Source organism: Arachis hypogaea, chromosome 13, assembly GCF_003086295.3.
Source record: "Arachis hypogaea cultivar Tifrunner chromosome 13, arahy.Tifrunner.gnm2.J5K5, whole genome shotgun sequence".
Taxonomy (NCBI): Eukaryota; Viridiplantae; Streptophyta; class Magnoliopsida; order Fabales; family Fabaceae; genus Arachis; species Arachis hypogaea.
Genome location: NC_092048.1, coordinates 10,768,704 through 10,829,651, shown reverse-complemented (window position 1 = coordinate 10,829,651; position 60,948 = coordinate 10,768,704). Strand labels below are relative to the sequence as shown.

General features: G+C 32.2%; 6 protein-coding genes across 6 annotated transcripts; 3 read left to right on the top strand and 3 right to left on the bottom strand.

Annotated features, from left to right (window-relative positions):
• Positions 1-9,070: 9,070 nt before the first annotated feature.
• Positions 9,071-13,291, bottom strand: LOC140177435 (uncharacterized). Its single transcript, XM_072210539.1, has 5 exons — positions 12,201-13,291; positions 11,726-12,059; positions 10,077-11,647; positions 9,367-9,716; positions 9,071-9,303 (listed from the first exon to the last, which is right to left on the bottom strand). The coding sequence occupies exons 1-5, from the start codon at positions 13,289-13,291 to the stop codon at positions 9,071-9,073; spliced, it is 3,579 nt and encodes a 1,192-aa protein (XP_072066640.1).
• Positions 13,292-17,711: 4,420 nt separating this feature from the next.
• On the top strand, positions 17,712-21,998 carry LOC112737147 (L-ascorbate oxidase homolog). Its single transcript, XM_025786918.3, has 8 exons — positions 17,712-18,085; positions 18,196-18,305; positions 19,877-20,147; positions 20,228-20,327; positions 20,502-20,844; positions 20,949-21,314; positions 21,399-21,477; positions 21,571-21,998. The coding sequence occupies exons 1-8, from the start codon at positions 17,921-17,923 to the stop codon at positions 21,769-21,771; spliced, it is 1,635 nt and encodes a 544-aa protein (XP_025642703.1). The 5' UTR covers positions 17,712-17,920; the 3' UTR covers positions 21,772-21,998.
• A 633-nt stretch (positions 21,999-22,631) lies between these two features.
• LOC112737146 (uncharacterized) lies at positions 22,632-25,452 on the top strand. The gene is made up of 2 exons (XM_025786917.3): positions 22,632-24,270; positions 24,856-25,452. The coding sequence occupies exons 1-2, from the start codon at positions 23,414-23,416 to the stop codon at positions 25,307-25,309; spliced, it is 1,311 nt and encodes a 436-aa protein (XP_025642702.1). The 5' UTR covers positions 22,632-23,413; the 3' UTR covers positions 25,310-25,452.
• Positions 25,453-29,337: 3,885 nt separating this feature from the next.
• On the bottom strand, positions 29,338-32,247 carry LOC112737145 (uncharacterized). The gene is made up of 5 exons (XM_025786916.3): positions 31,841-32,247; positions 30,855-30,913; positions 30,690-30,766; positions 30,113-30,182; positions 29,338-29,826 (listed from the first exon to the last, which is right to left on the bottom strand). The coding sequence occupies exons 3-5, from the start codon at positions 30,741-30,743 to the stop codon at positions 29,567-29,569; spliced, it is 384 nt and encodes a 127-aa protein (XP_025642701.1). The 5' UTR covers positions 30,744-30,766; positions 30,855-30,913; positions 31,841-32,247; the 3' UTR covers positions 29,338-29,566.
• An 11,849-nt stretch (positions 32,248-44,096) lies between these two features.
• On the bottom strand, positions 44,097-45,247 carry LOC112732622 (uncharacterized). The gene is made up of 3 exons (XM_025781382.1): positions 44,948-45,247; positions 44,638-44,863; positions 44,097-44,554 (listed from the first exon to the last, which is right to left on the bottom strand). The coding sequence occupies exons 1-3, from the start codon at positions 45,245-45,247 to the stop codon at positions 44,097-44,099; spliced, it is 984 nt and encodes a 327-aa protein (XP_025637167.1).
• A 4,984-nt stretch (positions 45,248-50,231) lies between these two features.
• Positions 50,232-52,854, top strand: LOC112737144 (uncharacterized). Its single transcript, XM_025786915.3, has 2 exons — positions 50,232-51,600; positions 52,258-52,854. The coding sequence occupies exons 1-2, from the start codon at positions 50,744-50,746 to the stop codon at positions 52,709-52,711; spliced, it is 1,311 nt and encodes a 436-aa protein (XP_025642700.1). The 5' UTR covers positions 50,232-50,743; the 3' UTR covers positions 52,712-52,854.
• The last annotated feature ends 8,094 nt before the right edge of the window (positions 52,855-60,948 follow it).

The window sequence follows — 60,948 nt, the reverse complement described above, 5'->3', positions numbered from 1 at the left end:
TGATCATGTATAATGATGGTTGATTTGGAAATTAATATTATTGGAAATTGGGATGAGAAGGATGTATGACATGAGATTGTGTTTGTCCTTTAGTCATTGATTAAGAAGTGTTAAAATGGTTAGAGGTAGTTTTGGAAATTTTGGTAAAATGTCAATGTGTGAGTTGAGGATGGCTTGTTGTTGATTTTGGTACATTTCGAATGATTTCAAAGAGAAGGGTTGAAATTAGCATGTTTTGATTGATTTTGAAAAGAGTTGAAAGTGGCTTGTTTTGAAAATGGCACTTTGTGGTTTTGAATGAAAACATGGTTTTTGGGCATACTTTGACGGGACATAACTTGGACTACGGATCTCTGATTTGTGCCAAATCTGTTTAGAAATGAAATTGAATCCGGGATGTCCATGCCGTTTGAAGAACGGGTGAAAAATGATTTAAAATGAGAGAGTTATGACCGTCGGAAGATTGGGGGTTGAATCTGTGAATTCTGCAGTTTTTAACTTAGAAAATTTTTAGCAGAATGACCCCCCGCGCGTAGGCACACTTGGCGCGTACGCGCCGTTCTTCCAGGAAGCGCCATCCACGCGTGCGCGTGATGTGCGCGGGCGCGCCGAATGTGCTGCACCCAATGCCCAGCCATTTTCCAGAGAGTTGTGCCAGAGTTGTGCCCGTTTTGTGCCTGGGGCACAAGAGTACCCACGCGTACGCGTGGCTGACGCGTGCGCGTTGTTTGGCTAATTTTCAACCCGCGCGTTCGCGCGTATGACGCTTGCGCGTAGATGAGTTATAAGGCCATCCGCGCATGCGCGTGAAGTGCGCGTACGCGTGGCCCTGTTTTCATCCCAAAGTTGATTTTTGAGTTTTAAAAGCCAAATTTCATACTTCTAAGCCTCCGATCTCACCACTTATGTCTTAAATCATTATGATATGCCTAGCATGAGAAAAAGGGCTAGTGACTGTGGTAACTTGCGAGTGAAGCAAGGGGAAAAATGAATGGTCATTGAGGATCAAAGATGATTATGTGAGATGCGGAGAATGGCGGTGGAAGTGCTTGTTATGCCATGGGCCGAAGGGCCATAATTGTTAATGAATTGGCTGGTTATGGATTTAACCGTGAGCCGGATGGCTAGATTATTGCCGTGTTACGGCGGAGCCATGTTTATGGCCAAGTATAAATGCATATATGCTGTTGATTGAATTGTGTATGTTTGCACTTCCACCATTGGAGATGAGGGTTTCCCTGGGTAGTAGCAATGGCTAGCCACCATGTGCTCCAGGTTGAGACTCGAAGCTCTGTTAACCCAATGTCGTAAGTGTGGCCGGGCACTGTGAAAGGCCCGGATGAGCTCGCCCCCGTAAATATTCACCAGTGAGGGTGATGGATATGGATCATGATTATGATCAAGTTTATGATGAGTATAACTCGAGTTGGGGATGCACGACAGAGGGACAGTCCAATGGTTAGCTACCAGGACTTGTCGGGTTGGCTCTATAACCGACAGATGATATCATCAGCCACTAGGGACAGGCATGCATCATAAGCATACTACATGAATTGTTTGAGATTGCCTATTGACTGCATATTACTTGCTAATTGCCTAAATGCCTTATCTGTTCCTATTTGTAAATCTCTTGTCTGATATAACTGTGTTTGCTATATTATACTCCTGCTGGTGGTTGGGAGGTCTGAAGGAATTGGAAAGGGAAGTATTAGTTAGAATGAAGGATCTTTAGTCAGTTGCCACTTACGGTTTAGCTTGTTTATAAGCTTTGATATTACCTGGAGGAAGTTCTAGGATTGCCTTCGGCTTTCCTCTATTATTATGTATTATATATGTGGAAGCTGTTACCGTACTGGGGACCTCTGGTTCTCACCCATGCGGATTTTGTGGTTTTCAGATGCAGGACGCGAGGCTTCTCGTTGAGGCATGCTGGAGACTCCTGGATTAGCGAAGATCCTTTGTTCTTGGGACTCTGTTTGGTTTATATATCTTGTTTAGATACTTTTATCTCCATTAAATAATACAAACTATGATGACTCCTTCTAGAGGGGATTTTGGAGAATAGGTTGTATGTATTTGTGTCCCTTTGGGTTTCCTTTGGGGTTTCCTTATTTTATTATATGTATATATTATTATGCTCGGACCAGTTATCTTCGCAGCCGGATTTTGAGTCTTGATATTCCCGTTTTTGACACTCCTTATATATATGATCTTGCGTTAGCTTATCCTTTGCTCGTTACGTTATCAATCGGAGTGTTGCGCGTTCGAGTTACGGTTTTTGTTTACCCCTTTTTCTACAAAGGCTCCTAGCTATAATCAATTATTCATACTACTATACGTACTAAATTTTTGTTTTAGAGGTCGTAATACCTTGCCATCTCTGAATTATGACTTAAGCATAAGACTCTGTATGGTAGGGTGTTACAATACTCAAGTGAGAACAGTGAAAACAATGTTCATTGATGGATTAGCCTTCAGCCTGATAAATTCGTGGGTTTCTGGATGATTACTCCTTCCAATGAGTTCCGCAATGGTGGCCCCATCAAGCCAGACCTCACTTCTCAGTTGGTCCCTTCACTCTTTCCATGTTTGTCAGCAGTCAATATGTCGGCAAAGAAGTAACCATGTCTTTCCAACAAGGCGACACTTATAAAAAGATTTTCGGACCTGTTTTTGTCTACCTTAACTCTGCTTCAATCTCCGATCTTCCCTTATCTCTCTGGTCAGATGCTATTAACAGTTTCTCTCTTACTTTAATTTCTCACAATGAAATTAATTACAATAATTAATAATTTGTTTTTCTATTCTTTGGTAATTATTATTAGCTCTCCAAAAAAGTCAAAGTCTGGCCTTACGGTTTTTCACTTTTACCAAATTACTTGCCACCTGATCAACGAGTAACAGTTTTTATTTTTCATATGTTTATTTTCCTATTTAATTTCACACCAAGACTTATATAAAATGTAGCAGGTGCGTTAAGGGTGGGAGATATCTTCTTTTCTGACAAAAATAAAACTTAGCAAATTAATTAATTTAGTTCATTATTAATTCACCAGCAGCTGGCTTTTTTCATTAAGCTTGTCTGAAAAATCGGAAGATGATGCTGCCTGCATGTTATTGCTCCCACTTAAATTTTTTCTGAAATGAAACGAGTACAGTACATTAGAAAAAAAAGTTACAACAACAACAACAACAACAACAATAAAAGTAAAAGCATTAATATTATATAGCATTTGTTGGATCACCATCGACTCTGATACAATTTGTTTGCATAAAATTGATTTTACAAACTTGATTTTGATAAAAAAGTAAGTTTGTATTAAAGTTATTTATGTTTGGCAATTTTTGTATCAAAATAGACTATAATAAAATAAATGTTGTTTGGATTACACTATTTAAAATCGTTTTTAAAATAAAAAAATATTAAAATAGACATCAACTTACATCATTTTTTATATTATCCTATTATTTTAATTTAGATATTTGAATAGATATTTTTAGATAATTTTATAATAAAATTAATATTTATTTTCTAAAATAAAAATAACATATAAAATAGACACAATATATTTTTAAATAAAACTAAAAAAATAAATATTTTTTATTTAATTTACTTTACCTAATAGGATCAATAGATCATATTATAAAAATAATAATAAAAAAATAATACACAAAAATCACAATTATAAAAGTGATTAATATCAAACAAACAGTTAACAAAAAATAAAAATAATAATTAGTAGAAAAAGAGAGCTCGTATAAATACACATAGCCCTTCGATATTGACAAAGTCACTGAAATGATGCCATTGTCGACCACTAACTGAAAACAAGTAAAATTTAAACCCAGTTATGTTAAAGTCAAAACATAAATTAATTAAGTACTTTTTAACTTCTTTTCTAATAAAAATAAAACTTAGCAAATTAATTAATTTAGTTCATTATTAATTCACATGCTGCTGGCTTTCTTCATTAAGCTTGACTGCAAAATCGAAAGATGATGCTGCCTGCATGTTGTTGCTATCCTTTAAACCTTTTCTAAAATAAAATGAGTATAGTGCATTAAAAAAAATGTTACAACAACAACAACAACAACAACAACAACAACAACAACAATAATAATAATAATAATAAAAGCAGTAATATTATATAGCATTTGTTGGGCCACCATCGGCTCTGATACCACTTGTTTGTAAAGATTGATTTTGTATACTTGATTTTGATAAAAAGTAAGTTTATATTAAAGTGTGTTTGGCAATTTTTGTATCAAAATGGATTATAATAAAATAAATGTTATTTGGATTACACTATTCAAAATTATTTTTAGATAAAAAATTATTAAAATAGACATCAACTTAAATAATTTTTTTTATATTATCCTATCATTTTAATTTAAATATTAGAATAGATCTTATTAGTTAATTTTATAATAAAATTAATATTTACTTACTAAAATAAAAATAATATATAAAAATAGACAAAATATGTGTTTAAATAAAACTAAAAAAATATACATTTTTTATTTAATTTACTTTACCTAATAGGACCAATAAATCATATTATAAAAAGATAATAACAAAAATAATACATAAAAATCACAACTAAAAAAATGTATGATGTCAAATAAACAGTTAACAAAAAATAAAAATAATAAAAAATAGAAAAAGAGAGCTCATATAAACACACATAGCCCTCGAGTGTTGACAAAGTCACTGAAATCATGTCGTTGTCAATCACCAACTAAAAACAAGTAAAATTCAAACCTAGTTATGTTAAAGTCAAAACATCAATTAGTTAAGTACTTTTTAGCTTTCTTTTTGACAAAAATAAAACTTAACAAATTAATTAATTTAGTTCATTATTAATTTATCTATTGCTGGGTTTTTTCATTATGTTTGAATGTAAAATCGAAAGATGATGCTATCTGCATGATATTGCTCCCCCTTAAGCCTTTTCTAAAATGAAATGAGTACAATACATTAGAAAAAAAATGCTACAACAACAACAACAACAACAACAATAACAACAATAATAATAATAATAATAAAAGTGAAAGCACTAATATTATATAGCATCTGTTGAGTCATCATCGGCTCTGATACCACTTGTTGGGCTCTGAGGTTATTCAAATTAAATTTGTTTATAAGCTTCTAAAAGATAGGTTCAGCTATATGGCTCTATTTAGTACAAGATAAAGAACCATACCAACAATGAGAGACAGAAAAATAGGACAAATCCTGGCTTACTCTGAAGCCCTTCTCTTAACGAAATCAAGCAACCCTCAATTTGGAGGAGAGGTACTTAAAAAGGACCCATGAATGTATAAATGATTTGTTTTGTTGTGTAATTATTTTTGTTGGTTTCAGGTGGATGACAAATACCAATACTCATGTGAGAACAGTGAAAACAACGTTCATGGATGGATTAGCCTTCAGCATGATGAACTTGTGGGTTTCTGGATGATTACTCCTTCTAATGAGTTCGACAATGGTGGCCCCATCAAGCAAGACCTCATTTCTCATGTTAACCCCCTCACTCTTTTCATGTTTGTCAGCACTCACTATGCCGGCAAAGAAGTAATCATGTCTTTTCAACAAGGCGACACTTATAAAAAGGTATTCGAACCTGTTTTTGTCTACCTTAACTCTACTTCAATCTCCAATCATCCCTTGTCTCTCTAGTCAGATGCTATTAACCAGGTTTCTCTCTCACTTTAATTTCTCACAATAAAAATAATTACAACAATTAATAATTTATTTTTTTATTCAATGATAATTATTATTAGCTCTCCAAAAAAGTCAAAGTCTGGTCTTACGATTTTTCACTATCACCATATTACTTTCCACCTCCTCAACGAGGAAGAGTGTTAGAAAGATTGTTAGTCCAAAATTAGTACAAAAATTTGATACAATATTTTTCATATGTTTATTTTTCTATTTAATTTCACACCATGACTTATATAAAATATAGCAGGTGCGTTAAGAATGGGAGGTTAGCTTCCTTTTTAATAAAAATAAAATTTAGCAAATTAATTAATTTTGTTCATTATTAATTCACCTGTTGCTAGCTTTATTCATTAAGCTTGACTGTAAAATCGAAAGATTATGCTGTCCTGCTGTTGCTTCTTTTTAAGCCTTTTTTTAAATGAAATAAGTATAGTGCATTAGAAAAAAATGTTACAACAACAATAATAATAATAATAATGAAAAGCACTAATATTATATAACATTTGTTGGGCCACCATCGGCTCTGATACCACTTGTTTGCAAAAATTAATTTTGCAAACTTGTTTTTGATAAAACGTAAGTTTGTATTAAAGTGATTTATGTTTGACAATTTTGTATCAAAATAGATTATAATAAAATAAATATTGTTTGGATTACACTATTCAAAATCACTTTTAGATAAAAAATTATTAAAATAGATATCAACTTAAATAATTTTTTTATATTATTCTATCATTTTAATTTAAATATTTGAATAGATCTTATTAGTTAATTTTATAATAAAATTAATATTTACTTACTAAAATAAAAATAACGAAACCAAGCAACCCTCAATTTGGAAGAAAAGAGGATCCGTGAATGTGTAAATGATTTGTTTTGTTGTGTAGTTATTTGTGTTGGTTTCAGGTGGATGATAAATACCAATACTCATGTGAGAACAGTGAAAACAACGTTTATGTGTGGATTAGCCTTCAGTCTGATAAACCAGTGGGTTTTTAGATGATTACTAGGGGTGACAAGCGGAGAAGCCCGTCCCGTCCTATCAAAAGCCCACATTTTGACGGACTGGTCTGCCCCCGCCCCACCTAGTGAGGCGGTCCTAAAATTTCACCCTGCCCTACCAAAAGCACCCTCAATTTGAATTATTAAATTACTGTTACAAATACTTTTTAAATTTATCAATGATAAAAATATTCTAAAATGTGAAAAAATATGAAAAAATATGATTTTTTAATTAATGATAAATGAATTTTGTATTTAGCAAAATATTTATTTTTTATTTGAAATTTTTTAAAAATATTTAAATAACTATTTAAAAATTTATGCAATAAAATACCAAAATTCAAAGTTTAAATTTTTTGTTTTTTACAAATGATTATGGTCATTGATAAAAAATACAAAAACATCCATTTAATATAAAATCACAAATTTTTTTAAAAAATATATTTTTTATTTTTTTATTTAAAAATATATATTTAATTTAAATATTTTTATTACGGTTTAAAATATTTTGTTAGTAAATTAGAAGATATTTTTGTCTACCATAATGGCTATCATTTGATAATACTTAATAAATATGGCGAAAATTAATATCACATTATTTTCTATTTAATAACACTTCATTTTAAAATAAAAAGATATAAAAATATAACCAAATTAAAAAATATTGTAAAACAAAATTCATGTCACCTGCATATTTCAGTTTTCAAGGGATCACATATTTAATCCATGTCTGGCTTCCATGTGATCCAAAAGCGGAGGCTAGTACTAGTGTACTAGGCCCTCGATTTTGGTACCCAAGGAGGCAAGGACTAGTATAAGCCTTTGCTTCATAAAGAATTCTGAAAACCATTCACTGTGGGCTAATTTTGTTGACTTGTGAGCCCAATAATCAAACGTTGAGAATCGAAGGAGGGTCCACAACCTCACCCAAAGCCCTATCCTAATGGAAAATATGGGCCCACTTTCCATGTTAGTGTCCTTACAAAGAACGTTATAAACATCGAACTTGAGTTGGTGGAATAGACAGTTCACTCGTTCGCTTAAACAAGTGTTGGGGGTTCGAATCTCTCTTGTTAATTAATAAAATTTTAAATAAAATTTAAAATTGTGATAAAATAGTCTTTAATAGTTCAATATGTTAAACTAAAAGATACTATGAAAAAAAAATCTTACACTCATTACTACCTGCGCGACCAGCTTGCAAAATGCAGACAACAAACTGTATTATCTTAAGAACATAATTAGTATACCAAATTTGTACAATTATTTTCTGCCAAATTTGTTTGTTTGTAATGCATTAATTAATAGGGCTGATTGATTAGTAGATATTGCAAAGATCTACAGCTACGAAAAGCATTCCAACTGTATGATATGATGATTGCAAAAGGAATTGCCCCAAATGTGTATACCTTACACTGCGCTTATTTCTGGGTTTTGCAGTGCAAATAATATGGCTGAAGCATCCAAACTTTTTGTTGAAATGGTGGAAAAGAAGATCACCCCAAATGAGGTAACATATAATGTTATGATTGAAGGGTATTGTAGGAATGGTAAAATTGACAAGGCCTTTGAATTACTTGATGATATGCTTCTAAAAGGCCTTGTTCCGGACACATACCTACAGACCTCTTATCAGTGGCCTTTGTTCTGCTAAAAATTTTATTGATGTTCTACACAAACAGGATCGTAAATTAGAGAGCGGTTTTTGTGTAAACTAGAGAGTTCAACATGGCAATGGAGTTGCACAATTGAGAGTTGCTATGCCATATCAAAATAGATAGCATTGCTCTCTTGGGGTTGAATTATTCGAAAAAGTTTCTGCATTGTGATATGGCGTCATATTCAAATCAGAAGGACCTGGTAAAATTCTTGTTAGCTTTGATTTCAATTTGCCTAATATTATGTATCACTTACATTTAGCTCTTTCACCTCTTACATTTACCATTTACAATTTTTGGTAACTAAATGCGCCAAACAAGAATTGATACGGAACGTAACACAGGATAAGATGGAAGATCAAAGAAAGGGACTTCTCTACCTCAATTTGATTTCCTGATGCAACAATTAAGGGAATCACTCTATCTCACCTGTTCACACCCAAGTTTCTCAAAGAAACTCAAAGAAAATTTCATTCATAAAAAATTAAAAAAAAAATGGCTACTAGGGTTTAGAGGGTTTTTATACCTCTTAAATTTAAATCCCTAACTCATAAGTTCACTAGAATAAAATATGGGCCAAATCATAATTGGGCCTAAAACAAACAAATAACAAAAATAAAATAAACATAGAATAAATTCTAAGAAAGTGATGTCTCTTTTAATTCATCTTGACTAATGAGAGTCTTCAATGCATCTTGTAAAATAGTAAGACGTGTGGCTTTTGATAATCGTTAATCATTGTCTTGCCCAATTCTTGATGCATCTCCTGAACACATGATTTAGCCATGTTTGCAAAACCTTCTTTTATTCTCTTAGTTGTTGCTCTTGTAATTGGACCAATTGGCATATGACAGTTCTCAATTTGTTCCATAGGGCTCGTATCATTCCCTCCCTCCTGAAAAAGATTCGTCCTCGAATCTGCATCACAAGCAAAAGGAGATAGGTCAGAGACATTAAAAGTAGCTGATACATTATACGCACCTGGAAGGTCAATCTTGTAAGCATTGTCATTGACCCTTTCGAGCACTTGAAATGGACCATCACCCCTAGGGTCTAACTTGGATTTTCTTTGAGTAGGAAATCTCTCTTTTCTCAAATGAACCCATACCCAGTCACCAGGTTCAAAGATAAGTTGTCTTCGACCTTTATTCACCCGTTGGGCTATCAACTTATTTTTCTGTTCAAGCGATTCACGTGCTTTCAAGTGCATTGCTTTAACCTTTTCAACTTTACCTTCTGCATCCAAGCTAACAATATCACTCAAAGGCAAAGGTAATAAGTCCAAAACAGTTAAAGGATTAAAACCATAAACAAGTTCAAAAGGAGAAAACCCAGTAGAAGAATGAGTAGTTCTATTATAAGCAAACTCAATAAAAGGTAAACAATCTTCCCAAGTTTTCAAATTCTTACCAACAACAGCACGTAATAAGGTCCCTAATGTTCTATTTACTACTTCAGTTTGACCATCAGTTTGAGGATGACAAGTAGTAGAGTATAATAATTTTGTGCCTAATTTACCCCATAAAACTTTCCAAAAATGACTCAAAAATTTGACGTCACGATCAGAAACAATAGTTTGGGGAACACCATGCAAACGCACAACCTCTCGAAAGAATAGATCAGTAATATTTGTCGCATCATCAGTTTTATGGCATGCAATAAAATGAGCCATTTTACTAAATCTGTCTACCACAACAAAAATGCTATCTCGACCTTTTCTTGTTCGAGGCAAACCAAGAACAAAATCCATAGAGATATCAACCCACGGATGCATAGGAACAGGTAAAGGGGCATACAAACCATGTGGTAAAGACTTAGATTTAGCCTGTTTACATGCAACACATTTAGCACAAAATTTTTCAACATCTCTACGCATGCGGGGCCAGTAAAAATGTTCAGATAATACATCCAATGTCTTATGCACACCAAAATGACCCATCAAACCCCCATTATGTGATTCAAGAACAAGTAAGTCCCTCATAGAACAAGCAGGCACACAAATTCTATTACCACGAAACAGAAAACCTTCATGTCTATAAAATTTGTTAAATGCACTATGTTCACAAGAGGCATAAATAGCAGAAAAGTCAGAATCAGTGACATACAACTCCTTTAAAAACTCAAAGCCCAATAACTTAGAGGTAAGTGTAGTAATCAAAGCATACCTCCGAGATAAAGCATCAGCAACGACATTATCTTTACCTTGTTTAAAGGCAATAACATAGGGAAATGTTTCAATAAATTCCACCCATTTAGCATGTCTTTTATCAAGCTTACCTTGTCCTTTTAAGTGCTTCAAAGATTCATGATCCGTGTGAATCACAAACTCCTTAGGTAAGAGGTAGTGTTGCCAAACCTCTAAAGCCCGAACCAAAGCATATAATTCTTTGTCATATGTTGAATATTTACGCTGAGCTAAATTCAACTTTTCACTGAAGAAGGCAATGGCTTGTTTTTCCTGCATTAAAACAGCACCTATACCAATCCCAGAAGCATCACATTCAATTTCAAAGGTTTTATCAAAGTTAGGTAAAACAAGAATGGGAGCAGAACACAAACAGTCTTTTAGGGTATGAAATGCAATGTCTTGTTCCCTTTCCCATTTAAATCCAACATCCTTTTTTATGACCTCTGTGAGAGGCGCAGCAATGGTAGAAAAATTTTTCACAAATCTTCTATAAAACCCAGCTAACCCATGAAAACTTCGTACCTCAGAAGCATTCTTAGGCGTTGGCCATTCACTAATAGCCTTTACCTTTTCCTCATCAACTTCAATTCCACTCGCACTCACAACAAAACCAAGAAATATAACTCGATCAATACAAAAAGTGCACTTTTTAAGATTAGCATATAATTTCTCTTGTCGAAGCACTTCCAAAACAGCTGAAACATGTGACAAGTGGTCATCCAAACAAGTGCTATAAATGAGAATATCATCAAAATAAACAACAACAAATTTACCCAAAAAGTCTCGCAAAACATGGTTCATCAGATGCATAAAAGTACTAGGGGCATTAGTTAACCCAAAAGGCATTACTAACCACTCATATAACCCATGTTTTGTTTTAAATGCAGTTTTCCATTCATCCCCTGGGTTCATTCTAATTTGATGATACCCACTTTTTAAATCAATTTTAGTGAATATGCATGCACCATATAACTCATCAAGCATGTGATCTAACCTAGGGATAGGATAACGATACTTTACCGTAATTTTATTGACTGCGCGACAATCCACACACATTCGCCAAGTACCATCCTTCTTTGGAACCAACAAAACTGGTACAGCACATGGACTCATACTCTCCCGGATATGACCTTTGGCTAATAACTCCTCTACTTGCCTTTGAAGTTCCTTTGTCTCTTCAGGATTACTCCTATAGGCTGGTCTATTAGGAATACTAGCACCAGGAATAAAATAAATTTGGTGCTCAATCCCACGTAATTGAGGCAAACCACGTGGTACGTCAGTAGGGAAGACATCGGCAAATGCCTGCAACAAAGAGACAAAGCTATTTGGCAAATTTGGGTTAAGGTCAGTGTCAGAGAATAAAGTATCCCTAAACCGAACCATAAACAAAGCTTTCTTGCCTATTAAAGCACTCTTTAAATCTCTCTCTTTTGCAAAGAAACACAATTTGCTCTCAACTTTCTTAATTTTTTTTGTATTTGTACTACTCTCATGACATGGACTCTTTTCTTTCTTTTCACTCACCTTTGGGCCTTTTGCTATATTCTTTTCACTCATAGCCTCTTTTCTCTCAGATTTTTCTGTTATCTCACATCCCATGTTCCCCTTGGTATCCTGTTGAAGCTTCAACTGGTCAAGGTAAACCTCCTTAGGTGATAAAGGAGCAAGAGTGATCTTGCGACCATTAAAATCAAAGGAGAATCGATTTGTATAACCATTATGAAATGCTCGACGGTCGAACTGCCAAGGTCGCCCCAATAATAAATGACAAGCTTGCATTGGCACCACATCACACAATGCCTCATCAACATACTTGCCAACAGAGAATGCAATTGTCACCTGTTTGTCAACCTTGATCTCTCCACTGTCATTCAACCACTGCAACGTATATGGTTTAGGATGTCGAACACATGTCAAACCCAATTTCTCCACCATAAGTGTACTAGCCACATTAGTCCAACTCCCGCCATCAATAATTAAACTACACACTTTTCCACCCACCAAGCATCTAGTGTGAAAAAGATTGTGGCATTGCTCTAGACTTTCTTCTTTCACCTGTAAATTCAAAGCACGTCTAACAACAAGAGATTCACCATGGACTGCATACTCAACATCACCATCAGAACAATCCTCCAAAGATGGCATGCTATTATGATCAGAGTCATCACCACGATCAGAATCAGACACAATATCATCTCCTCTAATAACCATCAATCTCCTATTTGGGCAATCACTAGCATAATGACCCATACCATGACACTTGAAGCATTTAATATCTCGATGTCTAGAAGTAGCAGAAGAAGAGTTAGAATTACCTTTCTTCTTCGTAGCATCAAGCAATGCATTGGATTCAACACCCTTAGTCTTTGTTGTGTCAGCACTACGAGACTCCCACTTTGGATTAACATGCGATAATCCTCTTGGTGCTCTTCTTTGTTGTTGCCTCTCCACCTTCATTGCCATACTGACCAAATCATCTATCTCCACATAATGATGTAACTCCACCACATCAGCAATTGCTCTATTCAAACCACCCACAAATCGTGCCATAGTAACCTCAGTGTCCTCTTCTATGTTGGCAGTAATCATAAGCATTTCCATTTCCTTATGGTAGTCTTCAACGGACTTGGAGCCTTGAGTCAGTCGATGTAACTTCTGATGCACTTCCCTGTAGTAGTACGAAGGCATAAATCGTTTCTTCATGAGGCGCTTCATAAGATCCCAAGACTCTATAGGGTGATCATCATTCCGCCGTCGTGTCTTCACTAGTTCATCCCACCAAAGCAAGGCATAGTCAGAGAATGCAACTGCTGCCAAACGAACCTTCTTTTCCTCAGAGTAATTATGGCAAGCAAAAATTCTTTCCACCTTACGTTCCAACTCCAAATAAACTTCAGGATCATTTCTCCCTTTGAATGGTGGTATTTGCATCTTGATGGCGTTGATATTGCTATCTTGACTTTTATGTCGAGGTGTTATAACCCCATCAGAGTCATCATCAGAAGGTACATGATTCTGACGCCGATTCCGGAAAGGTCCTTGTTTAGCAATCTTGGATAGTGTCTGTGTCACCTCTTGCTTCCATGCTTCCAATTCAGTCAAGCGATTAGTTAAGTGTTGAATGGCCCTTTGCATCAACTCCATGTCAACTACAGTATCTTCAGAATGATCTGCCATAACAATGAACCTGTAACAAAAATATTATAAAAGAACCTCACAAGCACTCGCTCACGTGTTTCACTCAAAGATGGACACTCGTGTTTATTCTCAAAATTGGTTTTTACCCTCTATTGAACTTACCACTCTTGCTTTTTACCACTCTTGAATCTCTTTGACTGTTACACTTTAGAAAGCAAATAAAAATAAAAGATAGAGAAAATCCGACGCAACGATAAGAGGAAAAGATGGATAGAATAATAAAAGGGACAAAGACACAAAAGACAAAAGATCAGAATAATAATAATTAAAAAAAAATAAAAATAATAAGAATAAGAATAATAATAATAACGTACGTAATGATTTTTTTTTTTTGAGATTGTTGCTTTGTTTTGTTTTTTTTTTGTTTTGTTTTGTTTTTTGTTTTTTGTTTTTTGTTTTTTGCTTGAGTGCTACTGTGTAAACTTTAAAGTATGTACTCTCAAGTATATACTCTTTGTTTTTTTGGTACTCAAGGGAATGACAAAAAGAATAACGATGAACACAGACGGAAGGATAAAGTGACTATGCGTGGCTGGAAATTTTTTTTTTTGGGTACTCAAGGGAAGGACAAAAAGAATAACGATGAACACAGACGGAAGGATAAAGTGACTATGCGTGGCTGGAATTTTTTTTTTTTTTTTTTTAAGTTTATGTAGAACACAGAAAGGATGAACGTAGACTAATGAAAATTAATCTAATACCTGAAATCTGATACCAAATGATACGGAACGTAACCCAGGATAAGATGGAAGATCAAAGAAAGGGACTCCTCTACCTCAATTTGATTTCCTGATGCAACAATTAAGGGAATCACTCTAAGGGAATCACTCTACCTCACCTGTTCACACCCAAGTTTCTCAAAGAAACTCAAAGAAAATTTCATTCATCAAAAATTAAAAAAAAAATGGCTACCAGGATTTAGAGGGTTTTTATACCTCTTAAATTTAAATCCCTAACTCATAAGTTTACTAGAATAAAATATGGGTCAAATCATAACTGGGCCTAAAACAAACAAATAACAAAAATAAAATAAACATACAATAAATTCTAAGAAAGTGATGTCTCTTTTAATTCATCTTGACTAATGAGAGTCTTCAATACATCTTGTAAAATAGTAAGACGTGTGGCTTTTGATAATCGTTAATCATTGTCTTGCCCAATTCTTGATGCATCTCCTGAACACATGATTTAGCCATGTTTGCAAAACCTTCTTTTATTCTCTTAGTTGTTGCTCTTGTAATTGGACCAATTGGCATATGACAGTTCTCAGTTTGTTCCATAGGGCTCGTATCAAGAATACCGGGAAGCTATCTATCAATACAAAAAGGGAGACAAAAGATTGTGTCTTCCATAGGTTCCACACTCATGCACTAACTGCTTGTTTATACTCCCCGTCAATAAGTGCTTTTTATGACTGGTTCGTGATGGATTCTTTTGAATTGCTTATACAAATACTTTTTCCTTATGAAAGTTGATGGCAGGAATTGTGTATATTGTAATTCTTTTTCAATGTATTCCAGAGATCTTTGCTTTAAATTTTAGGACCAATGTTTCTGACTTAGTTAGTTTATTTGTTTTTCATCTCTTATCATTATTACTTATATCTATCAAAAAAGAAAGAGAATGTATGGCATGTTTTCAAGTTATGCTGACTATTGTAATATATTAACTGCATTTGTTTGATATTAATTAATCTTACATTATGACTAAGATTAATGATTTAATTTTTTTGTGCTATTTTTGTAAAGATGATTTGTACGACTCAATTTATGAATTTTTATAATAATCTGGAAATACATTTAATTGGATGTTTAGAAAACATTTAATATTATCAATATATTAATTATTAAATAAACATGTTTTATAATTTTATATTATAAATTTATAACAATAAACATGTTTTATAATTTTGTATCAGTCATGGTGAAATTGAACAAAATCAAAACCATGCATACACTTTCCAATGTCTTATAATTTTCAATAACTTTTTTTTTCTTTTTGTATAGAATTAAAACTGTTACAAAATCTTATTTTCGATAGTATAAATAATCATCTAAAAGAATAAATGTGATTGTATCACTGTGTATACTGTTTTGTACATTAAAATTAAACTCTTAAACAATTAGTGTGATTACAAAAGTAATTTTATCTTTGTAATTCAATGTGTATTTGCATGTGTACTCTATGTATTTCTATACGCCAATCTTATCTTTGATTTTTCTTTTCTTTCCCTGTTTGTCTTTGTTCCACCTCATACGAATCAATTAAGGGGGAAATTCATTACACTTCATAAACATTGGTATGTCTTACTTCTTGACAATTTGATCATTATTAAATGGTGAAAACTCAGGTGAAGTCGACTTCACGTGAAGTTGATATTTGAGAGCCGTTAGATGAAAATTTAGTCAAATCAGTCAATTCATTTAACGACTTTCAAGTATTAACTCCACGTGAAGTCGACTGCACTTGAGTTTCCCCCTTATTAAATAGTAGTAGCATATGTCAACAAAATTGCCATTTGTCAATGTTGAAGCGCATGAAACGGCTCATACACCCATGTGATGAACAGTTTAGCTCATTTGCGAAATCAACAAATAGTGTTTACTTAAATCAACCACCAAAACAAAGCACACTAAATTCCAATATTTTTTTCCCTTTAATATAACAATAGTCAAATACACTACCCTAGCCGCAAGGTATAAACAGTCAAGAATGATCGAACTTTCTATATATAAAATAATCATATTCATATAATAGATTGGGATTTGCAAGGTCCCATGCATATGAGAAGCTTCCCAGATATTATATTCGCCCCCCAAATTAAAGTTCCTACTCCAATCACAAGAGGTTACACCACCAACGCCCGAACATCATACAAACAAAGTTCATTAAGCGACAGCCTCATCATTGTTTCCGCGTACAATTATTTTCTGTTTGAACTTGCTTACAATATTAGGCCACAAATAAACCTTAAAAAATTGACTAAACAAATAGCTTACAATAATGAAAATAAAAAATAAAACTAACCGAATTTATTATTTTTTGTTAATATTTTTAATTATTAGTCTAATTTTTTTAATTTAATAATTAAATAATATATTTTTAGTTTATATTTTTAAATATTACTGATTAACTATACAGACCAAAAAATAAATATTTCTGCCTCTCTAATATTTTTCTACGATAATTGTTTTATCTTATTACATCAAATCAATAAATATTTTTTGCTAATGAATAGAGGATGAGATCATTTTCATATGAATTCAATGATTTTACATTATAACTAAAAACGATTTATCTATCTTGTATTCTAAATTAAAAATATATGTTAAAATTATAAAATAAAGGCTAATTATATTTTTTCTTTTGTGACCTTTTGATGATGATTTTTGGAACAATTACCTAGTAATGGTAATGTCAAAAGGAAAATTTTAATTGACCAAAAATTATTTATTAACTCTACTCTTCTTTTAGATAGAGATTGAAACTTAAATATCGTAGAAAAAAAAATCCACACACTGTAAGAATACTAGAATAAATACAATTGACAGAATATTAAAAATCAAATCCAATAGGGGTAAATTTTTTTTTGAAAAGGAATGAAATGAAATATTAGAAAGATATAAATATTAAATAGCGTGTGTAATGTGAGAAATCAACGGCGAAGAACACCATGATCCAGCTTGCAAAACTGTATTATCATAAGAACATAATTAGTATACCATATACACGCAGTCACCGCTGCTGTTCTTCCCATTCTCATTTCCTACCGCGTTAATTAAACATACTCACCTCATCAATACCAACTATTAATAATTGTTTTAATAATTTAATTTCCTTTCACACATGTATCTTATTGTTCACAGCTACGTACTCACTCCTTTCCCAAATCCGTGTCATGCTTATTACATTTCATGATTATAATAATAATCTTGGGCTTCCCTACAAAGCTTGCAACCTCTCTAGTATCTACTCTTATATATTTAAGACCGTGTTTGCCATTACTCTTCTATAGCCACCACCACCAACTAACGCTTTCTTCACTTCTCACCCTTTTGCACCTCCCATTCATTCATTCATTCTATATATATTATTTTTCTTACATTTTTTGTTAAAGAACACAAGCTAAGTTCCAAAGCCTTTAACATGATCAGGGGTGAACCATTATCACTCTCTTCCCTTCTCAGCTTTTGTTCAATATTGTTGTTGCTATTGAACAGCATTATTAACGTTGCTGGGGAAGACCCTTATAGGTTCTTTGATTGGACCATTACCTATGGTGACATTTATCCCCTTGGAGTTAAACAAAAGGTTTGTATATATATCTTTCTATATATTTATACCTTATTAATGTTATAACAATTATATATATGACATGATGCATGAAAAGATTAAACATTATTATGTGCTTGAATTTACAGGGCATTTTGATCAATGGACAATTTCCAGGGCCTGAAATCTACTCGGTTACCAATGACAATTTGATCATCAATGTTCACAACAACTTGCCGGAGCCGTTTCTTCTAACATGGTCCGTATCTATATTTTGCACGTAACATCTTTCATTGCATTTTTAATTTCAAGAGTGAAGAATCAATAGGTTATAGTAAATTGCACTAGTAATTAGTCCTTCCACTACAAGTCCAATTCAATTTGCATATTCTTTTTCTTTTTTCCCATATAATCTTCCTTTGATTTTTTGTCTTGGTAGTGTTTAATTTACACTTTTGCTCATCATTGCGTGATATTGAAATCTAGCTATATATGATATATCACAATCACACAGACATTAATACGTGTACTATAAACTGCATATCGTTTTAAAAGCTATGTTTAAATAATGAAATCTTAAAATAGGAACTAATTTAATGATTGATTATGATGGAATTGATTCTTTGTTCCGAGACATCAATTGAAAAGGAAATTAAAATTGTCATTATTGTTCAATAATTGAATAATATGATGTATGGGAATTGGATTTTAATTAACAAAGATATCATAATCTTATAATAATAATAATCATTTGTTTTCCAAATAAAATTGCTACTAAGAAAGGAATTTTTTTTTATTTAAAATGGCTAGATATTATTTTGAGATTTTAAAAAAACTTTTCCTTTATTATATTAGTTGGCGAACAAATGTACATAAGAAGTTAGTTTGGGGAACACAAGAAGGTTGGTTATTCATTCACGGCATCAAGTAATTGAAAAGAAAAAACATACTTCTTGGTTATGGAAATGTAATTTAATCCATAATCCAACTGCACAAGCAATAATGCACCTTCAACTAAACTAAACCTTGTTTGCTTCACCTAATCATTTCCAATACAAAACAATTCAATAATGGAAAACGCTATATTCTCTTCTATATTACTCTTTTTATCTTTTTTCTATATCATTGGATTTTTGTATTAATTAAGATATAGAAAAATTCCTTCAATAATACAAAATGATTGGGATTAAAGATAATGGAAAGATACTAAACTCTAACTTTTAGTTCCTTCTTTTTTTTTTTTTTTGGACATTGTAACTTTTAGTTCATTCTACTTGATGTATATTGTAGATTAAGGGACATGTGTTTTGGTAAATTTTTTATGTTTTAGAAGACTCTCCAGAGTACATATTCGCACAACACAAGATGAGTTTAGATAAGAAGAGGCCATAACAAAAAGAAAAAGAAACCCCTTTTTTTTTTCACTTTTCTTGGGTTCACCGAGTGAACATTGAGTAGAAGCAACCACCACCTTTTTTAAATAAAAAAGAAAAGATATAAAAAAAACAAAAACATGAGTTTCATAATTGTTTCTCTCACTCATCACCTAGACACACTTAACTCATGTCACGGACCAAAATCACTAACCGTTAGGCCCACTAATAAAGTCACAAACTCACAATGGCTTAAAAACTTCACGGGGCAGGCCCATATTTGATTTGGACTGGTCAAGAACATATCGCATTTATTTTTTTTCTTCTATTCATTCTTAAATACAAGTATAAAATGTTGCAAACCTTGTTAATTAAACAACTTTTAACTATTAATGAAATTTGTCATTTGGATATTAATTATGCAATTGATTATTTGTTAACTTAATAATAATAATAGGAGTGGTGTTCAAGAAAGGAGAAATTCTTACCAAGACGGAGTATATGGAACAACATGCCCAATTCCACCGGGGAAAAATTACACATACACCCTTCAAGTGAAAGACCAAATTGGAAGCTTCTTCTATTTCCCATCACTTGCTTTCCACAAAGCTGCTGGTGGCTTTGGGTCCCTCAAGATCCTCAGCAGGCCTTTGATTCCTGTCCCATTCCCTCCCCCTGCTGATGATTTCTCTCTTCTCATTGGAGATTGGTACCTCATTGACAACAATGTAACACCCATTCATTATTTCCCCTACATTACATTCTAATCTTCTCTTCCCTTTTCTAACATCATTTGCATGAATTCCAGAGGCTCAAGGCTGTTCTTGATTATGGACACAAACTTCCATTCCCTCATGCTGTTTTAATCAATGGCCGTCCAATTGGAGCAACTTTCACCGTTGAACAAGGTATGCCTTTATAGATAAATATATCAACTGCTGAAGCAAGTGTTGAGTGTTTAAATTCCGCCTTAAATACGTAGCAATTCATTGGCAGATTCTTAAATAGAATTTAGATTGTAAATCGTATTAGCATGTTTATTTATATATAACAGTATTTGACTAAGAAATGAACAACAACAGGAAAAACATATAGGCTTAGGATATCAAATGTTGGACTCCAGAACACACTGAACTTTAGGATTGAAGGACACAGCATGAAACTGGTGGAAGTTGAGGGAACTCACACATTGCAGAGCACATATAGCTCAATAGATGTCCACGTGGGACAATCTTATTCGGTGCTGGTGACAGCAGATCAAGCAGCAAAGGACTACTACATTGCTGTCTCAACTCGTTTCACTTCTAAGGTCCTCACAGCAACCGCCGCCCTTCACTATTCTAACTCCAACCAACCTCTTTCTGGTCCTCTTCCTCCTGCACCTACTCAACTTGATTGGTCTATTCAACAAGCTCGTTCAATTAGGTAAACTTATTTAATTAGAATTAAACTGGATATAACAAAATTAATTTTTATCTTTTTGTCAAATTCGATCAAATTAATTACTCAATTATTATTGCAATTGACAGGACAAACTTGACAGCAAGTGGACCAAGGCCAAATCCACAAGGATCATATCATTATGGTTTGATAAACATTAGCAGGACAATAATTTTGGAGAGCTCAGCAGCACAAGTTAATGGCAAGCAGAGATATGCAGTGAACAGTGTGTCTTTTGTTCCAGGCGATACTCCATTGAAGCTAGCAGATTACTTCAACATTGGTGGTGTCTTCCAAGTTGGAAGCATCCCAGATACTCCCTCACATAAGCCAATGTATCTCGCCACCTCCGTCATGGCCGCCGATTTTCGAGCATTCGTTGAGATCATCTTTCAAAACCACGAAAATATTGTCCAAAGTTGGCACATTGATGGATACTCATTTTGGGTTGTAGGGTATGTATTCCAATCATTTTCTTCAAATTATCAAATTCTGTCGTGACACTCGTCCCAAAAGTTTAAGCTGAATCTGTCCTGCAGAATGGATAGTGGTATCTGGACGCCTGATAGTCGTAAGGAGTACAACCTCGCCGATGCTGTTTCGAGGTGCACAACACAGGTTGGTTGTTATTCTAGTTAGCAAAAACATATATTTTTTTTCTTAATATCCAAATGAGACATTATAGCTTATTGGTGAATATTTTTGTCTCAGGTATACCCTAGATCATGGACTGCGATTTACATGGCACTAGACAACGTTGGTATGTGGAACATAAGAAGTGAATTTTGGGCACGACAATACCTTGGACAACAATTCTATATGAGAGTATATTCACCGGTGGAATCTCCAAGAGATGAATATCCACTTCCAAAGAATGCTCTTCTTTGTGGCAGAGCTGTAGGCAGAACATAATTATTTACTACCATGGACTCGCTTGTTCTCATTCTTTTGCAAATTCATCCAAGATTCCTTTGTATCATTACCATCATATTCATATAATATGTTTCCCGTATTGGTTTAAAATTGTTAACATTTTTTTCAAATGTATGTTTTTTTTACTGGAATATAATGTATTAGCATATTGTGTCACAAACTTTTGCAGACACCATAATACACAATAAAATTCCCAATTTTTTTAATTATTGGATCAACTATGTTTGGTGACTTAGTGTACACTAAAATTAGCTACAAAAATTAGCTATTAAAATTGAATACATATTAAAAATAAATTAAATTATATTTGGTTGTCATCCTAAATATTTCAGAGAAAATAAATACTTTTGAAACTTAAGAACTATAAATAAGATCATTATTTTAATATTTTTCAATTTAATATTTTAATATTTTGAAACTTAAGAACTATAATATTATACACAATCGAATGGAGATTATTCACAATTTTTGTAAAATAAACTTTTAATCACATACAATTTATTAAGTTGAGCCTGGACTATTTATTAAGAAAATAAAACACTTATCTTAATTATTCAGAGGACAGTACAGTTTCCTGATGCTCATGATGGACGGGCAGGGGCGAAGCTACATACATAAAAAGAGGGGCAATGGCCCCCTAATTTTAATTTTTTACATGTAAATTATATGTAAATTTCAGTTTAGTTCTTTTTTAAAATTTTATTTTATTCTTATTTTATTGTATAAATATTTTTGGCCCCCTTCTAATATTTTATCTAGCTCCGCTCTTGTGAACGGGCATTCACACTTTCAAGACACTTTGATCTTTTATATATGCATAACAATATGATGGAGCAAAATGGTATCGTTGTATTAAACTAAAATCAAAATTGATAAGCACTATAGGAGAAAAAATCAAAATAAAAAAAAGGAATTAAATTTATTAAATAATGGATTAACAAACTAGTGAATGGTGCAACACCATTGTCGTTGCTCCAACCGTGTTTTTCTCCCACAAATTGCAAATTTAGGCTCTCTTAATAATTTTAGTCACGAATTCCTCTCGTACTTTTTTATCTACCCTCCCATAATAAGCCTAGTGGATCTATATAACCTCTCCCTCTTCATTCCACCAAATCACACACCCTTCACAAAATAACAGATCAAATAATTACAGAGAGTTAGACAAAGAGAGAGAAGACAGATCACAAAAACTGCTCTGATCTGCTCTCTCACCATTCATGCATCTGTGATTAGATGATAAAGAGACAACACCAATAAGATTATGTTGTCACAAAAATCATCGTAATCACAGATTCATGATATGATGTTAATAAATTGGCGCTAGTTACAAATTATCGATCTTGATAAAAAAAATAATGGAGATACAGCGATTGAGAGAGTTGATTAGAATGTGGTCTACTTTGTCGATTAACCATTTCTCACTTGTTGGTGGAAACCATACCGCTGCTAGATTCTGCAGTCGCTAGAACTCTGTTTTTCTTGTGACTAGCTCCTCTACTCTCTTTCTCAAAATATTCTTTTTAATTATACTTATTCTTGTTCTTATACCTTTCTCGTCTTAATCATATTCTATTCATTTATTCTATCTATTAATTGTCTCCATCGTCATATCATAAATATGGCGATGGAACTCATCGGTGTCATTGCATTGAAATCAAAACACTATGTCAACTTCAAGAAAAGCATTATTAAGCACCTGCCTAAAAGCCCACGTTACTTTATCAATAGGCTCATCCCAAGTTCCAAGTTCATGAAGATTGTTTCTTGTTTGTTCCTCATGATATTCGCATTTGCCACCTTGAATAGCATCATGAGATCGTCTTCCTTCGAATTCGAGAAAATCTCTTATAAAGAAACCCAACAGAAGGATCTGCTTACCGAATCTATTGATAAACAGCAAGTTAGCTACGATTCGGTCAACATAGAGCAGCTATTGGGTGTTCTTTTCCATGACCTTACAAACGAAGGGCTCAAGAAACCTACTCAGAGCAATGCAATTTTCCTGACCAATGATAACAATGCGGATCCAGGAATAGGGCCTAGCATTGTTTCTGAGTACAACATGGAACTTGTTTTGTTGAGTGATTTGGAGAAGCAGAAGAACGTAATCGACAACAGTGTGGACTTTGTTTTCACCACAGATTTCCCGGCGGCTTCAAAGTTCATCGACAGGACACTGAAAGTTGATGGGGTTGTCGCCTTTATCACCGGCGAAAACCCCTCGGCGAAACATTACAAGCCTTCCAACTACAAGACGGTTTATGTGAGGCGCTTGGATCTCATTGCTGTGGCCATGATAAAGAAGGAAGAACTTGTTCGTCATGATCAGCCACCGCCAGTGGTGGCTGCGCCTAGAAAGCTTCTTGGCTACTCCTCCGACGCAAAGAAAGCTGCACTGCAAAACCTTGAAGATGTCTTGTTAGAGCCTCCAAGAGCCTCATCGAGAATATCAAGAAAATACTTGAAGCGCACTAAGTAAGTAAAACACTTAAATTTAGACAAATGATGAATTACTTGACACAAATATAAATGGTGGAATTTTTTATTCACCTCTTATTTTTTAGACAAATTAGACATAAATTTTATAAGCGTTATAGAATTTTCTAATTTTATATATATAACAATTGTAATTATATATTTATTACATAAACAATAATTAAAAAGTATGAAATATAAAAAATTTAAACTACTTTAAACTGTTTTTTATTATTTTTTAAATATTTTTATAAAGTTAAAAAATTTTAGATTGATCTAATCACTTTAATTCTTAATATATATTTTTATTACTTTTAAAATTTTCAATAATTTCAATAATAATGTAAGACGAATTAGTTATTTTGTCATTTAAAAAAAATATTTTGTTTTATAATAATAATATTTTTTAAAACTTAAATGTTCTTCAATACAATTTATTTAAAAAAAAAATTGAAAACAAGAAAAAAATGATATCTTTACTATTTTCTTTTTACCTTAAATTCATTGTCTAGCTAATTATTAGAATGTATATACCTATCATAGGACACTCATGCAGTTTGCACTAATTTCATAAATATTTAACAGATACCTTCCGAATTTGATGGGCGATTCCTTGGAAAGTTATCCTCGTAGAGTTTTCATTGATGTTGGATTGGCGGAGAAAGAAGGAGAGAGAAAAAATGATTGGTTCCACAAGAATTATCCAACAAGAAACAAGAACTTCGAAATGTACAACATAAATATCGAGATAATTACGGCAGAAGAGGCGTCGGCGAAAGAAATGCCTCAAATAGGAATGTCAGATTGGATGCGGACAAATATAAAGGATGAAGAATTCGTGGTGATGAAAGCAGAGGCAGAGGTGGTGGAAGAAATGATAAAAAGAGACACCATTGGACTAGTAGATGAGCTTTTCTTGGAGTGTAAGCCACATAAAAAACGAGAGAATAATAGAAGTCGTAGGGCTTATTGGGAGTGTCTGGCACTCTATGGAAACTTGAGGGATAAAGGTGTAGCTGTACATCAATGGTGGGGTTAGAAACTCAAAAGAAGCACAATAACAATGGATAATTGGATATCTTGTTTATTGTAAAATTTACATTAAGAGAATTGTCTTATTGCATGTGTGTGCTGTAGGTATGAAAAACAAAAGAAATAGATACTTAAAAGAGTTGACTTTTTTCTCTTGGAGTGATATAGAGAAAGTATGCATTAGAAAAGTTAGAGTAAATGGTTAAATTAATCTTTAAAAATTAGTTCTTAATTTTTTTTAATTAAATTCGTTTTCAAAGATTTTAAGTTAGTCATTTTAGTTCTTTTGTCACTTCCATTGCTAACGATACGTTAAGTGACTTCACAATACATATCTAGTAGTTCTACTTGGCGGCTAATATGATAATTAAGTTTATAAAATTAGATCAAATCAATCCCAAATTGAAGGATTTCAATGCCTCATATTCTCCTTCCAATGCATCATATATTCCTGTGTGTATATTGTAGTATCACTTAACGTACCACATTAACAAATTTTGGCACTATCAATAAAGAAAATGACAAAAAGACTAACGAAATTAATTTAAAATTTTTGAATGACGAATTTGATTAAAAAAACTTTTTGGAGACTAATTTAAAAAACGAATTATTTTTCAAGAACGAATTTAACTATTAATATAAAAGACAATTTCTTTTTATCTTTTTCTAATTTTTATTTTCAATCAATTTTAACACAATATATATATATATATATATATATATATATATATATATATATATATATAATGTATATAATATTATTCTTTTATTATAGAAAAGATTATTAATAAATGAAAATATGTAACAATAATAAATCAAAAGAAAAAAAATTGAATTAATATATATATATATATAAAAAATGAATAAAATTGAGAGAAATCAGTAAAATAAGAAAGCGAGAATCTAAATATTTTTAAATTAATATTGTAGCTAGAACTCATACGCGATAAAAGTTATAAATTTAAAAAAATATATTTAGTTAATTTGTGTCTTAAAGATATATTTTAATATTGTTAATTAAAAAAGTTTGTATAAAAAATACAAAATTTAAATTTTTAATACATTTATTATTTATTTATTAAAATAAAAAATTAAAAAAATTCTATATGCTAATAATAATCATAACATGCGTTTTTAAAACACAAATTAATTAAATCCTTTTAAAAAATATCCTCTAAAATAAACAAAAGCATAAAGTAATAAAATAAATGATTAATGATCATTGAATTTTTAATAAAAAATATTAGAGTCAACACTTTTTTATTAATATTAGAACTTTGACCCAAAATTTTATTTTAATACTATATTAGAGTTAAGAATTTATGGTTCAGCTAATATAATATTTTTTTTATACAACTATACTAAGTATACTCTAAAATTAATCATTAAAATTAATTTCTATAACATAAAATACATCTTAAAATATAAATATATGTCAAAAATAAATTAAACATATATAATTAAAATTCATGTGTCTATATATCTCATATTAATGATCTCGTCAACATTGCTATTGAGAAATAATTCCTTATATTTATATATTGTAGCTCAAGATCTAATATATCATCATCAATATCATTATAGTCCTAAATAAATTTTTTTGTAAAACTAAAAGAAAAGTCTCTTTGTATTCAATGTTTCACTTTTAAATGGAACGATTTTACAATAAAACATACTTTAATTTATATCTCCATATTATCCATTTAATCAATTTACTTTCAGGTAATTAATGAGACGAGCTTCAAATATTTAAACTTTTCACTCATAACACTAATATATATCTCACATAAAAATGAGATAATTTTCTTGAGTGATATATCAAATGACATTTGTTCTTGAGGTGTTGAGTTTACTTTTAGGATAATTTATTGATTATCTTTTTTTCAAACTCAATATTCTCAACGAACGATCAACTTTTTATCTCCCAAAAATATTTTAATTGTGGAATCACAAATAAAATAAATACCCAAAAAAAAAAAAACAATATTGCAAGATTTGAAACTTTATCAAAAATTTAAATTACAATTTTCAATGCTTTGGGATGTGATTTTGATAATTAACAAAGTATGAGTAGTCATACTTCACTAGTGAAAATCGTAGAGGCTATGGTCACGGTTTTAAAAAGGGGTGATCATAGAGGCTATGTTCACGGTTTTTTTGCGTGACCATAGATTAATCTATGGTCACAGTGAAAAAACGTGGTCTAAAGTGCCAGAATTTGAAAATTGTAACCGCGACCATAGAAACTGTGACCATAGATAAAAAAACCGTGACCATAAACCTATAGCCACAATAGAATAGGCCACGATAAAAAACTGTGATCATAGATCTATAGTCACCCTTTTTACTAGCTATAGTCACGTTTTTTTACCGTGATCATAGACTTTTTTTTCTGTAGTGACTTAGATGAGATAGAACAAAAATATCATTAAAAAAAAAACAATAGTTGAAATAAATTTAGAGTTATTTCAAGAGAAAAATAATGATACCAAAATACACTTGAATTTGTAATTAAAACATAATTTACCTATTTAGTTGAACAAGAATAACTGAATTTATTAAAATAAAAATAAAAACCAAATTATTAAAAAATATTTATATTATATTTTTTTTATAAATTCAAATAAAATAATTCTTTAACAATAATATAATAATAATATAAACTTACTATCTCAACTCCCACTAAATTGTTATTGTCTAAAAAGATGTACAGCATTATTTAACGTTATATATACAACTTTATAATATAGACAACTGACGTTAAAAATTGACCTAACCGTGCTACAAGGAAAATAAAAATTAAATGCATGAACATATCGTTAAACAGCTATAACTTTAGCGCATTTAATTTTGAAATAAGTCAAGACATTTACAGGACGATATACTCAATTATATTTTTATGTATATCTCATTGAAATCTAGTTTGAAAAATGTCATACTTGTTTCAATCTTATTATTAGAAAGGTGAGAGAGAGTAGTAGAGAAAATATTTGTGTATATTCAAGTTATGTGAAATGATACAATATAAACAGATATTTATAGGTGTTAAGAGAATTGAAATAATAAAGACGTAATATTTTATAATAAATATTTAAATATGTAAAATAATTCTAATGAATGCTAATTGATCCTAATATATTCTAACATCCCCCTCAAGTGACAACTTGAGTTTGAAACTTATTTAAAACAATGAAATAAAGAAAAAATGCATAAACTGGTGCAGATAGAATTGTCGAAAGGAAGCGCAGATGAAACTGTTAAAAAAAGTGCAGATGAAACTACCGAAAGGAAGCGCAGACAGAACTACGTACTGCAATAAAAACACAGAAAAACTGTCGCAAGGGAAGCGCAGACGAAACTGCCGCAAGAAAGCACATACGAAACGGCCGCAAGGAAAGGGTAGAAGAAACTGCCAAAAAAGTGGCAAACTACAAAGTGATGGTAAAATATCAGAGGATAACGAACTGCCAGAAGGTGACAAAAAATATATGGTTTCACTATAAGATTTTTGTTTATTTGTGGAGGTTTTTTTTCCTATTTGTGGAGGTTTCAAACCCCCACAAAAAAATTGTGGCAGTTTCAAAAACCTCCAAAATTTGAGGTGCCACGAACTCCTTTGTGGCGATTTTTCACAACCCCCACAATGTCATTTAGTGGCGGTTTTCTATCCCTTTTGTGGAGGTTCTGTGCTGGCATTCTGTGGCAGTTCTTGGTTAATGTTTGTGGCGGTTCAAAACCCCCACAAAAGAAATTTTACATTTAAAAAAAACAGCTATTCTGTGGGGTTTCAAACCTCCACAAACCTGTCATTATTATACTACTCATCATTTAATATTTAAAAGAAATACTTAAACAAGACATTAAAAATGTAGAAGAAAATTAAAATATTATATATTTAAACAAAAGAAATACTTTAAAACAAAATCAATATAGTACATTACCATCATTTTTCAATCACATTAATTACAACAACAAAATATTAAAAATAACATGTATTAAACATATAATAATTAATGAACACTATGTACATAAATATATATCTCAAGTGAATTAGTGTCCAAACCAACACTAGCCATTTCTTCTATTCTTTTTTGAATCTGTAGATTACATATTTTCTATTTCAACTACTGAAAAGCAATAAAAAAACAAATACAAAAGGCTAAGAATAATTAACATTAAAATTGAAAAGGGTACAAGTACAAACCTTAGAGAGTAGAAGGGAGTAGAAGAGCATCATCCCATATACTCAGAAAATATCCATGGATTAAACATGGATTAAACCTTCTTCTTCATCTACTGCTACTACTTCTTCCTCGGCTTCTTTTTCTTCATCTTTGATAATTGCGTCTTCATCTTGCTCCCACGCCATGTTCATCTTAGTCGTCTTCGTTCTGCTGCTACGACTCTGGATTTTGTTCGTCTTCTTTCTGTTGCTGTCGCTAATATTTTCTTCCATGTTATTATCAAACTCTCCTCTTCTTTTCTTTAGCGGAATTGCCTTCTTTACCTCACGCCATCTCAAATCTAATATAGACATACAGTGCATGATAATGCTTCATGATTTAATTTGAAATAACAAAGTATTAAACTCTAAACCTTTCGATGCGATAAAAAGTATGACATGAATATTTATATCTCTAATATAAACTACACGAATCTACCTCACTTTTTTGGCATTGGAATTCTACAAAATCCTAGATAAATTAAAAGAAAGAAAAGAAAGAAAAGAGAATTACTATGCTGCAATAATGCAAATTCAGCATGCATTGCAACAATAATATTATTACTCCAATTGTGTACTGCAGAGCACCTTGAGTAACTGCATTCATTAACCCTGGTCCAGCCCCTGACCATGAAGTGCAATCCAAAAGATTTGCTATCTGTGCAGCACATGTATAAAACAGTAAATAATTTAAAAAGAAGATTTTATCAAAAAGAGATACAGAAGAGGATGAGACATCCTCATATAAAAACAAAAATATATGATTAACACCTAAAGTGATAAGCCATGTAACAATGCTAGATTATCCCTTTGCATAAGTTAGGGAAAAACCAAAAAACCCTTAAGCAGGAGCTTTTCGTCATAGGGAATCCAAAATGGTAATCCTATCCCAAATAAAATCAATATTTGAAAGGAATCATTAAAAGTCCTAGGGCTCCTTTCCACTCATTAAAACCCTTTGCCAATATAACATATTCACAATTGTCTATGCCAGAAAGTAATGATGTTTTTCAGAATGCCAACTTACACATCATGCTCCAAGAGCACCTAAGAATATAGTACTTGGACATCAATTGCACTGAATTGAGAACTTGAGGAGCAATACTGCGTCTAGCTGTTACAGTATTGGAACCCAAAATGCATTTAATAATGTATGATAACTTACTTGTTGTCTAGCTGTCACATTGAATTTTTGAAGCAAGAATGCTTTAGGATCCATTTGCCTAGGAGGCCTTCCAATCCCTAACAGGAGACAAATTCAATATAATTATGATGGTGATAATAATAAAATTTAGGGATAAAGAAGAAACAACTTTGCAACAAAACTAACCGATTCTTAGCCGAGGAAATTCTCTATTTCCTCTAAAGTGATAGATAACACTCTTCAGCCTAATTCAGTGAAAAGTGAGAAGCGAGTACAAGATAAATAGTAGAACGTGAGAGAAGAAGCTGAATATAAAATTTTCCGAGCTCAAAAGATGCAAAATTATATTTCATGAATTCACGTTCCCATAACAACTAGTTCCCTAAGCCTAAAAAATGTTATTGATTGTAAACATCAGTTTGGTTGCTTCAGATAATTAGGGGGAAAAATTACTTTTCCTCTTCACCTAAATCAGTGAAGCAGTAAAAATATATGATAGATAACATATTGCCTGTTGACAAACACAAATGTGATGAACAATGATGAAGATAAGTACAGAATACAATGATTAGGAAATAATTGATTTAACAAAATGGAAGGTATATAACCTCAAATTAATGCATAGATTAAAGAGCCTCGAGACCAATATGGTTAAAGAACATTTGAAAATAGAAACTAATTTTTCAAGAAGCACATGGGACCTAAACCGTAAATCCTGAGAATCAAATAAGAATATCTTGTTGACCAATCCAAAAAACCATTAGACCTTGCACTACACTATACAGAAAACAGTGAATCAAATAATGCCATTTTGTTCAGATAATGAATTAATGATGTCTACAAAGAATTAAAACATAATAATCACTAATAATATATAAGTCTAAAATTAAAGCACAATGGTCACTAATTTGTGATACAATATTATTAATAGACAGTCAATAACAATAAAGAACAAAATTAGTAATCAAAACAACAATAAAGTTTAATCAAACTAAAACTATAATCAAGCCAAGACATAAACTACATAAACAGTTAAACATTACTGAAGAACAAGAGGAGATACCTGTAAAATAGTTGCAACAGAACAGAGGAGACGACACAGAGAAAAAAATTATTATTAATAAAGAAGAAATATCAGAAAATTAATAGAGAAGAAGAAGAAAAGGAAGTACCAGCGGCGCGGCAGTTCAAAGGAATTGGAGTGAGAGAAAGCGGCGTTGAAGAAGAAGCTCGGGAGTGAACAGATCTAAAAATGCGTTGTACCACGGCACCTACGGTGGCATCCACGGTAGAAATTGTGGCGGCAACGGCGGCGGAAACTGCGGTGGCAACAGTGGCAGCAACGACAGTATAGAGAGAACAGATCTAAAAACGCGTTGATAGAAGAGGTGGCTCGATCCAGAAGCTCTCTACTACAACAGGCACGACAGTGATAACGGCGGCCGGCGGCAGAAACGGCAGCGGAAATGGTGGCGAAAATGGTGGTAGAAAACTTAGGGTTTCGTGGTTTCTCCCTCAGTTAACTCAGCGGCAGCGCCTCTCATTTGGGGTAAAAAGAGAAAATGAAATTTTGTTTTAAAATTTTGAATTTTAATTAATTAGGATTTTAGGAGTGGAGATTTTTTAAATTGCCACAAATAAAATGTATTGTGAAGGTTTTTAAAAACCTTCACTAAAATACTCCCATAAATAAATATTAATCTTGTAGTGTTTCTTCATGAGAATAAATAAGCTGCGAATGACAGTGGTGTTTGATTCATTAGACTCGAAAAGACACAAGACAAAGAAGATAGACTAATAATCGATGAGGTGAAAAGCATCAAAAGAGTGACGAAAAACAAGGAAAAATGGCAGGTGATTTCACCAGAAGGAAAATAACATATTCTCTTCAAGGAGGATACTATGGCTCTGATACCATATTAAAAAGGGTAAGAGAGTGCAATAGAAAAAAGATTTGTGTGTATTCAAGTTATGTGGAATGATACAATATAAACGAATATTTATAGGTGTTAAAAGAATTAAAATAATAAAAAATAATATTCTATAATAAATACTCAGATATATTAAATAATTCTAATGAATGCTAATTGATCCTAATATATTCTAACACTTATCACTTTTAACAAAATGCTATTGTATTTTTTAAGAAAATTTATTTATAGCTATTCCTATTTGTGAGCCTTTTGGATGATTTTTTTTTTTAATGACGTTGGATATTTTTTTTTTCGTTTAAGTTTTGGTGGTTTTCTCTTATTAGGTTTTAAATATTGTTTTAATTTTTTATGTTTTTTATTTAATTTTAAATATTTTTTATTATAAAATTGGATAATTTTTTAAAAAATTGGTTAAAAGATTTTTTTGTTTATATATATATATATATATATATAAATTAGAAAAGAATTTAGTGTACAAATTAAATTTGTGTTCCTAAAATATCCTTTATCACATATATCTAATAAAAAAAACTTTTTATTATTTATAAGATTTGAACACACGACATATTAATAATTAAAGTATTATCATCTTAACTAATTTCATATTTATTAATATTATACACAATCGAATGGAGATTATTCACAATTTTTTGTAAAATAAACTTCTAATCCCATACAATTTATTAAGTTGAATCTAGACTATTATTTATTAAGAAAATAAAACACTTATCTTAATTATTCACATATTTCTTATTCACATACTTCTAATTAAGTTGTATTAATATTTTAACATATATTTTATAATAGTGATTGACTTTGATAATTAATTTTAGTATAAACATAGCATAATCGTAAATAATTAAGATGAGAATTGTATGAACCGAAAAATTAATTAATTGTTTAGTTAAAATAAAAAAAAATTAATTATCTGAAATAGATTGAAAATGATAAAAATATTAAATTAAAAAATTTAAAGAAAAAAAAATTAACGTAAAAATCTAATTACTCGCAAAACGACGCGACTGGCTTAATTTGTAAGGCACGGTGAGTAAGAAAAATTAAGTTATGAGTAAATAAAGTTAAGAAATTAAAATTTATAGTTGAGAGATCAAATTATTTAAGATACGAATTAAAACACTAATTTTAAATATTTTAGTCTAAAGTTGGACTAATAGACTAAACAAACGGACTTGGGCCATAATTGAGCCCAAGACTCATTGAGTAACCCCTCAACATTGTGCCAAGTTTAGCACAATGGTCACTCACAACAAAAACATTCAGCCAGGTGAGAGAGAAGGGAGAAGAAGAGTGAAACCCTTGTATTATTTATCTTCTTCTTCTTTTGATCATATCTTGTGATTTGGAATTTTGATTGGTGCGCCATTTGCAGCCACGCGATCATCTCGTCGAGCTCTTCATTTCTATTTGAACAAAGTAGTAAGCAACTCGAATTCCTTTCTTTAGTTCTTTATTCTAGCACAAATTCGAATTTTGACTTTGGGAAATTGAGATTTTCATTATTTTGATAGTTTGGGTGTAATCTAGCTTGGCTAATTATTGAGTTTCATCCCAAACATCAGTGGGTAAGATAAAAAAAAAACTCTAAACCCTTGTAGTTTGTTGAAATTATTGAAATTTAGTATTGATTTTGGTAAATTGAATGAAATTAGATTAAATTCATGTTAATTGAAGTTTGAGTTGGTGATTGGATTACTTGAAATTGAGCTAACGTTGTGGCTGCGGCTTGGTGGCTTGTTTGGATACTTGGGAGAAATTGGCCAAGGTATCATTTCAAATTTTTTTACATAATATGTAATGTTGTGTGAAATTTAGGCTAGTAGTCCCAAGATAAGTGTGAATCGTATGAATGGTTGATTGGTATTGAGGATTGTGAATGTATCTTGGTTGAGTGTGAATGTGAGTTTATATGATTGATGGTAATGTGGGTTTGGTACTCAATAGGTGAAATTTTGTTGGATTTTAAATTGCTGATTGACATGGTTTGAAATTGAATTGTTAGGTGTTGGATGGTCGAAAATTGATGGATGAGTGCTTGAAAATGTGTAAAAGTATTTAGAATTTGAAATTGGTATAGATGGATTTGAATTGGATTGAGAGTTTTTGAAACTAGAGGATTTTGGTATCATTTGGTGAAAAAATATTTCTAACCAACTTTAAAGGGCTATAATTTGATTTTCAAACTCTCAAATTTTGTGAAACTGATCTTAAATAAAATTTGGATTCATGTAGTTTATGACGTTCGAAGAACAGATGGAAAATATTTTTTTACGAAAAAATATACACGTTTGAAGTTTTGTGTAAAAAACTGAATTTTCTGCACTTATCAGCTTTTTAGAAAAATCCGTATTCATGCGTACGCGAGTAAATGGTTCTATCCAGTACTCTCGTGTACGCAGATGGCATGCGTACGCGACAATGCCTTTTTTTGAACCCATGCGTACGCAGAAGTGTCATGCGACGCAAGCAGATGTTCCTGTCCAATATTCTCGCGTATGCGGAAGGTATGTAGTTCGCGTACGCAACATTCTCAAATTTTCAAATCATGTGTACGCGGAAGGCATGCGTACGCTTGACCACCTTGTTTTGAAAAAGATAAATTTTTGAATTTTCAACTATTCCTCTAGTCTTCTAAACCTCTGTAACTCTTGTTTAAGATCCCCTAACTAGTGTTTAGACTTTAGAACGAGCAGATGTGTACTGAGTGAATTAAAAGTATACTTCTGTTATGAGTCTAGAGAGGGTGACTTAGGTTTGTGAAGTACTATGGATAGAATAATTAAAGTGAATTTGTGGAGTGTTATGTTAATGATAAATTGAGAAATGAAAGCTAATGATGATTTATAAAGTAAAGTGATCACTGAGATGAATGACATATATGATATATTTGGTAAGTTGCTATGTGCCTGGTAATGACGGTTGGTTAATCCCTCTTGTCAAGGTTGCGGCACCAGCATAGGGACTGAGGCAGTCTTCCACCTACGTTTAGATGTGGGGTTTGAGGTAGTCTCCCATTCGCATCCTTTCGTGTCAGAAGAGTGTTCTCGAACACTATATCCCGTAAGAGTGATGTAAGAACCGGAATAACCGTTTTAATAAAATAATAATTTAACTGTCTGGAATAGATTCAAAAATATAGAAATGATATTTTGAAAATAAAAAGGTGAAATTTGAATTTAATGAATTTTTCTGAGTGAAAAATGTATCTTTTACGAAAAAATTGTAAAAATGCGTGCCGACACTTAAGCTGGCAGTATCGGCTCTAGTCTGATCGGTACCACGTATTGAGAAAAATAAGATTTTGAAAATAGAATTTATTGTTTTGAAAGGACAAAAATAATTTAGAATTAAAAACCGGGCTCATCTTCAAGGTTTTGACCCAAAGTGGGCCAAACAGACTTAAAATACTAACGAGTTGGACTAGACCCAAGTTAGACCTAAGCCCAACATATATAAGTGCCAATTAATGAGCATTCTGTTCATTTTACCCTAGAAACAAAGAAAGGGGGCGCTGAAGTGAAGAGAGGAAGAGAGAATGAGATTTCATTATTCATCTCCTCCTTCATTTGGCCATAACTTGAGCTACGGAGCTCCGATTGACGAGACGTTTACGACCACACGTTGCTCTCGCCGAGCCCATCATTTTTAACTAAGCTTTGTTGGTAAGAACTTGTAACTCCTACTTCATTTTTCTACCCTAAGTGATTTTATATTTTTACGTTTGATTTTTGAGTAGATTTTGTGATTTTGTTTATTTAGGGGTGATCTAGCATTGGAATATTGTTGGGTTTTGTTCCTAATGCTATTGAGTAAGGTAAGATCTTACTAAACCCTTGTGTTTAGTTATTTTTGTGAACCCTATGTTTGATGTTGGTATGTTTTATGATGTTAGATTGAGTTTTGGTGTTTGTTGGAGTTGGTTTGAGGCTTTTGGATCGAGTTCAGTGACTTTGTTTTGGTGTTTGGTGTATATTGAGAATTGGTCAAGATATGATTTCGGTTTCTTTTGTATAATATGTAACATTTCTAGACACTTAGGCTAGTTGACCTTAAGATAGGATTGAATGATGGTTATGTATGATTAATTATATGTGAAATTATGTTTGATGATGAGGAGGATGACATGGAGTGTTAGAATATGTGATATATGAAATATGATGAATATTGATGTTAAATATGATTTTGATGGGTGGTGATTAATATTGATGATGATATTGGGTTTTGAATATTGTGGTTGGTGTTAATATTGAATGGTGGTGAATGGGGCTAATCAAGAGTTAATTGTGTGAAATTTGTTAAGGTTGAGATATTGATTTATGGATTATGGATTTTTGTTGAATTATGGTGGAAAGATTGAGTTAAATGGATGTTGAGTTGATTGAAGTGCAATAGAATAGTAACATGTAGTATGTGGTAGTGTTTTGTATTGAAATTGGGTATGATTTGGTTTGGTTTGGTTATGGAATTTGGAAATTAGAGAACTTTAATGTTTTTGTATACAATTTGATTTTTCCTGAATTTTGACGGATCATAACTTGAACCTATCTTTTTGAAATTAGTTGAAAATTGTTTTAAATTAAAGGTGATCTCAAGAGCTTTAAAATGATATAAAGTTTGAGAAAAACGGAGTTTTGTAGAGAAAGTTATGAACGTTTAAAGTTTGGTGTTTAAAATTGAAATTTCTGCAACCTGAGGTACATGCGTACGCGGGCACCTCCCATACGCAGGCGTGCATCTTTGCCAGGCCTTCAAGCGTACGCGGCCCATGCTTGCGTACGTGGAATGATCCAAATTTTGAAGTGTGCGTATACACACTTGGGCGTGCGTACACACAGACCCTGTTTTGTTGAAAAATGATTTTTCTTCACTTTTCAAGGATTTTCTAACTTTCCAAACTTCTTTATCTACTGTTTAAGATTGCTAACTAGTAATTAGACCTAAGATTGATAGAGATAGTATGGTGAATCAAATTAGTGAAATTCAGTATGAATTTAGAGCCGATGACTTAGGTTATAAAAGGTTGTGGACGAAATTAGTGTTTGTTGAATTGTGAAGTATGTCTTTGAGGAGATTTTGAGAAAGGAGAATGATTATGATGAAATGGAAAGTTGATAATGGTTATGATGAGCTGATAATTTGAAAAGAAATGATGAATTTGATGGATATTGAAAGATAGTGTGCAAGGCCTATATCCCTGGCATGGCAGATTTCTCTGCTGCAAGAGTGTGTAGGGCACTATATCCCTAGGATGAAGTTATGATTGATAACCTTTTCTGTGACATGAGTGTGCAGGGCCTATATCCCTGGCGTAGCAGATTTCTCTGTTGCATGAGTATGCAGGGCCTATATTCCTGGCGTGGAAGAAAAGCAACATTCCCAGAGATGTGTCGGATTGGCATTTTGAACCGACAAGGGATATCACGAGCCAATAGGAAAGGCATTCATCATATGCATCTTCTACCTGTTTGTTTGCTTTGCTTAATTTATGTTATACCTAAATGAACCACATGTTTACTTGCTAATTGTCCTACTTGCTGTACATGTACTTTACTTGTACTTTACTTGTCTGCATTACTTGTGTTTTCTGCTGGGATTGAGGAGGCTCAGTAGGCAGTGGCGATGGGATCACGCGAAAGTTAAGTTAGGTTGGCGAAGGCTGTGAGATACAGCGGTATGATTAGTATTAGTTAGAAATCTCCTAAGTTTAGATAACCCTGTTTATGGTGTTTGATTTACGTTATTTATTTTTGTTTTAAACTTGAATATTCTGTATCGATGTGAAATTCTAGAATTGCCTCTGGCATCCCAAAATCTTATATTTTACATTATTGGGTACTGTTACCATACTGAAAATCTCTGGTTCTCATACCGTATTCTGTTGTTATTTTTCAGATGCAGGTCGTACCCCACTTCGATGGTTACGTGGTGGTGACAGAGCGGAGTATGATTTCTCCTTGGTATTATTCTGCTTTACTTTTGTTGTAGTTATTCTCTCACCCTTTGTATTCTATAATATGACCTTAGAGGCTTGATTTGAGAGATAAGTTGTATAAGCTATTTTAAACCTCTAAAACTCTTCTATATTTTAGTTTGACTAGCTGGCATAAACTTCGCAGGTTGTGACTAGTCCTCTTTTTGGTATATCATACTTAGATACATATTATTACCTTGTGTATCCTGGAGCTATCTACAAGGTTTTATACATATTATATCATGTTCTGTTCTTACCTACGCATTTAGTTATCGTGTGTGAACGCTTTGCATTTTGTAATTCCGCTTTATGCGATTTTGAGCTTTTATTCCTTCATCGGGCTTCTAGTTATATAAATTCTTGGATATATATTATATATTATAAGTTTTAAAACTATCGTGGCACTTTGCTATCCTTTGCTTTACGGCTAAAGGTAAGGTTAGGGTGATGGGGTGTTACAAGTGAGTTAGGACACTATATACCAGGGCGCATATTTATATACGTGATAGAAATGCGACATTCCAAGGGGATGTGTCGGGTTGGCAGTTGAACCGACAAGTGATATTATGGCCAATTAGGACAAACATTCATCATATGCATCCTATGTGTTTGTTTGGATTAATTACTTGCATTATGCCTAATTGTGTAACATGTCTAATTGCTACTTGAGTTACTTGCTATATATACAACCTACTTGTGTTTTACTTGTCTGCATTTAATTGTGTTTTCTACTGGGATTGAGGAGGTTCGGTGCGTGCAGGCACGGACCCAGTAACAACAATGAGGGGCACTTGCCCCACTATGTTTTCAATTTTTTTTAAATTATAGTTATATATAATGTGTTATGTGCCCCACTTCAAATTTTAAATGGTTTTATTACAAATAAACTAAACTCAATTGGCTAAAGCCTCAAATTTACTTTTTTATCTTTTTATCATTTTGACTATTAGTTAACCTAATCAAATTTAGTTCTTGTGTCGACATTTCTTTATTCTTTTAAATCCTCTTCTTAGTTTCATATTTTTAATCTTCTCTTTCTATTTCTTATCTAGTGGTCATCTTCTTTTCGTCAAAAGATAAATTTCAAATTTTTCATGTTTTTTATATAGCTCTTTATGTATCTTTCAATTTCATTGTTTCTCTTTTTGATATTTTTAATTGTAAATTTTAATTCAAACTATTATAATTTAGGTATTAATCTAATTTTTCATTCTCTTCATAGCTTTATATATTTTATTTTATTCTCAATTTATTCATCTGTATTACTTTTTTTTAATCTTTTATTTTGTTATATGTACTTGCATATATATTTTTGAAATAAATGAATTAATTTATAAATTTAGAATATATTTTATTTTTAAAATAATAATAAAAAATATTTTAATTATAATACATAATTAAACAAATACAAAAGAATTTTATTTGACATTATATCAAAATTAAATTAAAAAATATATAACAAATTTAATTATTTTAAAAATAAAAATATATAAATTAAGTTTCTATTATTTTATATAAACATACTTTTCATATACAGATTTAATTTTTCTAGTATTTATATATAATTTTAGTTTCAAATTATAACCACTATGTATATCATTAGGTATTAATTTGCTAATTAATTTAGTTTTTATTATTAAATGTGTATAAAAATAAATAAAAATAAAATTAATTTAGGTTAATAAGTTATCTATAATTTAATTAAAATATTTTAAGTTCAAATTTTAGAAATAATTTTTATAAATATATAATAAATAATATTTTAAGAATGAAAGTATTTATTAATTCTTTTTAATTTTTATATCTCCATATAATTAATAATGTTCAACAAATTTTATTTTAGTATACATATTTTTGCCCCCACTTTTAAAATTTTTGGGGTCTGTCATTTGGTACATGGAGTATAAGTTGGCAAAGACTGTGGGACAGTGCGTGGTGACTACTAGAGTAGAAAATTCCTAAGTTAAAATGTATTGTAAATTTTTTAATATGATGTATGTGGTGGAAAATTCTAGGATTGCTTTTGGCTTTCTAAAACTGTATATCTTATTTATTGGGCACTGTTACCATAACGAGAATCTCCGATTCTCATACCATATATATTTGTTATTTTTTATATGTAAGTTGCAACCCATCTCAGTGATTTTTACGGATGGTGACAAAGCGGATGATGACTCGAGTTTTACTTTTGTCTTTTATTGTAGTTACCTCTCACTTTTGTTGTATTTGCTTTAGAGGCTTTTATTTTGAAATCTTTGAGAGATAGGATGTAGCTCTTTTTAACTTAAACTCTATTGTATCTTTTGACTAGTCGGTTTAAACTTTGCATACAGTGATTATTATTATTATTATTATTATTATTATTATTATTATTATTATTATTATTATTATTATTATTATATAGCCAGTTATATGGTACAAATTTGTGCATATAGATTGAAAGATATGTTGACAAATGACAAACCGTTGGTTTCTGAAAACAGGTTTGGCAGAGCTCTGCAAACTTGTCTGTCGTGATAGTTGGAAGGGAGAGCCGGCTAAACAGTGAATAACGGACCTAATTTATTTATTTTTTGTTTTTGATTCTATATAAGGGGCAATTTGGGGGCCATGCATTGTTGTTGAAGGACATTAAGGTTTTGTTTGGATGGGAAGATGGAAATAGAAAGGAAGGAAATAGAAAGGAAAGAAAAGAAAGGAAAGAATTTGAATGTATTTTTATTTTCTCTTGAGTTGTTTGGATGAAAGGAAAATGAAGAGAAAGAAAAGAAAAAAAGAATAATTTCTTTTGTTTGGTTAGAAAGAAAATTAGGGAGAGAGAAGAATAAATTAGTAATAAATGACATTTTTGTCCTTATATTATAAAAGAGTAATTTATGTATATGAATTTATTATTTAATTTAAAATAATTAAAATAAAATAAAATAAAATATATTAATTCCAATAATAATTTAAAGATAGATTATGAATCATAGTTTTTTTATGTTACAATAAGTTTGAATCATACGAAATAAAGTTATACATCATATAAAATATCACTTCATGCAATTTAAGACAAAATATAATGCATTGTTTACATTATTAAAAAAATAACAACTTCAGTCCTATTCATGCAAAGCATGATGGATAGCTAATAGAAATTCTATTGAATTCTCTTCGTACACATCAAAGATAAAAAAGAAATTCTAAAACATGTGCTTGCTCTTTTAATAGTATATATATTTTGAAGAATTTGAAGTTTCATATATTTTATAGCTAACTTATAAATTTGTTACCTTCAACAAGAAAAATTATATATTTTCAATTCCAAGCACAATACTAATCTACTATCCAGTTAAGATATCAACAACACAAATTTATCAACACTAAATAGTTTGATACCACCTTTGGAATTTTAGCACTCTCAGTATAATCAACCACATAAATTATTGTACTTCTCAAGGGTCTATTAATCAAAGAGCCACTACAACAATACCAATATTATAATATGCACTTTCTCATGGATTAAATATACATTTTAGTCAATAAGCAAGATATATAACTATATATTCAAAATGCATAAGCCTATACCAACCGTAAGCCTCTTTTAAGACTTTGATGAGTATATTAATTATAAAATATAAAAGCTTTACTAAGATTATACAATATTAGATCCTAAAATCATAAACATGCACAAAATATATATTACCATTACTGATTGCGTTCTTCTTAAATTGCACCAGCTTCCTTCATTAAGTCGTATAATGCACCGTGGCGATCTTCAAAGGGAACACCAAAAAATTTTCGTTTTGCTCTTTCATCTCTACAGAGAAAAGGATAGCAACTCCAAAAGATCTCTTTGACAACACCCAATTTCTTTAACTCGTTGTACACATCATTTTCAGAGTAAACTCGAGTCCTACTTTGTTCTAGGAATGTAATTCCTCTCTCAACAGCTTGAGCTTGAATCTTGGCAACTTGAATTTGTTCTTCAGCTATCAGAACTTGTCTTTCAGCTAGCATAACTTGTTTTTCAACTGTTTTAGCTTGCCTTTCAGCAGTTAATGCTTGCTTGGTAGCAATATCAAGTGATTTATCATAATAATTATTCCCATCCTTCAACATATCTGTCAATCCTTGGATACCTTTACTCATTCGTTCCATATTAGCTTCAAATAAACCACTCATTGGTGCTTTATGCTTAGAACCTCTATGATTCTCTTGTGTTCCGTTAGACTGGTTTGAGTTACCTAAATTTGGGCTTTCCTCTGCAACAAAGCTAGTTGAATGAGTAGTAGGCTGCCAATCATTCCACTCACAGTCAAACCCCTGATGTTCATCATAATTTAAATTAATTGGCTCCTTCATCTTGGCCATACTTTTGTTTCTTTCTTTGGCACTTCCAGCAAGATTTTCAGTTGCTCTGTCTTGACCGTATATAAAATATAATTTATCATAATGTTTAATGGGAGTTCGCATCCACTTTTTTGCATCTGGTCTTGCCTATATAAAACAACGATGCATATATGTTAATTCAAATATACGGTTTTCTTTCCTTTAAGTTGTGATTAGTTTCATAAATAAATATATACAAAAGTAATAGCTTCATAAAAATCTAGTCCTCACATATAAGTTATTTGTATACATTTTTTAGATGAAGGAAGCATATATTGTGTGTAAATATGACTCTTGTGAAGAATTCTAATCATTTAGAATCACAGGACAAAATAATTTCATACTGCAACTTATCCTGCGCAAAGGAATATATAAACTTAGGAAGCAACTTATCATGATATTAATTACCTTAATTAAATCCGCCCAAACTTCAGGTTCAGTGGTAAAGAGTTTGGTATTTGCGTTCCATGAAAATCCACTTAAGTTATGAAAGAGATCATAACAAACTCCAAAGTGATCCTTCAAAGTTTTCAGTCGTCTATTCTTAAGATTATATTTAAGAAGATGGTTCCCGAAGGAAGCTTTTAGAGTTGCAAGGACGTTGTCATATGCAGTTGTTGTAAAAGTACCATCAACTCTGTTTCCTTTGCTACATTCCTCAATCAAAGCATCAAGAAAAGCTGCATCCATTTCTTCAGTCCATCTTAAATTATCTTTGCTTGATGTGTCACCTTGAGATGCATCTTTTTTGCCATTAGATCTTAACCTGAAAAATTAAGAACTAAATTATAAAAACAATCTTCTATAAAATAAATTCAATGGAATAATAATGTAGAAAGTGTTAATAATGAATTCATCAACTAAGCAGGAATATTACCTTCAGAAGTAATTCCTATAATACAAGTAATTTAATTAATTTCAGAAAATAATTATCATCATAAGTGAATGTTTCAACTACACACTGCATACATAGTAATATCATGCTTTTCACGATACTCATGAGAATTAAACCTTTCAAAATATTAATTTGACACTTAATACTCATTACATTCACATGATATTCACACATTACATTTAATTTGGTTCAAAAAATTTCATTCCCCTTCATAAGGATGAAGATTCAAATAAATCTCATCTTTTCATTTGATAGTCAGCCCGCATTTGAGCCGCCATGTTATCCCTAAGCGCTGCACCTCGCCTATAATCTTCATTTACTTCTTCTCTTTCCTCATTAGTGGCTTTTGGATTATTATTTTGTAATTCTCGATCGACTTGAGAAATTAAGTGTTGGTCAGGATCCACACCCATCAAAAAGTTGTGGAGTATAATGCATGCTAGGACAATGTCAACCATAACCTCTATGTCATAATATGGTTCTGTACCACCTGCTATAATTGCAAATCTTTTTTTCAAAACTCCAAATGATCGTTCGATCACATTTCGTAACGAAGAATAACGGAGGTTAAATAATTCATATGCATTTTCAGGTTCACGTCCAGCAAACTCCTTTAAATGGTATCTTACGCCTCGATATGGAGTTATTAGAGCATGTTTAAGCATGAATCCAGCATCCCCAAGATAAAACTTTCCTAAAAAAAATCATATAGAAATACTATACTTTAGATATCACCACTTTATTTAAACATGTCAAAGTTTTTTTTAATAGATAAACCTCTTGGAATTTTGAGCCTATCATCCCTTGATAGTGCACTTTTAAGAACTTTAGAGTCAGATGCGGTGCCTTCCCATCCTGCTAAAGCATATGTAAATTTCATAGCAAAGCCACACGCAGCAAGTACATTCTGAGTTGGCCATTCTTTTCTACCACAAAATCTAGGTTGATCAGCTATTGGAACCTTGACTCTGACATGTGTACCATCAATGGCTCCAATACAGTTCTACATATATAACTTAATTAAAAAGAAAAATTTTGTACTGTATACTAATTATGATTGTCTACTTCAATGAACAACTAATCATACCTTAAAATATGGATAAAATCTATTGCTATGAAGAATCTCTGAAGGAATGGTTGTTTCGGAAGGTTGCTGAAGAAACTCTTCTTCAAGTGATATTACAGCTCTTAGAACAGCATGAAAATTACGATGGATTGTCTCTCCAGACCAGTGGAAGCAAAATGAAATGGTTCTATTTTTAACATTATGAACTATAATGTATAAGAATCTAGCTACTTGCTCCTCAACTGTGACATGTATAGTATCTTTGACATGACCGGTTGCCCTTAATTTTGTGCATAACTCTAGAAAGACATGTGGGCCCATTCGTAAAATATCACGACACCTATTAGTTTCGCGCAACTATTGTAACAGAGTGGTTCGAATATGTTCTCTCCCAATAATGTGATCTCTTATGGGTTTCTCAACTTTCTTGGCCATCACTTTCAGTAAGTATAACATGTGCACAGTATAACACAACATTGTTATTGTACAAAGTTGCTTATCCCTCTTCCAATTTTCTTTGAGAACAGTTAATAAATGTTCTTGACTCTCAACAGTATATATAAGTCCCTGGTTACCTATGGAAACAGCTAATCTATGCTCTTGATTTTTAACTTTAATAGGATTGCATATTTGGAATAACGAAAAATCATCAAAGAAAATGTTTTTCATGCCGTACTTACAATTAATATTATGCAGTAAAACAACTTCCAATCTTCATCACCAACGTATATTACATGCCCAAACTACAAGAATAATCAAACCATGTTTAAAGAAAACAGTGAATGAAAAGCAATTTTTTTTTCTATAGTCGTAATGAATTTTAAATTTGGATCCTGCATTTCTATTTTTCGGGTACAAAAGCCTAAACTTAACAAATAACATTAACAAAAACAGAATACCCAATGTGTATATGCAAAAGATTAAATACCCATATCTAAAATAGATAAAACCCTAACATTTTATTTGTAACCAACAGATTTAAAAAGTTTTGGATTTGTTAGTATCACAACTTTTGATTTCTTAGTTATGACAGAACAAAACAAAATATTGCGCTCAAATCACAAGGCTGGTGGCTCAATGCAGAAAAGAAGGAATAAACTAAAAAGATAGAGACAGTAATGCTATCAATACAAATTAAAGAAGAAAAAATTTCAAGAACTACCATAGATTTCATACTGTAGAAGTAGTTTCACATATGAAAGGAAAAAAAATGACAACTTTTTCATATCAGAGATCGTAAAACCCTAACCTGTTTGTGTAAAGTTAGACTGAGAATGATTGTAGTACAATGTTGATTGTAGCAGCAAGATTGAAGAAGAAATACGCTTTGATTCTGTGGTGGAAGCAGAACCTGAACGCTTATATGTGATGCTCAAGTTCGCCATCTGTTGCAGAAGAACTCTTCTATTTTTTGTTCTCCGTTTTTTCTATGAAAGGGTAAATATGAGATAATGCTTTTGGGTTTTCTTTTCCTCTCTGTTTTCCGTCCATAGTGGGAAAGAAAAATTTTGAGTGGGACCCACTCTGAATTTTAAACTATTTTAGTTTTCCATTAAAAGTTTCATTCCAAACAAACAAGGGAAAATACATATTTTTCCTCCCACTTCCTTCCTTTTATTTTCTTTCCGTTGATTTTCATTCGAAACAAACAATACCTAAGGCCCTCACCTTTTGGGTTTCTTCCCCATTGCCGCCTTTTCATGGTACATGGTTTGGCCCGTTTTGAGTTTAACTTTTTTTCAATAAAAAACAATTATTTACAATTAGCCAATGAAAATTTTAAATGTAATTTTTTTTAACCCAACAAGAAAAAATTTAATTATTGTAATTTTTTTTATATTTTTGTGTTATAATATATATATTCTTGTTGACTTATTGTTAACACTCTTTGCTAAATAAAGAGTATTTTACCTTTTGTTAATTAATCAAATAGGAAATTTTTACTTATTATATTTTGAGAAATGACTAACAATTTATTTTTATATTATTAGATTTAGGATTTAAAATTTATAATTTAGTATAAAAATATATTTGTTGTTCAAATTTTAATAAAAAATAATAAATTTTATTAATCATATAACATTGCTATTATATTTTATATCAATAGTTTATATTTAAAAAGTAACCTACAAACCATGTTAATATATTTTTTTTAAGATTATAAAAAAAAATATAAAAAGCTCAAAGCATGTTAATATGTTTGTTACTTGTAATAGTATAAGTTATTTTCTAAGGAACACTACTCTTTATCATTTTTTTTTTTGGAATGCACAAGCATTGGTCATACTTGTGTTGGATACTTTTGTGATGTTCACTTGAAAAGCTAGTATACCTAATTAAACACAAATTTATTATTATTTAATTAAATTATAAATGCTAGTTATTCTTCCTCTAATTTTTGAGCTTTAAAGACGTAAAAACTTACATTATATGCACGCACACACGTGTCATAAAATATTAGAGGATCTATAGAATTTATTATTTTTTATTATTATTTTTAGTTATTAGTTCAATTTTTTTAATCAATTAATCTAACAATCTACTTTTAACTTATATTTTTAAAAATTAATGACTGCTAGTCAAATATTTGTACAACTATAAACACACATCAAACCACTGTTGTCAGATACTACTCCAAATTTAACGCACATTATTATGACTAGCAACTCATCAACAAAGTCACAAGATCAAGTTAAGGTTACATATAGTTCTATCCAAACTTGGGACAGTGTGTAGCTACCATGAAAAATCACCCCTGTGTTTGAGCATTCCTGCTATTTTTGTTCTCTTTCTATATTCTCTATCTGAATGAATGGTTCAGTTGAGCCATTCAGGAAAATTCCAAAAAGTCAAAACAGTGAAGAACAACAACATTAACTAACTTAATTGACATTATGATAAGAACCGAAACAGGAGTTGGAACAAAAATAAATTCTCGTTCCTGCCGTTAAAGTACAAAAAGAAGAAGAGTTTGAATAGCATATTTTCCAGTAGTCAACCATGCAACAAGCGTTTGATCAACAGCAGCAAGTTAAAGCATGGCATTGCACATGCTGCATACAAACCAATGTGTATTACACACACACACATACATATAGTAGCATGCTTATTGATCTTATCGGGTACATGAATGACATAATGACTATCTATGATATGAAAGGAACACTACAACGTTACACATAAAAATAGAAAGAGGGATACAAAATTTGAGTGAGACTAAGCAAGTATAAATGAACCCCATAAGTCTATTACTACCAGCATTCAGTATTAAGGTTAGCCGAAACAAGTAGGCATTCTAGTGATAGAAATTCAAAAGCAAGAAAGTCCGAATCAAGTGAAATGTTCACGAAAAGTGGGCACCGAAGTCTAATTGAAAGTGGTGTGACGAAGAAAGTAAAGTTCACAAATACAGAGACGGATAAACTGACTACTCATGATCCTAAGCGACTTCCAAGTCCAAAAATATCGAAAGGAAATCTTTCAATAAATTTATGGATTCTAATCAATTCACTACACCCAATGCTCGAACCATATAAAGCAAGAAGTAATACACCATTTTGAATACAACATAATCCAGCAGAACAAAAGCAACCAAATCCATACATGTGATGAGGCCCCAACTAGAACAGCACCAGCTTCCGATCCGGCCCGCGACGGAACGGCAGACGGTTAGACGCATTCAACGCCAGATAAGACACGACACTGTAACTTCAATCGTCGAGGGTTTCCAGTTGTGAATCACCGCCACATCAACACCTTCAGCGGCTGTATCCCTTTCACTGAAACCTAGGTCTTCGTTTTTGGGGATCACATCTTCCTCAATTGATCATCCTCCATGGATGCAACCTGACATCGCTTCTCTTTTTTTTCTTCCCATTCACGGAGAAAAAAAAAACTTCTTTTTTGGATCCCCAATTTTTGTTGGTGCCCAAAGCCCACCTCTACAGATCCAGCACCAGTTTATGTGGACAAACACCCTTGGCTAACGGCTCAACCACCTCTAATGCTAAGCATGAGACAAGCCCTACAACAAAGGAGTAACGTGTCAATCTCATATTCATTTGCATAGAAAATTTGTAAATCTGTACTGTAGATTGACCCTATATATATATATATATATATATATATATATATATATATATATATATATATATATATATATAAGAAATTGTTTAACCATATGCATAGTTAATTAGATTTCTAAGCAAAATTTTTGTTGTTGGCAGGTTTATTGAATATATATATATGCTTATTTACTTTGTCTTTCTTATATTTATTACCTTATATATTCTGAAGCTTATATATATATATATATGCTTATTTACTTTGTGTTTCTTATATCTATTACCTTATATATATGCCTAGACACTTTGTTTTTATTCGTGCCGTCGTGTTTTAGTTATCGTATGTGACTGCTTTGCGTTTTGTTTTTTCTGTTTAACTCTTTGATCTCCTGTTCTCTTTGTTGATTTTTTAGTTTGTAATATTTCTTTGAATTATATACTACTGTATGAACTTTAGAACTGTAGTGATGTTTTATCGTCTTTGCTTTACGATTATAGGGTGAAATTTAGTGTGATATATAAAGTGTTACAAGAATATAACTTTGATGAATTTTCTAATCTTGTTCGCATGAGAGTCCAAATTTTGAATTAAGGTTTATGTATAGGAGTTGAATTTGAAAGGTATAACCCTGAAAACAAAAAAAAAAGCCAAGAATAGAGTAGATGGAATGGCAATATGGCATGGTGTGGACACATAGTTAACGCGAGTGGCAATAAGCAATTAACCATGATGCTTGAAGTGCCAACCCATCATCACAACCATAAAATATATTCATCATAATAGTAATGGTAGTAAACCCATCCATAAATTGGCATTTACTTTCGTACTAACTTAATTCACAATATATTGCATTGGTGAGTTTTAGGAAGACCTCCTTCAGAGAACAGTACAGTTTCCTGATGTTCATGATGGGCGGGCATTCACACTTTCAAGACACCTTGATCTTTTACATGCATAACAATATGATGGAGCAAAATGTTATCAAAATAAAATCAAAATTGATAAACTATAGGAGATAAAATCAAAATAAAAAAAAAAGAATTAAATTCATTAAATAATGAATTAACAAATTAGTGAATGGAGCAACATCATTGTCGTTGCGTCAACCGTGTTTTTCTCCCACAAATTGCAAATTTAGGCTCTTCTAATAATTTGTTGTCACGAATTCCTCTCATACTTTTTTATCTACCCTCCCATAATAAGCCTAGTGGATCTATATAACCTCTCCCTCTTCATTCCACCAAAACTCACACCCTTCACAAAATAACAAATCAAATAATTACAGAGAGTTAGACAAAAGAGAGAGAAGAGAGATCACAAAAACTGCTCTGATCTGCTCTCTTGTCATTCATGCATCTGTGATTAGATGATACAGAGACAACACAAATAAGATTATGTTGTCACAAAAATCATCGTAATCACAGATTCATGAGATGATGTTAATAAATTGGTGCTAGTTACAAATTATCGATCTTGATAAAAAAAAATAATGGAGATACAGCGATTGAGAGAGTTGATTAGAATGTGGTCTACTTTGTCGATTAACCATTTCTCACTTGTTGGTGGAAACCATACCGCTGCTAGATTCTGCAGTCGCTAGAACTCTGTTTTTCTTGTGACTAGCTCCTCTACTCTCTTTCTCAAAATATTCTTTTTAATTATACTTATTCTTGTTCTTATACCTTTCTCGTCTTAATCATATTCTATTCATTTATTCTATCTATTAATTGTCTCCATCGTCATATCATAAATATGGCGATGGAACTCATCGGTGTCATTGCATTGAAATCAAAACACTATGTCAACTTCAAGAAAAGCATTATTAAGCACCTGCCTAAAAGCCCACGTTACTTTATCAATAGGCTCATCCCAAGTTCCAAGTTCATGAAGATTGTTTCTTGTTTGTTCCTCATGATATTCGCATTTGCCACCTTGAATAGCATCATGAGATCGTCTTCCTTCGAATTCGAGAAAATCTCTTATAAAGAAACCCAACAGAAGGATCTGCTTACCGAATCTATTGATAAACAGCAAGTTAGCTACGATTCGGTCAACATAGAGCAGCTATTGGGTGTTCTTTTCCATGACCTTACAAACGAAGGGCTCAAGAAACCTACTCAGAGCAATGCAATTTTCCTGACCAATGATAACAATGCGGATCCAGGAATAGGGCCTAGCATTGTTTCTGAGTACAACATGGAACTTGTTTTGTTGAGTGATTTGGAGAAGCAGAAGAACGTAATCGACAACAGTGTGGACTTTGTTTTCACCACAGATTTCCCGGCGGCTTCAAAGTTCATCGACAGGACACTGAAAGTTGATGGGGTTGTCGCCTTTATCACCGGCGAAAACCCCTCGGCGAAACATTACAAGCCTTCCAACTACAAGACGGTTTATGTGAGGCGCTTGGATCTCATTGCTGTGGCCATGATAAAGAAGGAAGAACTTGTTCGTCATGATCAGCCACCGCCAGTGGTGGCTGCGCCTAGAAAGCTTCTTGGCTACTCCTCCGACGCAAAGAAAGCTGCACTGCAAAACCTTGAAGATGTCTTGTTAGAGCCTCCAAGAGCCTCATCGAGAATATCAAGAAAATACTTGAAGCGCACTAAGTAAGTAAAACACTTAAATTTAGACAAATGATGATAAAAAAAGATAATAACACAAATTTATTTTATCTAATTTATTATTTATAACTTTATAAGTGTATTTTTATACGTTTAATTTTTTCAATTACTTGACACAAATATAAATGGTGGAATTTTTTATTCACCTCTTATTTTTTAGACAAATTAGACATAAATTTTATAAGCGCTATAGAATTTTCTAATTTTATATATATAACAACTGTAAGTATATATTTATTACATAAACAATAATTAAAAAGTATGAAATAAAAAAAATTTAAACTACTTTAAACTGTTTTTTATTATTTTATAAATTTAAAAATTTTAGATTGATCTAATAACTTTAATTCTTAATATATATTTTTATTACTTTTAAAATTTTCAATAATTTCAATAATAATGTAAGACGAATTAGTTATTTTTTCATTTAAAAAAATAATTTGTTTTATAATAATAATATTTTTTAAAACTTAAATGTTCTTCAATAAAATTTATTTTAAAAAAAATTGAAAACAAGAAAAAAAATAATATCTTTACTATTTTCTTTTTACCTTAAATTCATTGTCTAGCTAATTATTAGAATGTATATACCTATCATAGGACACTCATGCAGTTTGCACTAATTTCATAAATATTTAACAGATACCTTCCGAATTTGATGGGCGATTCCTTAGAAAGTTATTCTCGTAGAGTTTTCATTGATGTTGGATTGGCAGAGAAAGAAGGAGAGAAAAAAAGTGATTGGTTCCACAAGAATTATCCAACAAGAAACAAGAACTTCGAAATGTACAACATAAATATCGAGATAATTACGGCAGAAGAGGCGTCGGCGAAAGAAATGCCTCAAATAGGAATGTCAGATTGGATGCGGACAAATATAAAGGATGAAGAATTCGTGGTGATGAAAGCAGAGGCAGAAGTGGTGGAAGAGATGATAAAAAGAGACACCATTGGACTAGTAGATGAGCTTTTCTTGGAGTGTAAGCCTTATCAAAAACGAGAGAATAATAGAAGTCATAGGGCTTATTGGGAGTGTTTGGCACTCTATGGAAACTTGAGGGATAAAGGTGTAGCTGTACATCAATGGTGGGGTTAGAAACTCAAAAGAAGCACAACAACAATAGATAATTGGATATCTTGTTTATTGTAAATTTTACATTAAGAGAATTGTCTTATTGCATGTGTGTGCTGTAGGTATGGAAAACAAAAGAAATAGATATTTAAAAGAGTTGACTTTTTTCTCTTGGAGTGATATAGAGAAAGTATGCATAAGAAAAGTTAGAGTAAATAGTTAAATTAATCTTTAAAAAATTATTTATTTTTTAAATTAGTTCTTAATTTTTTTTTAATCAAATTTATTTTTAAAGATTTTAAGTTAGTCATTTTAGTCCTTCTGTCACTTCTATTGTTAACGACACGTTAAGTGACTTCATAATACATATCTAGTAGTTCTACTTGGCGGCTAACATGATAATTAAGTTTATGAAATTAGATCAAATCAATCTCAAATTAAAGGATTTCAATGCCTCATATATTCCTTTGTGTGTGCTGTAGTATCACTTAACATATCACATTAACAAATTTTGGCACTGTCAACAAAAAAAATGACAAAAAGACTAACAAAATTAATTTAAAATTTTTGAATGACGAATTTGATTAAAAAAATCTTTTGGGGACTAATTTAAAAAATAAATTATTTTTCAAGAACGAATTTAACTATTAATATAAAAGACAATTTCTTTTTATCTTTTTCTAATTTTTATTATCAATCAATTTTAAGACAATAATATATATATATATATATATATATATATAATATTATTCTTTTATTATAGAAAAGCTTATTAATAAATGAAAATATGTAAGAATAATAAATCAAAAGAAAAAAATTGAATTAATATATATATATATATATCAAAAATGAATAAAACTCTTTTAAATTGAGAGAAATCAATAAAATAAGAAAGTGAGAATCTAAATATTTTTAAATTAATATTGTAGGACTCATACGTGATAAAAGTTATAAATTTAAAAAATATATTTAGTTAATTTGTGTCTTAAAGATATATTTTAATATTTTTAATTAAAAAAGTTTGTATAAAAAATACAAAGTTTAAATTTTTAATATATTTGTTATTTATTTATTAAAATAAGAAATTTAAAAAATTCTATATGCTAATAATAATCTTAACATGTGTTTTAAAAACACAAATTAATTAAATCCTTTAAAAAAATATCCTCTAAAATAAACAAAAATTTAAAATAATAAAATAAATGATTAATGATCATTGAATTTTTAATAAAAAATATTAGAGTCAACACTTTTTTATTAATATTAGAACTTTCACCCAAAATTTTATTTTAATATTATATTAGAGTTAAAAATTTATGGTTCAGCTAATATAATATTTTTTTATACAACTATACTAAGTGTATTCTAAAATTAATCATTAAAATTAGTCTCTATAACATAAAATACATTTTAAAATATAAATATATATTAAAAATAAATTAAATAACATATGTAATTAAAATTCATGTGTCCATATATCTCATATTAATGGTCTCGTCAACATTGCTATTGAGAAATAATTCCTTATATTCATATATTGTAGCTCAAGATCTAATATATCATCATCAATATCATTATGGCCCTAAATAAATTTTTTTGTAAAACTAAAAGAAAAGTCTCTTTGTATTCAATGCTTCACTTTTAAATGGAACGATTTTACAATAAAACATACTTTAATTTATATCTCCATATTACCCATTTAATCAATTTACTTTCAGGTAATTAATGAGACAAGTTTCAAATACTTAAACTTTTCACTCATAGCACTAATATATAATATCTCACATAAAAATGAGATAATTTTTTTGAGTGATATACCAAATGACATTTGTTCTTGAGGTGTTGAGTTTACTTTTAGGATAATCTATTGATTATCTTTGTTTCAAACTCAATATTCTCAACGAACGATCAACTTTTTATCTCCCAAAAATATTTTAATTGTGGGATCACAAATAAAATAAATACCCAAAAAAATAAACAATTTTGCAAGATTTGAAACTTTATCAAAAATTTAAATTACAATTTTCAATGCTCCTTGTAACATTCCAATTACCCTAAGCCTTACCTCTAGCCGTAAAGCAAAGGTTAATCAGAGATTACGACAATTCTAAGGCTTATACATATTTATATAGAAAGAAATAATATATTCTAGAAGCTTGATGAAGGATTTAACTCCAAAAACAGGATTTGAAAAGCGCATAACGTACTAGCGAAACTACTAACTTAAAACACAAGGTACAGATAAGATGTATCAAAATATAATAGTATAATATCATAAGAATCTAGCCACGACTCGTGGAGTTTAAGTCGGCTATCCATATACAGACAATAAGAAGACTGTAGTTCAAAAGGGCTTATACAAGTTTTGTTCTCTCAAAAAAAAGCCTTTAGGCAGAACAAAATACAAAAGTGAGAGTAAAAGATAAAATAACCAAGAAGACAACAAAATAGAATAAGATCCTCCGCTCTCTGCTACCATCACCCAACTCACTGCGGTGGGTTGCGTCTTGCATCTGAAAAATAACAACAACGTATGGAATGAGAACCGGAGGTTCTCAGTATGGTAACAGTGCCCAATGATGTAAGATGTAAGACTCCGGGACGCCGAAGGCAATCCTAGAACTTCGCATCACATACTGATATTCAAGCTTAGAACAAAATGAATAAGAGAACTTAAACCATAAATCGGGTTAACTAAACTTAGGAGAATTCTAACTAATACTAATCACATCACTGTATCCCACAGCCCTCGCTAACCTAACCTCCGTGCGATCCCATCGCCACCGCCTACCTAACCTCCTCAGCACCAGACAATCAAAATTAATGCAATAAAGTAAAACACAAATAATATTCATATACAACAAGTAGTTCAAGAAGCAGATAGGCATGTTATACAATTAGGCAAACTCAAGTAAACAAAGCAAGCAAGCATATAGAAATTGCACATGATGAATGTCTGCCCTATTGGCTGTGATATCACATGTCGGTTATTGTGCCAAACCCGACAGCAAATCCGGTCGACAACTCCCGAATTAGTCTCTCTATTGCGCATAAGGAGAAAAAATTCCGAGGGAGAGTGCCCTACCACCTTCTCCTTTCAGAGGGAAATATTCCGAGGGAGCGTGTCCTACCACCTTCCTCTGGTTGTCGCATGATTCCGTGGGTTAGTGCCCTACCACCTTGCAATCAGAGAGAAGTCGCATTTTTCAGGAGGAATAATTCCGAAGGATAAGTGTCCTACCACCTTCTCTTTTCAGAGGGAAACATTCCGAGGGAGCGTGCCCTACCACCTTCCTCTGGTTGCGAAAAGTATGAGTGAGAAGCCCAGCTTCAACTCTCACATCCGAACGTAGGCGGGATTCTGCCACAGCCCCTACGACGGATAATAATGCATATTATAATTACATATTCAATCTCAGAGGCCACTTCTCATAACACACTTCCACTCATACTCATTCCATCAACTTAGCCTTTCACCAATTTCACTACTCTTCCTTCTCTCTCAACCAAACTCAACATCAACAACCATCATAACACTTATAATTAATATCAACCATCAACAATGTTAACAATTACTACAAATTCTCATCAATCTCAATAATCATTAATCCCTCATCAACAACAATAAACCACACATTCCTCATCAACCTTCATAACCATTAAATACCAACAACATCAATATTTATCATAAAACATTAAATACCAACAACCTCATCAAATCATATAATCATTATTGCTAGTATTTGAATTCATTCCCCACAACACCATCACTTCACTTATCAATGCTCATCAATAACACCAATCATCAATACTCACTAACACCAACAATTACATCAATTCACATATAATTATTCATACACCAATATTATTCAATCCTATCTTAGGGTCAACTAGCCTAAGTTTTTAGAAATATTACATATTATATAAAGAAAACCGAAACCATACCTTGTCCGATTTCCAAACTCTCCAAACACCAAAACGAAACCACCAAACTTGATCCAAAGCCTCAACCAACTCTAACAAACACCAAAGCTCAACTAACAACACATATATCACCAAAATTAAAACCTAATATACACAAAATAACTAAACACAAGGGTTTAGTGAAACCTTACCTTATCCAACGTGAGTAAGGGTAAAATCCATCCATTACCCACTACTACAGATCACCTAAACAAGCAAAAACATAAAATCTACTCAAAACCCGTAACCAAAACCGTGCAGAAACTTAGGGCTGGAAACTGGGAATTAGAACACGATTCTTTACCAGATTTTCTTAGATGGAATGGAAGAACTCATCAAGAGCTTTGCATGGCCGCAAACGACTGGTCAATTGGAGCTCCGTAGCTCAAGATATCGCTCCCGGAAGGTGGAGGTGAATAGTAACACCACCCCTTCTCTTCTCTCTCAAAACCGCGTGGCTCTCTCTTTTTGGGCTGAAATGAACTCAAAGCTCATTAAATGAGCTTATATATGTTGGACCTTGGGCCCGGTTTGGGCCCGATCCAACCCGTTAGCGTTTTTAGCCCGTTTGGCCTAACTTTGGGCCAAACTTCTAACACTAACGCCCGATTTTCTATTTCTAATATTTTTCTAAAGTTTTCGACTGTTTTCACTTTTTCTCGCACAGAACCGGGTAGACTTAAACCAGTTCAACCGGTTCAACTGTCGGTTCGCGATTTTTCGCAGAAAACACATTTTCTGACTCAGAAAGACCTATTAAGTCCAAAAATCATATCTAAATCCCCAAATTCTCATTCTAACTTTTCGGAACCTAATTTGGGCATTTAAATTATTTTATTCGTGAAAAATCCAGTTCTTACATCCTCTCCTCCTTAAAAAGATTTTTGCCCTCGAAAATTCGAACCACGCGATGTAATAGATATATGCCTATATATATATACTCTCCACGAAGCGTCCTACTTTCTACGTTGCCAAACTAACAAGTTGTAAAAGTATCTTGTTCACCATCATCCCAATGCGTCGACGTTCTCTCTCATCTTCCGCTACGTCACTCTGATTATCGTTATTAAGAATTTGAAAATTTTTCTTAAATCAAATACCAATTTTGTAACATTTTTCAAAACATTTAAAACAGGTATAATCTAACTGAGTCCATGGTTAAAACCGTATCAAAAGTCAAAACCTTTCACTTGTAAATCAATCACTTTGAAATACGATTTTTCCTAATTTCATTAAAATCCTTAAATTGGAACCGTTCAATTTGAATCCCTTTTTAATAAATCAAATTTGCAAACCAAAATCACGAGTTAACGAAATCTTAGGACTCACGTTCCCCTTTTAAATAATATCATTTGACCAAAAGTTCCAGTCCTAGTTCAAAACCAATCATTTGAACCAGAGTTTCCAAACCAAGTTTAAAAATCAATCTAAGCTTTAAAACTTTTTCAACACGAACGACGATAGTCTATACTATGAAGATAAGTTGAGATTTGGTCATCGGCTTCATAATTACCTCAACCCTGTTGTTGTGATCCATCTGCCACATGTGTTCCTCGGTGTGGGCAATCTCTAACCAAATGTCTCGGTGAGCCACACTTGTAACATAGTTTCTTACCCAACTAGCACGGCCTATTCGGATGGTAGCTCCCACAGTCTTGACATTTCATATCAGAGGAGTAAGCTCTTGACCGCTTCCCTTCGCCATATCTCTTGAAGTTCTGTCCCCTTGGCCCAAGGTAATTGTCGTGTTCTCTACTAGTGTCTCCTCCACGAGTGTCCCTTGACGAGGCTACCGTCTTTGCGCATTCCTCAACCACTCTTGCCTTGTTCACCAGATCGGAGAAAATCTGAATCTCCATAGGAGCCATAGCAGTCATGATATCGCCCTTCAAGCCACCTTGATACTTGACACACTTCCAAATTTCATAGGTCTCCGGGGCACCCTGACATACCCTAGAAAACCTACAGAGTTTCTCAAACTTGCTTGTGTAGTCTGCAACAGATAGAGAACCTTGCTTCAGCTGCATCAGTTCCATTTCCTTCGCTTCCCTTGGAGACTCAGGAAAGTACTTCTTGTAGAAGGCCATCCGGAATACATCCCAAGGGACATCGGCGTTCTGAAGTTAGAGCAAGCGGCATTCCGCCTGCCACCAATGTTGGGCCTCTTCCAGAAGGTGATAAGCAGTAAACTCCACGTATTGGTTGTTCGGGACATGATGTGCTTGCAGTGCACGTTCCATAGCTTAGAACCAATTATCCGCTTCCGTGGGATTTGTTGAACCTCGAAAACTCGGAGGATGAACCTTGAGAAAGGTCGCCAAGGTCATCGGAGCACCCCCCATGTTATCTCCATTCCCTCCGGTTGGCCTAACATTTGCACAGCTTGCAGAGTTGCAGCAGCATTCGCCTCCATGGTATTCGCAAGATTTGCCATCGCCGCCGTAAACTCAGTATGGTTATCGTCCGGTTGCTCGTTTCTACTCTCTCTTCGTGAACGTGTACGACCTCGTCCGCGAGTAGCCATTAGGGTTCCTGTCTACACCAACCAATCGATATCAAGATGATCAGTGTCAATATCAAAAGCCTAGTGCTTCCATTATCCCAAACAGCCATTCAAAAACAAGCATGCTATACAATATCAAATAGATAACCTAATAGCATCAAAGAAAAAGACACACAGAGTATGCAACGAAGCACAATCGGTCTATTCCTCAGGCTCACGAGGACGAACCGCTCTGATACCACTAAATGTAACACCCCAATTACCCTAAGCCTTACCTCTAGCTGTAAAGCAAAGGTTAATCAAAGATTACGATAATTCTAAGGCTTATACATATTTATATAGAAAGAAAAAATATATTCTAGAAGCTTGATGAAGGATTTAGCTCCAAAAACAGGATTTGAAAAGCGCATAACGTACTAGCGAAACTACTAACTTAAAACACAAGGTACAGATAAGATGTATCAAAATATAATAGTATAATATCATAAGAATCTAACCACGACTCGTGGAGTTTAAGTCGGCTAGCCATATACAGACAACAAGAAGACTGTAGTTCAAAAGGGCTTATACAAATTTTGTTCTCTCAAATAAAAGCCTTTAGGCAGAAAAAAAATATAAAAGTGAGAGTAAAAGATAAAATAACCAAGAAGACAAAAAAATAGAATAAGATTCTCTGCTTTGCTACATCACCCAACTCACTGCGGTGGGTCGCGTCATTCATTTGAAAAACAACAACAACGTATGGAATGAGAATCGGAGGTTCTCAATATGGTAACTGTGCCCAATGATGTAAGATGTAAGGCTCCGGGACGCTGAAGGCAATCCTAGAACTTCGCATCACTTACTGATATTCAAGCTTAGAACAAAATGAATAAGAGAACTTAAACCATAAACCGGGTTAACTAAACTTAGGGGAATTCTAACTAATACTAATCACACCGCTGTATCCCACAGCCCTCGCCAACCTAATCTCCGTGCGATCTCATCGCCACCACCTACCTAACCTCCTCAGCACCAGACAATCAAGTAAAACACAGATAATATTCATATACAACAAGTAGTTCAAGAAGCAGATAGGCATGTTATACAATTAGGCAAACTCAAGTAAACAAAGCAAGCAAGCATATAGAAATTGCACATGATGAATGTCTGCCCTATTGGCTGTGATATCACATATCAGTTATTGTGCCAAACCCCACAGCAAATCCGGTCGACAACTCCCGGATTAGGCTCTCTATTGTGCATAAGGAGGAAAAATTCCGAGGGAGAGTGCCTGATAAACGATTATTTTATGATTTATATTGTGTTTAATTGAGTGTTTTTATCAAGTCTTTACCCACTTATTCATATGATTAGCATGATATTACAATTCCTTCCCAAAATTGTTCCATGGTTGAAAACTTGCTTCCTAGAGATCTTTTAATTATATATTTTAACTCTCCTTTATCCCATTCGATGCCGTGATCCGTGTGTTAAGTGTTTCAGCCTTCATAGGGCAGGAATGGCTTAGAGAATGGAGAGGAAGCTTGCAAAAATGGAAGGAACACAAGAAACCAAAGAGATGACCAGCAAACAATGATGCAAGTGCATGGCTCACGCGAGCACGCGAAAAGAAGAAATTGCAGCGACGCAAACGCGTGCCTGACGCAAACGCATGGATTGAAGTCTGCACGAATGACGCGAACGTGTGGACGACGCGTACGCGTGACCTGCGCGATCTGCAAAAATAACAGAATACGCTGGGGCGATTTTGGGCCGCATTTTGACCCAGTTTTCGGCCTAGAAAGACAGATTA

Bases quoted from the DNA above. Each gene is read 5' to 3' on its own strand.
- LOC112737147 (XM_025786918.3), top strand. From the start codon at position 17,921: ATGATCAGGGGTGAACCATTATCACTCTCTTCCCTTCTCAGCTTTTGT. The intron at 18,306-19,876 runs GTCCGTATCTAT...TAATAATAATAG, and splicing joins GAGCCGTTTCTTCTAACATG to GAGTGGTGTTCAAGAAAGGA. The intron at 21,315-21,398 runs GTATGTATTCCA...TCTGTCCTGCAG, and splicing joins TACTCATTTTGGGTTGTAGG to AATGGATAGTGGTATCTGGA.
- LOC140177435 (XM_072210539.1), bottom strand. From the start codon at position 13,291: ATGAAGCGCCTCATGAAGAAACGATTTATGCCTTCGTACTACTACAGG. The intron at 11,648-11,725 runs GTAGAGGAGTTA...TTGGTTCCAAAG, and splicing joins CAAAGGAACTTCAAAGGCAA to AAGGATGGTACTTGGCGAAT. The intron at 9,717-10,076 runs GGTAGACAGATT...TTCTTCTACTGG, and splicing joins CGAGATAGCATTTTTGTTGT to GTTTTCTCCTTTTGAACTTG.
- LOC112737144 (XM_025786915.3), top strand. From the start codon at position 50,744: ATGGCGATGGAACTCATCGGTGTCATTGCATTGAAATCAAAACACTAT. The intron at 51,601-52,257 runs GTAAGTAAAACA...AATATTTAACAG, and splicing joins AAATACTTGAAGCGCACTAA to ATACCTTCCGAATTTGATGG.
- LOC112737146 (XM_025786917.3), top strand. From the start codon at position 23,414: ATGGCGATGGAACTCATCGGTGTCATTGCATTGAAATCAAAACACTAT. The intron at 24,271-24,855 runs GTAAGTAAAACA...AATATTTAACAG, and splicing joins AAATACTTGAAGCGCACTAA to ATACCTTCCGAATTTGATGG.
- LOC112737145 (XM_025786916.3), bottom strand. From the start codon at position 30,743: ATGGATCCTAAAGCATTCTTGCTTCAAAAATTCAATGTGACAGCTAGA. The intron at 30,183-30,689 runs GTAAGTTATCAT...TGTGCTGCACAG, and splicing joins ATGTGACAGCTAGACAACAA to ATAGCAAATCTTTTGGATTG. The intron at 29,827-30,112 runs GTGCTCTGCAGT...TGTCTATATTAG, and splicing joins AATGAATGCAGTTACTCAAG to ATTTGAGATGGCGTGAGGTA.
- LOC112732622 (XM_025781382.1), bottom strand. From the start codon at position 45,247: ATGGGCCCACATGTCTTTCTAGAGTTATGCACAAAATTAAGGGCAACC. The intron at 44,864-44,947 runs GTATGATTAGTT...TTATATATGTAG, and splicing joins GATTTTATCCATATTTTAAG to AACTGTATTGGAGCCATTGA. The intron at 44,555-44,637 runs GTTTATCTATTA...GATTTTTTTTAG, and splicing joins TAGGCTCAAAATTCCAAGAG to GAAAGTTTTATCTTGGGGAT.